Source organism: Gambusia affinis, linkage group LG19 (genome assembly GCF_019740435.1).
Source record: "Gambusia affinis linkage group LG19, SWU_Gaff_1.0, whole genome shotgun sequence".
Lineage (NCBI taxonomy): Eukaryota > Metazoa > Chordata > Actinopteri > Cyprinodontiformes > Poeciliidae > Gambusia > Gambusia affinis.
In genome coordinates, this window is record NC_057886.1 from 2871302 (window position 1) to 2941782 (window position 70481).

The 70481-nt window shown below is 38.3% G+C and overlaps 5 protein-coding genes, 1 long non-coding RNA gene and 1 pseudogene across 11 annotated transcripts; 2 read left to right on the forward strand and 5 right to left on the reverse strand.

The window, feature by feature from the left end:
• Window positions 1–644: 644 nt before the first annotated feature.
• LOC122821367 lies at window positions 645–2187 on the reverse strand (annotated as a pseudogene).
• Window positions 2188–4456: 2269 nt separating this feature from the next.
• Window positions 4457–6046, reverse strand: LOC122821374 (ferritin, middle subunit-like). Its single transcript, XM_044099231.1, has 4 exons — window positions 5681–6046; window positions 5104–5250; window positions 4863–4988; window positions 4457–4790 (listed from the first exon to the last, which is right to left on the reverse strand). Exons 1-4 carry the CDS (start codon window positions 5780–5782, stop codon window positions 4635–4637), a joined length of 531 nt encoding a protein of 176 aa, XP_043955166.1. The 5' UTR covers window positions 5783–6046; the 3' UTR covers window positions 4457–4634.
• Window positions 6047–8243: 2197 nt separating this feature from the next.
• On the reverse strand, window positions 8244–9898 carry LOC122821369 (ferritin, middle subunit-like). The gene is made up of 4 exons (XM_044099224.1): window positions 9528–9898; window positions 8881–9027; window positions 8640–8765; window positions 8244–8568 (listed from the first exon to the last, which is right to left on the reverse strand). The coding sequence occupies exons 1-4, from the start codon at window positions 9627–9629 to the stop codon at window positions 8413–8415; spliced, it is 531 nt and encodes a 176-aa protein (XP_043955159.1). The 5' UTR covers window positions 9630–9898; the 3' UTR covers window positions 8244–8412.
• A 2679-nt stretch (window positions 9899–12577) lies between these two features.
• On the reverse strand, window positions 12578–13919 carry LOC122821370 (ferritin, middle subunit-like). The gene is made up of 4 exons (XM_044099225.1): window positions 13590–13919; window positions 13234–13380; window positions 12983–13108; window positions 12578–12911 (listed from the first exon to the last, which is right to left on the reverse strand). Exons 1-4 carry the CDS (start codon window positions 13689–13691, stop codon window positions 12756–12758), a joined length of 531 nt encoding a protein of 176 aa, XP_043955160.1. The 5' UTR covers window positions 13692–13919; the 3' UTR covers window positions 12578–12755.
• Window positions 13920–18600: 4681 nt separating this feature from the next.
• On the reverse strand, window positions 18601–32093 carry aldh16a1 (aldehyde dehydrogenase 16 family, member A1). Of its 2 annotated transcripts, none has more exons than XM_044099235.1 (18): window positions 32010–32093; window positions 31162–31306; window positions 29107–29206; window positions 28906–29032; window positions 28661–28818; window positions 28493–28570; window positions 27217–27404; window positions 26977–27135; window positions 26729–26887; window positions 25706–25859; window positions 25476–25551; window positions 24315–24420; window positions 23589–23719; window positions 23335–23505; window positions 21742–21946; window positions 21482–21667; window positions 20314–20439; window positions 18601–20226 (listed from the first exon to the last, which is right to left on the reverse strand). In XM_044099235.1, exons 2-18 carry the CDS (start codon window positions 31249–31251, stop codon window positions 20047–20049), a joined length of 2394 nt encoding a protein of 797 aa, XP_043955170.1. In that variant the 5' UTR covers window positions 31252–31306; window positions 32010–32093; the 3' UTR covers window positions 18601–20046. The 2 variants fall into 2 exon arrangements, with proteins under 2 accessions (XP_043955170.1, XP_043955171.1); XM_044099236.1 differs by lacking the exon at window positions 32010–32093 and adding an exon at window positions 31388–31402.
• LOC122821382 (histone acetyltransferase KAT7-like) lies at window positions 32048–46114 on the forward strand. Of its 5 annotated transcripts, none has more exons than XM_044099239.1 (15): window positions 32048–32186; window positions 34039–34183; window positions 35418–35645; window positions 37913–38197; window positions 38340–38422; window positions 39703–39789; window positions 40542–40640; window positions 40728–40838; window positions 42391–42582; window positions 42663–42752; window positions 42844–42984; window positions 43707–43800; window positions 43974–44120; window positions 45571–45677; window positions 45766–46114. In XM_044099239.1, the coding sequence occupies exons 1-15, from the start codon at window positions 32172–32174 to the stop codon at window positions 45862–45864; spliced, it is 1923 nt and encodes a 640-aa protein (XP_043955174.1). In that variant the 5' UTR covers window positions 32048–32171; the 3' UTR covers window positions 45865–46114. The 5 variants fall into 5 exon arrangements, with proteins under 5 accessions (XP_043955174.1, XP_043955175.1, XP_043955172.1 ...); XM_044099240.1 differs by having other exon boundaries at window positions 37916–38197; XM_044099237.1 differs by lacking the exon at window positions 32048–32186 and adding an exon at window positions 33708–33835.
• Window positions 46115–55343: 9229 nt separating this feature from the next.
• LOC122821389 lies at window positions 55344–61756 on the forward strand. The gene is made up of 4 exons (XR_006369007.1): window positions 55344–59389; window positions 59630–59710; window positions 59830–59949; window positions 60034–61756. It is a non-coding gene; the product is annotated as an uncharacterized LOC122821389 (long non-coding RNA).
• Window positions 61757–70481: the final 8725 nt, after the last annotated feature.

The window sequence follows — 70481 nt, forward strand, 5'->3', positions numbered from 1 at the left end:
TTCCCATACTTGATAGGTGGTGAGGAAGACATGGGAAAACTGATGGCTTTTTAAAGAACAATATTAGGAATCAAGGTTACTGACAATTTGACATTCCAAGTTGAAATAGTTTATCACCTCAGTCCAAAGTGTATAAAAAAAAACTGGTTTTACAGACGTTAAAAATCACTCTAGACTGAATAAAAAGCTTTTTACACCTCAATGTATTCACTAGAATGTCTGAATGTTGCCCAGCCTAAATTAAAGTGTAAGACAGGAGGTTCAGACAAATCTTAACACAACCTTGAAAATGGATTATTGTAAATATTTAACCATTTACTCCAATAAATTCAGGTTTCATCCATTAGGGAGACCAGTTAATCCATCATGCATATATTGGGAGTGTAGTAGTAAACCAGTGCTCCCACATTGGCTGTGTGAAAACATCCAAACTCCAAGCAGAAAAACCCAAACTGGGATTTTTACAAGGGAAAAGCCTCATATAGTCAGTTCCTGGTCCACATTGGAAGACCTGCATCTTTGTGAGATGGTCTTCAAATTGACCTTCATAAGTTGACTTGGAAAAAGCTTTGCATATTAAATTTGAATTTACCCATTTTGGAGGCACAAAGCCCTCAAATTAGAAACAAGTCAGACCACAGAACTCCAGCTCAAGATGTTTATTCAGAGAATCAGAAGTTACACTTAGACCAACTTCTTAATACACTCAACAACTTCAGAAACTGATTAGGTCAATGAAATGCTTAATAAACTCTGGCGTAGACTAATTTAGCCTGAAGCCTTTGTTACAGACACTTCTACTCCATGTTCCCTGCTGGGCATTTAGCTTTTTCCTCCCAGGGTGTGCTTGTCAAACAGGTACTCCGCCATCTTGTTGTTGTGGGCATCCATGCGGGTCAGGTTGGTGATGTGGTCACCGAGCTTCTTGATGGACTCCACCTGCTTGTTCAGGTAGTGGGACTCCAGGAAGTCACACAGCTGAAACAGAATTGTTTATTAGATTCAAAAACATCAAATGTCATTGAAGCAAAAATATAACTTTTATCTTACATGGGGATCAACCCGATCAGAGGCCATCTTGTGCAGATCCAGCAGAGCCTGGTTGACATTTTTCTCCAGCTGCAGAGCACACTGCATGGCTTCCAGCCCACTGCCCCACTCATCCTTCTCTGGTTTCTGTAAAATGGAAAACATTTACAGCTCAATATTTTTGGAGTATATTTGATTTAGGTTACAATTCAAACATTAAAATGGCTGCCATGTGTCTTTTGTTAGCATTAGTTGTTCTTACCTTGATATCCTGGAGGAAGATTCGGCCTCCTCTCTTATTCTGAAAGGACAGCAGCTTCTCGGCCTGCTCCCTCAACTCCTCACTGATCTCATTGAAGAAGTGGGAGAAACCCGGCAGAGCCACGTCGTCGCGGCAGAAGTAATAAGCCTGTTGAACAAACAAGCAGTACAGTTATTGAAACAAATCGCGCCCCATTATTATCTGGCCAAGAAGCAGTTTTGGTCAAGTCACGTTGAGTAATGGAGTCTGTCAAGAACAACTGCAGCCTCAGCTGAGTTATCATCCGTAAAATACGGAATCGTCCCGCATTTGACTGTTAAATGTTGGTTCCGAATTTCTATAAATGTCCCGTAGATACACCAGTCTATCACACACATAAACACTAAGTCTAACAATAACGACCCAAATAAAAACACATGAAATATTATGTACAGCTAATTTGTCGTGGCCACTTCTTTAATCATCCTAACCTGATGGGTGTCCCTTATTGTCATTTCTGAAAGCTAGCATCAGCAGCATTTTATTTGACCAGGTGGCTAAATAGATTAACAGACTAATGAAGCAGAGGTAGTGCAAATAGTATTCTTACCATAGAGGTGTAGGTGTAGGAGGCGAACATCTCCAGGTTGACCATCCTGTTAATGGCGGCCTGCCTCATGATCGCGGTGGTAGTTCTGACGCACCTGGGATTCCATCTTGGTTCGGGTTTTCTTGTGCTTTTAACAAGAAACTGAGGGGAAAAAAAGCTTTACGTTGACTACTTTAGTAGTGTTAAAGTAGCAGCAAGGTTGAGAGAGATCTACAGTCAGTTTTGGTAGAGAGAAAAGAAGTTTCGTTCAAACACTGTTGAAGCAAGAACTCTTTGAAGCTTTGGTCCCCGTTCTGTGACGGAGTCGACGCTCCTCTGTATTTAAACTGATCTGGTGACGGAAGTCAAAGTCACTCTACAGGTGTCCACCAATCAGCAATCGAGGATGAGATAAGCAAAATAGTGGTGTCGCTTTTGAAAGACACAGCAGGATGTAACACAACACGGTGAACGATCAAATTTCGTTCACTCTTTTACTGGCTCATGGAAATGGTGAACCGTGGTGTTTCTCTGTTTAACATGATGCCTCCTGCGATGACATTGTGTTTTTTAAGATTTACATGAAAAAATAAGCTGACTAAACAATTCATTGAAATTGTTAATGTGAACTATGTGTACAGTAACTTTATAACCTTTTTGCTTTAACATAAAAAATACATTTGGCCTAATTCTAAGTAATTAATTATTATTATTAAAAATATGTTTCTGTGTTCTCTGAGTTGTCTCTTTAAAAAAAGTGACTTTCAACTACTAGCAGCGCTGGATTTCTGTCAAGGATATCAAAGAGAATGAATCTGTTAAAAATCCACACCATCATTTTTGAGTTTTGACAAACAAAAAGAAATGTGTGCCAGAAAACAATGTGCCATTTTCCTTCCACATCACAATTATGCATCACTTTATATTGGTTTATCATTTAAAATGTCAATTAAATAGATTAAAGTTTGTGGTAAAAAGTAACATATAATCTTAGGCTAAATTACACCCTTCTGTCTACCTATCATCCATCCATCCATCCATCCATCCATCCATCAACATATATTTGTTCAAACATCAGAGCTGTGTATCGTCTTCATAGTTATTGTAGATATTAAATAGGAACGGTTCCAGGATTTAACCTTTGGGTATCTCACATGTGATTTACAATGAGAAGTTACGTATTGAAAGAAAAAAAATCCCTGTTCCTTGGTTTTGATTGAAGGCAGCTGAGTATTGGACCAGAGAATCCACCCAGCTTAGTGGACTATGCCTTTTGCTTTCTAGGCTCAGTTCTCTCTTTACTACATCATTACACTTTCTGCACCAGCAACACATATCAGTGTTTCTATCAACTTCTAGGACAGATATTAGCCACAGGTGACTTGGTGCACCATGTCACTAAAGAGAGTTTGACCAACAAGGGATTGATGTGTCTCTCTAAACTAGATAGACCAGAACTTACAACAGTAGTCATGCAATATGTGTTAAGATATTTATAGGAGCAGTCAGTTTACCACACAACAATACAGCTATGTTAATACATTAAATTAGAGGTAGAGGCAGAACTATCCAACTTCATGCTAACAATAGGATCAACAACTATATGAACTCCATAGCTAATGTCTCATTTTCTGGGAGGATTACATGACATTTTTAGATTATATATTGTAGTTTTGGATATTCAAAGATTTCATTGCAAATAATTCAGATTAATCGAAGATCATTCTTTATTTTCTTTTTACCAAAAAAATTGCCATTTTTGAAAATATATCATTGCCATTTAGTTAAGTGAAGAAAATAACTTACGTGACTTGACGTCATCTGTTGAAAGATGTATTTGAGAGCTGACTTCTTATTAAACATCTAATTGAATTTACCTTTAAGTTACACAACTGTAATGAAATGAACTGTCTTCAAAATGTCGTGCAGATCATTTCCACCAGATGGCGCTGTGCAATAACAAAACTCCATAGCTACTGAGAAACAATGTTACAGAAAAAAATAAGTTTTATTTTACTGAAATTCATTCAAATACATGCAGGAAATTAGTATCGTTAATCAAATTGTTTTTATTTTAGGTACACAGTCTAAGATATATTTTACATACTTATCACTGGGTCCTTTCATATTTGTGTGTTACTGTAATTTGATGAAAGAAAATAAGTTAAATGTAGCATGATTGTGTTGTTTAGGAGGTTGAATTTTATTTCCATTTTATCCTTAACTAAATAGAGCACACATTCCAACACTCGCATTCAAAATGTATTTAGAGCTACAACAGTTTTTGTAACCAATTCTCTGATATTGAAAAATTTAAAAACTTTGTGTTTTATATTTTCTGCATTATAAATCTACCAATCTCCATAATTGATAGGTGGTGAGGAAGACATGGGAAAACTGATGGCTTTTTGAAGAACAATATTAAGAATCAAGGTTACTGACAATTTTTGACATTCCAAATTGAAATAGTTTATCACCTCAGTGCAAAGTGTATAAATAAAATAACTTGCTTTACATACAAAAATGCAAAAATCACTCTAGACTGAATAGCAATTTACACCTCAATGCAAGTTAAAAAACAAGTCAGACCACAGAACTCCAGCTCAAGATGTTTATTCAGAGAATCAAAAGTTGCACTTAGACAAACTTCTTAATACACTCAACAACTTCAGAAACTGATTAGGTCAATGAAATGCTTAATAAACTCTGGAGTAGACTAATTTAGCCTGAAGCCTTTGTTACAGACACTTCTACTCCATGTACCCTGCTGGGCATTTAGCTTTTTTCTCTCAGGGTGTGCTTGTCAAACAGGTACTCCGCCATCTTGTTGTTGTGGGCATCCATGCGGGTCAGGTTGGTGATGTGGTCACCGAGCTTCTTGATGGACTCCACCTGCTCGTTCAGGTAGTGGGACTCCAGGAAGTCGCACAGCTGAAACAGAATTGTTTGTTAGATTCAAAAACATCAAATGTCATTGAAGCAAAAATAAAAATTTTATCTTACATGGGGATCAACCCGATCAGAGGCCATCTTGTGCAGATCCAGCAGAGCCTGGTTGACATTTTTCTCCAGCTGCAGAGCACACTGCATGGCTTCCAGCCCACTGCCCCACTCATCCTTCTCTGGTTTCTGTAAAATGGAAAACATTTACAGTTCAATGTTTTTGGAGTATATTTGATTTAAGTTACAATTCAAACATTAAAATGGCTGCCATGTGTCTTTTGTTAGCATTAGTTGTTCTTACCTTGATATCCTGGAGGAAGATTCGGCCTCCTCTCTTATTCTGAAAGGACAGCAGCTTCTCGGCGTGCTCCCTCTCCTCCTCACTGTTCTCCTTGAAGAAGTGGGAGAAACCCGGCAGAGCCACGTCGTCGCGGCAGAAGTAATAAGCCTGTTGAGCAAACAAGTAGTACAGTTATTGAAACAAATCGCGCCCCATTATTATCTGGCCAAGAAGCAGCTTTGGTCAAGTCACGTTGAGTAATGGAGTCTGTTAAGAACAACTGCAGCCTCAGCTGAGTTATCATCCGTAAAATACGGAATCGTCCCGCATTTGACTGTTAAATGTTGCGTCCCGTATTTCTATAAATGTCCCGTAGACACACCAATACACACCAAGTGTAACAATAACGACCCAAATAAAAACACATGAAATATTATGTACAGCTAATTTGTCGTGGCCACTTCTTTAATCATCCTAACCTGATGGGTGTCCCTTATTTTCATTTCTGAAAGCTAGCATCAGCAGCATTTTATTTGACCAGGTGGCTAAATAGATAAACAGACTAATGAAGCAGAGGTAGTGCAAATAGTATTCTTACCATAGAGGTGTAGGTGTAGGAGGCGAACATCTCCAGGTTGACCATCCTGTTAATGGCGGCCTCGCAGTCGCGGTGGTAGTTCTGACGCACCTGGGATTCCATCTTGGTTCGGGTTTTCTTGTGCTTTTAACAAGAAACTGAGGGAAAAAAAGCTTTACGTTGACTACTTTAGTAGTGTTCAAGTAGCAGCAAGGTTGAGATAGATCTACTGTCAGCTTTGGTAGAGAAAAAAGAAGTTCCGTTCAAACACTGTTGAAGCAAGAACTCTTTGAATCTTTGGTCCCCGTTCTTTGACGGAGTCGACGCTCCTCTGTATTTAAACTGATCTGGTGACGGAAGTCAAAGTCACTCTACAGGTGTCCACCAATCAGCAATCGAGGATGAGATAAGCAAAATAGTGGTGTCGCTTTTGAAAGACACAGCAGGATGTAACACAACACGGTGAACGATCAAATTTAATTCATTTATTTATTGATTTATGTAAATGTTGAACCGTGGTGTTTCACTGTTTAATATGATGCCTCCTGCGATGACATTGGGTTTCCAGAGATTTATGTGAAGAAATAAGCTGAATAAACAATTTATGAAATTGTTTATGTGAACTCTGTGTGCAATGACTTTATAACCTTTTTGCTTTAACATAAAAATAAATTATGCCTAATTCTAAGTAATTAATTATTATTATTAAAATATGTTTCTGTGTTCTCTGAGTTGTCTCTTTAAAAAAAGTGGCTTTCAACTACTAGCAGCGCTGGATTTCTGTCAAGGATATCAAAGAGAATGAATCTGTTAAAAATCCACACCATCATTTTTGAGTTTTGACAAACAAAAAGAAATGTGTGCCAGAAAACAATGTGCCATTTTCCTTCCACATCACAATTATGCATCACTTTATATTGGTTTATCATTTAAAATGTCAATTAAATAGATTAACGTTTGTGGTAAAAAGTAACATATAATCTTAGGCTAAATTACACCTTTCTGTCTGCCTATCATCCATCCATCCATACTTCCATCCATCCATCCATCAACATATATTTGTTCAAACATCAGAGCTGTGTATCGTCTTCATAGTTATTGTAGATATTAAATAGGAAGGGTTCCAGGATTTAACCTTTGGGTATCTCACATGTGATTTACAATGAGAAGTTACGTATTGAAAGAAAAAAAATCCCTGTTCCTTGGTTTTGATTGAAGCCAGCTCAGTATTGGACCAGAGAATCCACCCAGCTTAGTGGACTATGCCTTTTGCTTTCTAGGCTCAGTTCTCTCTTTACTACATCATTACACTTTCTGCACCAGCAACACATATCAGTGTTTCTATCAACTTCCAGGACAGATATTAGCCACAGGTGACTTGGTGCACCATGTCACTAAAGAGAGTTTGACCAACAAGGGATTGATGTGTCTCTCTAAACTAGATAGACCAGAACTTACAACAGTAGTCATGCAATATGTGTTAAGATATTTATAGGAGCAGTCAGTTTACCACACAACAATACAGCTATGTTAATACATTAAATTAGAGGTAGAGGCAGAACTATCCAACTTCATGCTAACAATAGGATCAACAACTATATGAACTCCATAGCTAATGTCTCATTTTCTGGGAGGATTACATGACATTTTTAGATTATATATTGTTGTTTTGGATATTCAAAGATTTCATTGCAAATAATTCAGATTAATCGAAGATCATTCTTTATTTTCTTTTTACCAAAAAAATAGCCATTTTTAAAAATATATCATTGCCATTTAATGAAGAAAATAACTTACGTGACTTAACGTCATCTGTTGAAAGATGTATTTGAGAGCTGACTTCTTATTAAACATCTAATTGAATTTACCTTTAAGTTACACAACTGTAATGAAATGAACTGTCTTCAAAATGTCGTGCAGATCATTTCCACCAGATGGCGCTGCGCAATAACAAAACTCCATAGGAACTGAGAAACAATGTTACAGACAAAAAAGTTTTATTTTACTGAAATTTATTAAAATACATGCAGGAAATTAGTATCGTTAATCAAATTGTTTTTATTTTAGGTACACAGTAAAGATATATTTTACATACTTAACACTCCTGGGTCCTTTCACATTTGTGTGTTACTGTAATTTGATGAAAGAAAATAAGTTAAATGTAGCATGATTGTGTTGTTTAGGAGGTTGAACTTCATTTCCATTTTATCCTTAACTAAATAGAGCACACATTCCAACACTCGCATTCAAAATGTATTTAGAGCTACAACAGTTTTTGTAACCAATTCTCTGATATTGAAAAATTTTAAAACTTTGTGTTTTATATTTTCTGCATCATAAATCTACCAATCTCCATAATTGATAGGTGGTGAGGAAGACATGGGAAAACTGATGGCTTTTTGAAGAACAATATTAAGAATCAAGGTTACTGACAATTTTTGACATTCCAAGTTGAAATAGTTTATCACCTCAGTCCAAAGTGTATAAATAAAATAACTTTTTTTTTTTTACATACAAAAATCACTCTAGACTGAGTAGCAATTTACACCTCAATCCAAGTTAGAAACAAGTCAGACCACAGAACTCCAGCTCAAGATGTTTATTCAGAGAATCAGAAGTTACACTTAGACCAACTTCTTAATACACTCAACAACTGATTAGGTCAATGAAATGCTTAATAAACTCTGAAGTAGACTAATTTAGCCTGAAGCCTTTGTTACAGACACTTCTACTCCATGTTCCCTGCTGGGCATTTAGCTTTTTTCTCCCAGGGTGTGCTTGTCAAACAGGTACTCCGCCATCTTGTTCTTGTGGGCATCCATGCGGGTCATGTTGGTGATGTGGTCACCGAGCTTCTTGATGGACTCCACCTGCTCGTTCAGGTAGTGGGACTCCAGGAAGTCGCACAGCTGAAACAGAATTGTTTGTTAGATTCAAAAACATCAAATGTCATTGAAGAAAAATATAACTTTTATCTTACATGGGGATCAACCCGATCAGAGGCCATCTTGTGCAGATCCAGCAGAGCCTGGTTGACATTTTTCTCCAGCTGCAGAGCACACTGCATGGCTTCCAGCCCACTGCCCCACTCATCCTTCTCTGGTTTCTGTAAAATGGAAAACATTTACAGTTAAATGTTTTTGGAGTATATTTGATTTAGGTTGCAATTCAAACATCAAAATGGATGCTACGTGTCTTTTGTTAGCATTAGTTGTTCTTACCTTGATATCCTGGAGGAAGATTCGGCCTCCTCTCTTATTCTGAAAGGACAGCAGCTTCTCGGCGTGCTCCCTCTCCTCCTCACTGTTCTCCTTGAAGAAGTGGGAGAAACCCGGCAGAGCCACGTCGTCGCGGCAGAAGTAATAAGCCTGTTGAACAAACAAGTAGTACAGTTATTGAAACAAATCGCGCCCAATTATTGTCTGGCCAAGAAGCAGCTTTGGTCAAGTCACGTTGAGTAATGGAGTCTGTCAATAACAACTGCAGCCTCAGCTGAGTTATCATCCGTAAAATACGGAATCGTCCCGCATTTGGCTGTGAAATGTTGCGTCCCGTATTTCTATAAATGTCCCGTATTTCTATAAATGTCCCGTATTTCTATAAATGTCCCGTATTTCTATAAATGTCCCGTAGACACACCAGTCTATCACACACATAAACACCAAGTGTAACAATAACGAGCCAAATAAATACACATGAAATATTATGTACAGCTAATTTGTCGTGGCCACTTCTTTAATCATCCTAACCTGATGGGTGTCCCTTATTTTCATTTCTGAAAGCTAGCATCAGCAGCATTTTATTTGACCAGGTGGCTAAATAGATAAACAGACTAATGAAGCAGAGGTAGTGCAAATAGTATTCTTACCATAGAGGTGTAGGTGTAGGAGGCGAACATCTCCAGGTTGACCATCCTGTTAATGGCGGCCTCGCAGTCGCGGTGGTAGTTCTGACGCACCTGGGATTCCATCTTGGTTCGGGTTATTTTATTTTTTTTGGCTTCTAACAAAAACACTGAGGGAAAAAAAAAGCTTTACGTTGACTACTTTAGTAGTGTTAAAGTGGCAGCAAGGTTGAGATAGATCTACAGTCAGCTTTGGTAGGGAGAAAAGAAGTTCCGTTCAAACACTGTTGAAGCAAGAACTCTTTGAATCTTTGGTCCCCGTTCTGTGACGGAGTCGACGCTCCTCTGTATTTAAACTGATCTGGTGACGGAAGTCAAAGTCACTCTACAGGTGTCCACCAATCAGCAATCGAGGATGAGATAAGCAAAATAGTGGTGTCGCTTTTGTAAGACAAAGCAGGATGTAACACAACACGGTGAACGATCAAATTTCGTTTACTCTTTTACTGGTTCATGGAAATGGTGAACCGTGGTGTTTCTCTGTTTAACATGATGCCTCCTGCGATGACATAGTGTTTTCTGAGAATTACATGAAAAAATAAGCTGACTAAACAATTCATTGAAATTGTTAATGTGAACTATGTGTACAGTAACTTTATAACCTTTTTGCTTTAACATAAAATATACATTTGGCCTAATTCTAAGTAATTTATTATTATTATTATTAAAATATGTTTCTGTGTTCTCTGAGTTGTCTCTTTAAAAAAAGTGGCTTTCAACTACTAGCAGCGCTGGATTTCTGTCAAGGTCATCAAAGAGAATGAATCTGTGAAAAATCCACACCATAATTTTTGAGTTTTGACAAACAAAAAGAAATGTGTGCCAGAAAACAATGTGCCATTTTCCTTCCACATCACAATTATGCATCACTTTATATTGGTTTATCATTTAGAATGTCAATTAAATAGATTAACGTTTGTGGTAAAAAAGTAACATATAATCTTAGGCTAAATTACACCCTTCTGTCTGCCTATCATCCATCCATCCATCCATCCATCCATCCATCCATCCATCCATCCATCCATCCATTCATACTTCCATCCATCCATCAACATATATTTGTTCAAACATCAGAGCTGTGTATCGTCTTCATAGTTATTGTAGATATTAAATAGGAAGGGTTCCAGGATTTAACCTTTGGGTATCTCACATGTGATTTACAATGAGAAGTTACGTATTGAAAGAAAAAAATCTCTGTTCCTTGGTTTTGATTGAAGCCAGCTGAGTATTGGACCAGAGAATCCACCCAGCTTAGTGGACTATGCCTTTTGCTTTCTAGGCTCAGTTCTCTCTTTACTACATCATTACACTTTCTGCACCAGCAACACATATCAGTGTTTCTATCAACTTCTAGGACAGATATTAGCCACAGGTGACTTGGTGCACCATGTCACTAAAGAGAGTTTGACCAACAAGGGATTGATGTGTCTCTCTAAACTAGATAGACCAGAACTTACAACAGTAGTCATGCAATATGTGTTAAGATATTTATAGGAGCAGTCAGTTTACCACACAACAATACAGCTATGTTAATACATTAAATTAGAGGTAGAGGCAGAACTATCCAACTTCATGCTAACAATAGGATCAACAATTATATGAACTCCATAGCTAATGTCTCATTTTCTGGGAGGATTACATGACATTTTTAGATTATATATTGTAGTTTTGGATATTCAAAGATTTCATTGCAAATAATTCAGATTAATCAAAGATCATTCTTTATTTTCTTTTTACCAAAAAAATAGCTATTTTTAAAAATATATCATTGCCATTTAGTGAAGAAAATAACTTACGTGGCTTGACGTTATCTGTTGAAAGATGTATTTGAGAGCTGACTTCTTATTAAACATCTAATTGAATTTACCTTTAAGTTACACAACTGTAATGAAATGAACTGTCTTCATAATGTCGTGCAGATCGTTTCCACCAGATGGCGCTGTGCAATAACAAAATTCCATAGGAACTGAGAAACAATGTTACAGAAAAAAATAAGTTTTATTTTACTGAAATTTATTAAAATACATGCAGGAAATTAGTATCGTTAATCAAATTGTTTTTATTTTAGGTACACAGTTTAAGATATATTTTACATACTTATCACTCCTGGGTCCTTTCACATTTGTGTGTTACTGTAATTTTTGGCTTTGAAGAAAGAAAATAAGTTAAATGTGGCATGATTGTGTTGTTTAGCAGTTTGTATTTTATTTCCATTTTATTTCCTTTTATCCTAAACTAAATAGAGCACACAGTCTTACTCTCGCATTCAAAATGTATTTATTTATAGCTGCAACAGTTTTTGTAACTAATTCTCTGATATTGAAAAATATAACTGTTTTAGATTTCCTGTATTATAAATCTACCTATCTACATACTTGATAGGTGGTGAGGAAGACATGGGAAAACTGATGGCTTTTTAAAGAACAATATTAAGAATTAAGGTTACTGACAATTTGACATTCCAAGTTGAAATAGTTTATCACCTCAGTCCAAAGTGTATAAAAAAAATAACTGGTTTTACATCAGACGTTAAAAATCACTCTAGACTGAATAAAAAGCTTTTTACACCTCAATGTATTCACTAGAATGTCTGAATGTTCCCAGCCTAAATTAAAGTGTAAGACAGGAGGTTCAGACAAATCTTAACACAACCTTGAAAATGGATTATTGTAAATATTTAACCATTTACTCCAATAAATTCAGGTTTCATCCATTAGGGAGACCAGTTAATCCATCATGCATATATTGGGAGTGTAGTAGTAAACCAGTGCTCCCACATTGGCTGTGTGAAAACATCCAAACTCCAAGCAGAAAAACCCAAACTGGGATTTTTACAAGGGAAAAGCCTCATATAGTCAGTTCCTGGTCCACATTGGAAGACCTGCATCTTTGTGAGATGGTCTTCAAATTGACCTTCATAAGTTGACTTGGAAAAAGCTTTGCATATTAAATTTGAATTTACCCATTTTGGAGGCACAAAGCCCTCAAATTAGAAACAAGTCAGACCACAGAACTCCAGCTCAAGATGTTTATTCAGAGAATCAGAAGTTACACTTAAACCAACTTCTTAATACACTCAACAACTTCAGAAACTGATTAGATCAATGAAATGCTTAATAAACTCTGGAGTAGACTAATTTAGCCTGAAGCCTTTGTTACAGACACTTCTACTCCATGTTCCCTGCTGGGCATTTAGCTTTTTTCTCCCAGGGTGTGCTTGTCAAACAGGTACTCCGCCATCTTGTTGTTGTGGGCATCCATGCGGGTCAGGTTGGTGATGTGGTCACCGAGCTTCTTGATGGACTCCACCTGCTCGTTCAGGTAGTGGGACTCCAGGAAGTCGCACAGCTGAAACAGAATTGTTTATTAGATTCAAAATCATCAATTGTCATTGAAGAAAAATATAACTTTTATCTTACATGGGGATCAACACGATCAGAGGCCAACTTGTGCAGATCCAGCAGAGCCTGGTTGACATTTTTCTCCAGCTGCAGAGCACACTGCATGGCTTCCAGCCCACTGCCCCACTCATCCTTCTCTGGTTTCTGTAAAATGGAAAACATTTACAGTTCAATGTTTTTCCAGTATGCAGCAATGAATTGCAATTTAGATCAAATTTAAACATCAAAATGGATGCTATGTGTCTTTTGTTAGCATTAGTTGTTCTTACCTTGATATCCTGGAGGAAGATTCGGCCTCCTCTCTTATTCTGAAAGGACAGCAGCTTCTCGGCGTGCTCCCTCTCCTCCTCACTGTTCTCCTTGAAGAAGTGGGAGAAACCTGGCAGAGCCACGTCGTCGCGGCAGAAGTAATAAGCCTGTTGAACAAGCACGACGTAAACCATCATTAAAACGACTCGCGCCTCATCATTATTTGACGAAACCCAGCCGCGTGAGTAATGGCGGAGTATAGCAAAAACAACTGCAGCCCCACAGTGACGCAGCACTTATTTACCGAGGTGGGGCCGACTAGTGAGGGGTAGACCAACTAAACAAAGGCAGAGCATATAGTACTCATTTTTCTTACCATAGAGGTGTAGGTGTAGGAGGCAAACATCTCCATGTTGATCATCCTGTTAATGGCGGCCTCACAGTCGCGGTGGTAGTTCTGACGCACCTGGGATTCCATCTTGGTTGGTTTTTGTTTGTGCTTTTTTAAACAAAAAAAACGTAGAAAAATAAAGCTTTACGTCGACTTCTTCAGTAGTGTTCAAGTAGAAACAGGATTGAAATGTCGCTGGAATGTAGTCTGCTAGGTTCAAGCGAAGCTTGGGAAGGCGGAAAAAAAGAAGTTCCGTTCAAACACTGTTGAAGCAAGAACTCCTAAAGGCTTCTTTCCCCGTTCTGTGATGGGAGTCGGCGCTCCTCTGTATTTATACAGTTTGGCAGACCTCGTGACGTGACAGACGTCAACGTCACTCTGCAGGTTTCCGCCAATCGGCAATCGAGGGTGAGATAAGAAGGATCGGAGTGTCTCTTTTATGAAACACAGCAGGACGTTTCATAACACAGGGAAACGATCAAATTTTTGATGAGCAATATGTGAATGACAGCGACATGTGAAGCATGCACACTATTCCACGTTGTAACATGTTTTGTAGTTACGGTGCACGTTTAGAAATAAATGCATTTGAGAAAATCATTCCCTCCTTTATTAAATGTTTATTTTCAAAAGAATTTTTACAAGTTCAAAACAATCAAATACCTATATAATATTAATTACAAATAACTCTTATGCAGTTAAAAAAAAACTCTGTGAGAGTTCATATTAACAGCTAACACTGAACGAGGTAACAGATGGAAAGAATAGCAATAACAAGTGGAAGATGACTGGCCTGCTGTGATGTGTCAGTCTCTTTTACTTTGTTAGTGTTTCATGTGCTAACATGTATTTACAACAAATTACTAAAACAAATAGAGGAAATGATGCCACATGTTTCAAACTATGTCTACCGTGAGTTTGAAAGGTTGGGATGTCAGATTGAAAGTTAAAGTACGCCGAGGTCCTGACAAAACCCAACCCTGGGAGTTCCTCCGCTGGAAAATTCTTACTAGGAGAAAGACAGCAACTTTGTTCGTAAAAATTTCACCAGATTATTCCTTGGTTTAATGTTTTCTGCAATGACATGATATCTGAGGCCTTTTTATGCTTTGTAACGTCTCGCAACATTGCTCTGCTACTGAGTAAAGCCCTGAAAGTCACTCTGGTCGTATCCTAATGCCACGTCAGCGGTTTTAAAAGTCATGTGGTGTTTTAGGAAGTAAAAGTGCAGTTTACTGGCTTTGTGCAGTCATAAAAGGCAAACTTTTACTAATACTGTGTTTTAGTAAAGGTCAAATTGAAGAGGCTCTCCAAAGAGTGTTGTCGCAAATTGCTAGTGTTTGCGATCCAAAGACATTGAAACGATGACAAATTATTTCACAAAAAAAGTTAAAAACAATGACATGGCGATACACGGCTCTACGTTATGATGCCATCAGATCCAGCAGTTCCCAAATGAACTCTGTCAGATTTGATTTCAACACTTTCAAAGTGTTTATATGGGTCCACACCAGAAAGTGTTCATTTAACTTTTGTTGGAAAGTTGGTACCTTAACTCTGATTTATGTGTTAAATATCAAATCTGCTGGAGTTAATCTTTTAACACTTCTAATTCAATGTTAGGGCTTGTCTTCGTGGTCAGCTGCTTTGTTCATGCAGTAGAATCACGGCCCAACTTCACAAAGCAGCTTCGTTAACTTTTCAGCGCTTTTCAACAGACATACTTCTACTCGTAAGCAAATAGATAAGAAATGAATGCCAACAAAATCAGCGTCTGTAAACCTGCAGAGGTTGGTGGGAACACGGAGTTTCTCTGTGATTCATCGACAGCCGATGCGTAACAAACGTTTCCTGTTTTTGTAAGAGGCTCACGTGGCAGAGCAGGTTCACCCATAATAACCACGTAACTCAAACTTCAGTCGTGGAAGAGTCTGCTTGGGTATTTGGGTTGGAAATACTTGAATAATAATAATAATAATAATACTTTTTATTTTGTAGGTGCCTTTCTTCACCCTGAATGTTACATTACATAGTTTAACGTTAAAACAGACGCAATATTAAAATATACAGTATTTTAAAAAAAACTCCTTTCCTGTCAGTCACTATCCTAATAATTTGTGTGAACATTGAAAGTGTTTGGTTTGGTTTATTTAAAAAAAAAAAGACTTTTGATAAAAAGAAAGGAATAAAAACAATGCGCTATTTTCCTCCCACCTTTTAATTGTGCATCACTTTGTGTTGGTTTATCATTTAAAATCTTAATGGAATAGATTGAAGTTTGTGGTAAGAAAAAGCAGCAACAGGCTTGTTAGTGTATAGAACTAATTCCTGTACAAGGTAACATACATAGATATATTTAAATTGAATGTCATTTATTTATCTTTGATTAAAGCACAAATGAATGAGATTGAAGAGATCACAAGTTGCCTATAAAAACACGTGTGTACAGTAAACAACTCAAGCTCAAGTTAAAGGGGAATTACACAAAGACAGTGTTCCATCCTTAGAAAAATACTGTAGCCATTTCAGCTGGATTATTTACGCATGACGACCTTAGCTGTACTATCTCATCAAACTTTTATCAACCCTTACATTTCAGGTGGCATTAGGTGGTAAATATCTGGTCTCCAAGTTGCCTTTTCACCTTTAACTCTTTAGTTTCTGTCCTTTGTGGAGAACTGTGAGTCAGCAAAAGTAGACTGGAAGTATTCGGTTACAACTCCTGTAGAACAGGCTACCTTTGTAAGATAAAGAGTCATGAAAAACTGCTTTAGAAATTAGATCTTCTCTTGACGTTAAGTGCTGATAACATGTTTTTAATTAGATACACTAAATTTGTCTAGGCATGGTAACAAAATGTAACGTTATTTTTCAATTTGGTTTATGTTTCCTGACACATTTTGTAATCTTTGCTTTGATAGCATTCCCAATTATCGCTTATCTCATTGGAAATATGTGAGACAAACAAAGTGGAAAAAATCCCCATGAGATTAAAGGAAGTAACCAACTACATTCCTGGTACTGAACAATGCTAAATATGTTTTTTTTAAAAAGCCTGTTCCTTAACATGTTCACGTCTTCATTTAGAAACAAAAAGAAACTGTGCTCTAAATGTTCTGGAAGGTAAACCTTAACACAGGAATCAGTCAGTCTTTACAGAATGTGTTTTATACCATTCATCTACCAGAGACTGCTAATTGAAACTAGCATGTGGGACTGGATCCGCTTTATTTACACAACGGACAAAAGAGTTTAAAGTGTTTACGTGCATTAATGGGAATTGTCCCTTTGAATAAACAGGAAAATAGAGAAATGAAGCAGAAATAGATATGAGATTAATGAAGAACAATAAAACCTCAAAGAAAGAAAGTTGATTTGCGTCACAGCTGAAGTCCAGGAACTTATCCACAGTTTAAAATCTACAATTTATTGTATGCAAAACTTTTAGCTGAACTCAGACAATGACTCTGCATTTCTGCCAGCGCCTTTCCTTCTCTTTCTCTGTCCCATGACACTATTAGTCAGCTTTTTCTCAGAAGCAAGATATGAGTCAGCGCTAAAAAATAATAAAAAAAAGTGCTGTGTCACTGTTGTGACTCTGCATTTCTCGGTTTCTCGGTTGCGCTTCCTGGTACTTTGTTCCTCTACGGGTTAGACAGCGGCGAGAGGAGACAGGTCTTGTGACCACAGAGGCGTTTACGTCTTTAGATTGCTGGCTGGAACCAGTTTGGGAGAAAACTAAAAGGGAAGCAAAACTGGTTTCTGAAAATGAGATGCTAGGAACAAATCCCCTTTGGTTCATGTCGTCTAATTATGTGCCGCCTGCATCTCCGTCCACAGTGCACCGAGTTTTACTACGTGCTGCCACAGACTGAGTGGTTTTCTGACACATAAATGGCAGCATAAATAGTCCATAGAGGATTTTTTTTTGTAAAACAAGTTTAAGATGACAACAGTTTGTTTGAAGGTAGGCCATGTAAAAAGAACACATTAAGTACATGGTGGAAACAAGATATTTTTAATATCACAAGTGATGATACAACAGGACAATGATTCTAAACGCATCAAAACAAGTTAATGGATTAAGCAGGCTAACATTAAGCTAGCTTTAAGCTAATATTGCCCTCCAAATGTCTACACAGCAACCATTATAAATATTTATGTCTTGTGCTTAAAAAGTCAGATCTGACAGGAAACTGACCAATTCAAATGAACTCCACCAGTTTAAATCAGAATCAGAGAAGTTATATGTCCCGTCCAAAAAGCTCTTTATTCAGGAAATGTTTTCAAGCTAGAAAGCCAATTTAGTAACAGATTTTATGTGGATGTTAAAACACATAAGCATCTCTATGACATTTTTTGGCCAAAATGTAAGATATAAACACCAAGTCCATCTACATGATGCTAAAATCCAACTGTTGTATGCTTGGCTATTTAGAAATAATTTCTTGCTGAAGGCCTGGACTCCCTTGAAGTTTTTTTATTTAACCCAACTGCTAACGTTTGGCCGTGATGTAAGTATTGCGCCAGCTTATGACTATGAAGCTTACCGAAAATTGCCTCCGCTGTGAACAACCATCTTCCACTAGGAAGAGAGAACTACTAATCCGAACGAGGCGACCAGATAACGTTAATACAAAATTTGGAAGTGTGGCCAACATGGATTGTTCGTTTCCTCTGCTGCCATTGCCAAAGCTTTTTACACAGCACAGAAAAGTCGATGTCATCATTCACAACTTCTCCTTCTGTTTGCCGATGGGTCTGGTTAGAAAATGTACCGGAGAAATTCACTTCAGTGGGAAGAGAGATGAGAGTGGAAAGAAATGGTTAGGCTAGTGTATTAGCAGTAATACAAAGATTTCTGGGTAAAATATAAACTAGCAATAAAATTAATTCTATATTTGTCAACTCAAGCAACAAATCTACAAGTGAAATCTGGTACGCATACACAAATGCATTTAAGATCATTCATAAAAGCACCAAGTTACACAGCAAATTGAACACTTTGTGTAATTCTCCTTTAATTTATGGCTTAGGACAGAAACGTACCTGGTGGGTCTGTGGTAACAAACATTTTAAAATACATTTAAATTCACAATTTCAACATAGATTTTCACATCTTGAAGAGAATGCTTACATTGCATAGTCAATCTATGGCCTCTGTTACAGTTTTATGGTACAGTAATAAAGACATACAAGCAAAAAGTACAGTCATTTTTAACTGAGTTAGCTCTTTTTTTTTGCTAACTCACTGACAGTCCTGTTTATACTTGGCCACAGATGCAGGCACTGAGCCTTCTGGGAAGACTAAGGTCAGTCACTTTAAGCAGTCAACACTGCAAGTCATCCTGAACCGCATGATGATGACGCTTCACTCTGGTGGACCTGAAAAGACTCCTGGTGTGTAACAGTAAGGCAGTTAGGTGAGACGTTAGAGACTGATCAAAACTGCATATAGGTACCTTGATACTTCTTGAATCTTTTATATGTTTCATCACGTTATAAACCACAAACTTCAATTTCTTTCATTGGGATTTTACATGACAGCAGTGTGTCATTTTGAAGTGAAAAGAGAAGGACACGATGTCATAAAAATCAAACAAATCTTAGACAAAGTTGGTATCTAGGTCCTTCACTCCGACACCCTTGAATAAAATCAAGTACAATAAAATCCCTTCAGAAGTCGTCATACATCACTATTAGAAATGTCTCCAAATAGAGTGACAACGATCTTTGCAGACGTAGAAAATATTGATTTCACATGCAAGAAGTTGGCCGACCGCCAATCATCCAACATTAAGAATCTATTAAAAATTACCTTTTTAACTCCTGGGTTAAAAAGGTAATCAAAATATTCAAAGGGCCAGAAGACTTCTGGAAGTCTCATTAAAACTGTGATATTTCAACAAAGGCTGGACACAATAACCACACTGTGTTTAAGTCCAGACGCTTCAACTCACAAAATGAGAGCAAATGAGCTGAAACCATGGAGATAGAAGCCCCGCCCACTAACCCTGCTGCGGTTTGGCCAAATCGAGCACAATGTCTCAGACTTTAAGGCCGACACTTTACTGACAACTGTCAGATATTTTTAATAGCATTATCCAATATGTGTGTAACACTGATAAATCCAGAGGAAATGAAATGATTTCAACACAAAATAAAACATCATGTCTGCACTGTTCGGTTTGAATTGCACTTTTTACTTTGAGAGTATAAAGAATAACCGCCTCTGTTCATTTCAATCACAATGAAAACAGAAATGTGTGAATACAAATAATAAAAAAATGGTCCTCATATATTTGATACACGAGGACAGAATGTAAAAAGTGAGTAAATCATCTTGAGTACTGCTGTTAATAATTAACCTGATTCCTCCTCCCGCCAGAACTAATAACCAAACATCCTTCTGTTATCTCTGCTGCTGGATGGGGTCGGCGTCTCACGCGGTCGGAATCCACACGCTTTTCCACTGGACCGCGTTTCTCCACAGGTCTTCCAGCAGGGACGGGTTAGGCTGAGCCCAATCCGGCGCCGCGCCGCGCCCCTCCCCGGCCTGTTGCCAGGACAGCCTGAGGGTTTTCAGTGGGCTGGTGCAGGTGTGCTGCAGGTACTGACAGCCCTGAAACAACACACAGGAGAGACATGATCAGATTACATATGCATACATTATTTATTATATTTAACAATGGTAGCGTGTCGTCCTCACCTGGGCGCTGCCCCAGTACCAGATGGCCTTGATGACGCTGTGATTAGCCAGCGCCACCGTGAGCTGGTCTCGATTTCCCGTGATGATGTTCACCAGACCTGCAGGCAGGTCAGAGGACTGGAGCACCTGATGAGGACCAAAACAGGAAACTGTCTTAAAATGAGATTTTAGAGATTATAAACCAGGGATGCACTGATGGAAAAACTTTGGCTGATAATGAAAATGGATATTATTGTCGGCTGATAACCGATATATTTAAGCCCTTTCGACAAATGACCAACTAGGGGTGAACCGATTCCGATTTAGGCCAATACCAACTTTTTTTTTGTTTTTGTGAAAAGTTGCTAAATATAATGATAAAGTTGCTAAGGTGATCGTTAGTCTATGGCAGAGAAAGAGAGAACAGTAACAGAGTTTCCATTGATCATGTAACTCAGCAATTTGACATTTTGAAAATAAATTCTCTTGATGGAAACACGGCAATTTTGATTTTCGATAAAACATTTTGCAGCTATGATGAGGTGGTTACACGGCCGTACCGAAATTGGCTTATTTCGCAAAACTGCAATGGAAACACTTGTTTTTTGGATCAAACGAGTCATGTTGGTCAACAAGCAGATGTTGCCAATGGCGAAAACCACAAAGAAAAAGATTACAGGAATCTCTTAGAGGATGATTCTGTAGCATGTTTCTTAAAGATCTATTATGTAAACAAATTCATTCACTTGTGATTTAATGGAAACACTTCTATTGTGAAATTGTGCTTTTTTTTTTTTACCAAGTTTTGTGCAAATTTGTAATCAGCTAGTAGCTAATTGTCAGACTTTTGTCAGGATAAATAAGGTCAGTGAATAAGTTTGGTTTCATATGTAAATATCAATTTAATCAATTTTCCAAATTCAAGAAAATTGGAGCTGATTGATTGGCTGGCCAACATATCGGAGCACCCAACGGCCAATCACGTCCCAAGAAACACAAACGGCAATAAGATGTTAACTAGTTGTTATTGGCCCAGTTTCCTTTATTGGATTCATACTGATATGTTTAAAAAATTACTAGTAGAGGTCAATACCGATGTTAATGCCGATATATTGTGCATCCCTAATATAAACTTCATAAATACTTTTTTCGAGTTATCTGTCGCCTCATCGGTGGATTGCTCTTTTACCTGAACAAAAGCCAATGCGGGGAGTGGAAACCTCTGACTGGGCACCATGACGACCGCGTTGCCTGTTGCGATGGCTGCCCCGAGAACGGTTACCAGGGAGAGAAGGGGCGCGTCGTCGGGTAAGACGATCCCGACGACCCCCAGCGGTTCGGGGAAGGAGAGCGCGGCGCCGGACTGGGTCATGGGCTGAGGAAGAGGAGGAAGACAGTCAACGTTGATCACAGTGACGCGCGGCGCTGCAAAGATGCTAAGGGCCTCACCGGGGAGCCACCTTGTACTTTGTCACAGTACGCCGCCCAGACGTTGAGCCGGCCAACGCTGAGCTCCACCTCTCTGTCAGCTTCCTCGGCTGGAACCCCCAGCTGGGCGCCGAGCGACGCACAAACCTCCTTCCTCCTGGATTCCAAACCTTTAGCCAGAGAGTAGAGCGACTGAGCGCGTGCAGACGGACTCTTCTTCATCCAGCTGAAGGAGGGAAGGAGTGTTAGAATAATAATTCTTACCGGGTCTGTGGAAATAAATATGTTCTACACAGTAGTTTTAGCTTCACCTGGTTCAAATTATGAAAAATAAATCTGCAATTAAGCATCTTTTTCGGTCCAGTTAATAATTGTTCATACAAAAACAAATCAACAGGTCATTCCTACACTGCAATCATGTTAAGTCAACCAGAAGGGGCTGAGCTTTTCACATTTAGAAGTATTTTACTTCACATGCAGATGCATCTTTTGCTGCAAATGATCAACCGTTCACTAAATGGATGCTCTGTTGTTGTTTTTAAGGAAATAGAATGTTTATTTTCTTATTTAAACAAGGAATTGAAGCCGTTATTTCTATTTTTCATGTATTTTTGATTTTTTACAAAACAAACTTAGGCAGATAAATAAATCTGCAGAAAGTGCCAATTTCCTTTATCAAATAAATCATTGAAACAATCGATTAATCGTTGGAATAATCGACAGAATACTCGATTGCTAAACTAATCGCTAGCTGCAGCTCTACTCCTCCATACACACCACTTTGTGTTGCTCGGTCATATTTTAGGGTGTGATCACCAACTCTAAAGGTTGACAGAGTTTTTTGCCAGCAGCTGTTTGGGATCAGAGACGATGTGTTTATTATTACAAATCGTTTCTTCACTCTCTGTTGATGATTAATCTGTGGACTTTGTTCAGACACTGTCTGACTCAGCAGGAACAGTCTTATCTCGATCACATTGAACTATGGAGGAATGACAAGAGGAGCACGGGAAAATAATAAACTGTGTTTTCTTCTGTGTCTGAACTTGAAAAGCTCCACTTAACGATTGCTAGTTACTGTATGTTTGGACACGTTTCCAACATACAGCCCATGTGATACAAATAATAGGAAATGTTTAGTGTTTATTTTTAACTTTCTTCCTGTTGGCTGCATTGTTACTCAAATGTAAAGGGACAATATCTAGTTTCTGAGTGTTTTTTTCTATCCATCTTTAATATCTACATAAACAGATGTGGCCTGGTTATTGACTGTGCAACAGATGGAGGTGTATGAAAATATTTGTAAGTTAATGGGAGGGATCAGTTTTGTTGAAGGTTTCCAGTTTGTCCTCTTTTATTTAAATATTTTTTGTGTATTTTTTTTGTTTATTTGTGTTTGGGTTTTTTTCATCTGTGTTTTTTCCATTCTTGCTTTTTTCTTTTTCCTCTTTCTTCCTGTGTTTTTTTCTTACATTCATGCCTTTTTCTTGTATTTTTTTCCTTTCCATTCTTGTAACCAGCTGAATAAAAAAACTCTCTTCCTTAGTTAAAGAACGTGTTTCTTTTCATTGTGCTGTTTGTTTTTATTTGTGAATATGTGCTCACAGCTCTCACCCAGGTTGAACTTTGATCGCAGCCTCCACGGCATTCCGGACGTCTTTGCGGCCTCCATCAGGACAAAAGACCAGCACGCTGTCGCCCCCTGGTGCTTGAACAGCCACACTGCAGCCAGACACCGATTTACATGCTTTCCCACCGACAAACTGAGGGTACGACTGAGGGATGCTATCAAAGAGAGAGAGAAACAGTTACCTCTGTGCTAGCTAGTCTATAGTGTATTGTTTAATCTGGGGAGAATTAAAACTTGCCTGGCACCGTCTGGGCTATCAGGAATAACAACCTGGGCAGCTTCTGTTCCAAACTTTGAGTATTCCAAAGAAACAGGAGACGGACAAGGAAGAGGGGATGAAAAGGAAGGACGCAGGAACTGGTACAGACCCTGGAGGAGAGATAAGAATCGTTACTGGTAGAACTGCACCAGTCAAAGATCTTTAAATTGCTTGGCCTGCCGATTCCAGTTCGGATCAATACTGATTTGTTTGTCTGAAAAGTTTCTAAAGCCAATGAAAAATCTGGGGCAAAAATGTAAAATTGATCTTCACAGATGCTCTCTGTGAAGTTTGAGGGTGAGCTTAGAGATGATTCTTATTCTATAAAGCAATGAATGACACCGTCTTTCACTTTGCAGTTACAGAATTTTTTGTGTTGTATTGTCCAAACCAAATGATCTTTATGGTTGTAATGTGACAACATGTAAAAAGGGTTAAGGGGAAAATATCCTGTAGCTCTGAAACACTGGAAAGCTGAATGGATAGATTACCATTTTGCACCTGATGGTTAAATAACCTGAATAACAGATTAAAAGCTATAAATATCTGTTTTTGAGCTCGTATGTCTATTTATTCCATCGGTTAGCAGCAAAAGGGGGTTCAAAATGAAAATATTGCTTATTGTGTTTTACTGCAGTCAGCTGTGAGGCTTCACAGGTATCAACAGTCAAACTGTTGCCGTGGTGAAAAAAGATCCATACTCGCCTCCTGTCCTCCGTCGGTGCCGGTTCCGCTGTCTTTGTGACCGGAAACGGGAAAACAGGGATCTGAGACGGAGCTCGAGTTCACCCACACCGAGCCCACAGACAGACTGGGGGGAAACAGTCACAGGAAGTGGGTAAAAAAAAAATCTACAAGAGTTTCATGATTTTTGGGCTTTGACGTTACAAATATAAGAAAGGAATTTTGGAACATTTAACTTATACATGACAATATACGTGACTATGTGTTACTCATATCAATCACGGATATGAAGTAAGGCTGAGGCAGCAGCTTAGTAGAAGTAAGAAGTACTGCCACCTGCAGGTGGGAGTTGGCATCACTTAAATCCAAAGTTTGCTTTTTTTTTTTACAATTTTTCTAGAAAATTTGCAATAAGGTAACAATTATGCACTAGCGTGAAAAACATTCTGGAGTCTGGTGATTTTGCATTAATTTCCACGATTGAGAAATTGCTACAAATTGGAGGAACTAAGTTAACAGTTCTAAAAATATTTACAGATATTAAAGGGGCAATGTTATGCATTTTCCGGGCACATAGTGCCATTTTATAGCACAATACAGTAACTACATTACCTTCAGCTCCTATAAAAATGTGATATATATCAAATATAACTTTAAATAACTTTTACTTGATAAATTATCAACTTGAAATTGGCACCGTCTCTTTAAAAACTCCAGCTCTTTCTGAAACTTCGCCTTCAGCAAGTCATCACAACATGGCTTCTCTATTAAACCTTTAAAGTTTTATTTATTTAACATTGCACTGAGAAGTAGCTCATATAGTGAGCGTAGCTGATGTGCAGTTCCACCAGGTGTTTGCTAATTGCTGCTGGCTAGTCTGAAGGAGTAGAGTACAGCTGCTCTGCCAGGCTGATGATTGGAAACGGCAGCTCTGAGGAGGAGCATCGTCTTCCAAGGCAGTGCTAGGTCTGCCCAGGTGTTTTGCGCACCTGAACGGTTGCCATGGAGATCAAAGGATTTCTCAATCATGCATAAAAGAATCATAGCAAGCGATTGATGAACGAATAACATTACAACATGATGTAAAGCTAAAAAAAGTCGTTTTTACATAATACTGCCCCTTTAGAGTGATGCGATGATGCGTTTCGGTGACATAACAAAAACATGTATAGTAATGTGGACCTCTTAGCGGTCTCCAGAGCCAGGGTGAGGTCTTCAGTCCAGATGGATGCTGCGTGGCCATGAGGGCTGTGGTTCCCTGTGTGGACAAAGCGCCAAACACACGGGGTCAAATTCTATTTAAATATGTGATTGATTCAATGAGTAACAATAAAATCCATGCAGAAAGCTGTTATGTTTCAGCAACAGATGCTATCCCCCAAATTTCAAAAGTGCTTTTGCCGTTTGTTTACCCAGCAGCACAGCTTCTGTGTTGCTCCTGAACGTCAGCAGAGGCAGCAGCGGTCCAGGAGGGGGGGTGACCACATACGGAGAGGAGGGGGCCGCCCCACAGAGCACCGTGGGCGGGTACCGGGCCCCGGTACTGGCACCGCAGGGCTGGACCAGCTGAGGACGGGGACACAAAACGGGAAAACCTTTTAGCCTCGTCCTGATTCCATCAGCAGGGATATAAAACGCATGTTGAGAAAGTTTAAGTGTCTGTCAGCTTTTTGTATAGCATTGAAATTTCAAGACAAAAGTTTCAAAAATCTTAAAGTGCAACTAAAGAACAACTAAAACTAAAAAACAACCTGTGACAAGTCTAGAAAGTATTTTTCCATGAGATCTTAAAGTGTAACTAATCTTCAAATGAACTATTTTTGCAGATGGTGTCTAAGTAGGCTCTTAATGATCTTTGTTTCAGCAACTTGTCAACCTAACAATTGGCCAAGCCCCGTAGTGTCTCCTGGCTCCGCCCACTTTTGTGAACTGTTCTGGAGGCGGGGTTTTGCTTTCACGCGGGGCTCCATTTTGCTGCGTTCCAGTCATCTGGGAAAATGGGAACTCAGAGCTGGGTTTGACTCCAGGAAAAGGCGCTCTGGTTGAGAAGTCAGAATTTCAACATGGCGACGTCCATAAACACTGTTTGCAAACATCGTTTTAAGCTTTACTTTCCATTAGCAAACATCCATTTTCATTTATTCAGATTATATGTGCAGTTGCTTGAATGTAATATTAATTTAAGAAACACCTTTACATGCGTGTCTTGTAAAATAAATTTGCTTCTACCACATCTTACTACCACTGATGTGAGGAGTGGCCATTTTGAAACATGAAGTCAGTCTTATAAGTTGTAACTGGTGGTAGTTGGAGTTGATCCCATTTTCCCAGTGGGGGATGTGCTTCTCAGCTGACTTGACCATAGTTTCCACTACAACTGGAATGCAGCATTACACTTTTAAGCATCCCTAGCTTCCTGAGCGATTGTAACTAACCGTCGCCCCCTGCTGCAGAGCCTCTTGTACTGCAGCATCCACCAGGACCCTGTCCGCGTCGCTGCTCAGAGGTACACTCTTCATGTCCGCCATGCGCAGCTTTAGCCGGGCCACAACGCTGTCCGACACGCTCTCCTGAACACACAGCACCCAGTGGACCTGAAGGCACAGAGAATAGTTTAGAACTCAACGCTTTGATGGACTTGCAGACAACAAGAGACAAGCTGCAGCTGCTTCTCTTCTCCCACCTCTTTCTTCTTCTTGAAAGCTATCTGTATGACTTCATCCACGGCGCTGTCAATGTCAGCGGACTCGAAGATGATAAAGGGGCAGGTAGCACCAACGCATGAGGAGATGGACACGGGGACGCCCATCCCCGCTGAGGCCTCACACAGAGCCAGCCCATCCTGAGAGAGCAGGGTGAAAGGTCAGACATAAAAATGATTCAACAAACAGATGCTAATTCTACCGACAGACATGTGACCCACCTGCTTGTTGCCACAGTAAGAGATCAATCTCACGTCGGGATTCCGGGACACTTTGGCGCCCAATGTGACATCACTTCCTGTTAGGATGTTAAGAGTCCCGGCAGGAAGCCCTGCTGCGGTAAAGAGCTGCGCTAAGAGAAGCGTTGGAGGGGCGACGCTCCGACCGGGAACGACAATCACCGAGTTGCCTGGAACAAACAGGGAGAACTGGTACAACAACCTGCTAAAAGTGTTCACTCCCCTTTAACTTTCTTACATTGTGTAAAAACGTTCTGAACACAAATTTCAATGTTTTACAAGAAATGTATGGGAAAGACCAACACAAAGTAAAACTCTGCAGATTTTTTTAATGCTTCAAAATAAAAACTAGAAGTAAGGCCGACTTACTTCTTAAAATGAATTTGAGACATTTCAAGGCCTTAAACTTTTAGATACAAAAATGTAAAACTTTTTAAAACATTATGAATGGATATAAAGATCTACATCTCCACGCAAACTTTGTCCAGTCAACTGGCGATAAATTTGAAATTACAAATGGCAAATGCAAAAAAAGATAGCTAGCAATAATATTTTAACAGCTAGCTACTGGTAGCCCCCTCCAACTCCAGTCACAGAACATTAATTTAAGACTTTAAAAACATTTTAAAGCTTGTGGTTGAGTTAAAGGGGTATTAAAGCTTTTCAAGGCACAATGAAAACATCTTAGGCCTCGTCCACACGTAGCCGGACATCTGGGAAAACAAATACATTTTATGCTATTTTTTTCTCCTTTCATCCACACGAAAACGATTTAATATCACTAAAACTGCTAAGAAAAACTATTTCCAAAGTCAAGATTTGCGAGTGCACGTGGAAAAACGGAGATTTGGTGTCATTTGCATTACAGTCTAGGATAAATAACTCACCACTACATTCAAACGTTGATGATTCAAAAATCTACATTTTCTTGTTATTTTATTTAACGTTATATTCTGATATACTATTTAAAATGAGCTCAACCTATATACATATATCTGTCCACACAAATGAAGCTTTTAGTGCCATGTTTAATTGCTAACAGGAAGTTGTGGATGTTTTTGAAACAATCTGACTGGCTGACATAGGTCTTAGCTTTGTGCTACACTGCCCCCTATGGGTTTGGTTTTTAATGTGGCGGAGATATTTGCTTTCATTCAAAAACACAGCTGTGTGTGGACAAAGTTTGAATGTTTGTGACTATTTTAAAGGTTTAGATGTAAAACAAAAACTGTATTTGAGGCCCAGATGTGTGTTTTACCCATGGCCAGCGCCGGGAGGACTTTGAGGATGAGGGGATAGAGAGAGCAGTCATCAGAAGAGACGACTACAACCACGCCTGGAAGACAAAACAATAAAATTAATTCAAATACCTTGAAAAAAAAAAAAAATTAAAGGTAAAAACAACACAGCATCGCTAATTTCTCACCGACAGGCGTCCAGCCGGGTATGAGCATGTCTCTGAGCTGAGCCCAGCTGCTGTAGTACTGCAGCAGCCTGACCAGGGCGGCGGGCGAGCAGGACGCCTCACACAGCGCACACAACTCCGACACACACTGACCGTGCAGCCCGAGGACGCCCACCAACCTGTTCGGGGCAGACGTGACGCATCCACGTTAGCGGCTCAAACAAAGCCCGCCAGAGAGGTCTGGATTCGGCGTGGGCGAGTCGAACCTCAGCAGGGCCTTGGCTCTCTGGGAGCAGCTCAGGCTGCTCCAGGACGTCCAGCCGGCGGCGGCAGAAGAAGCACACTGGGAAATGTCAGCGTCCTCGGCGCACGCCGTGCTGCACACGACACCGCCTGGGGGAACGGGACGAAACAGGGAATCATATTTCTGATCAAATGTCATGAGCAGACACGGACGCAGCCGTCACCTTTAGAATCGGTCAGGGAGACGCTCCGTCTGTCTGCTGGCAGGATGAACTTCCCATCCATGAAGAAACCCAGAGAACGGGAGTGATGGTCCAGCCAGGCCTGATGGAGAACAGGGACAGAAATTAATCCTTAAACAATATGAATAACATGCTATTTTTACATATTAGAAACTGTCACTATGCCATTAGCGTATAACATGAGACAAATATACCGTTCAGTCAGAAACAACCAATCAGAGCGGAAGGGTTGGGGGGGATCGTACTGCTGTCAATCACTCATTGATGCTAAGGCTAGTCAGCATGGCTGCCAATGAGCAGTTTCAATGTAACTAAGTTGTTTCTGCACTCTCAGCACATTGAGCGAGCATGATTGACAGCGCTAAGCCCCTCCTCTTGGCTCTGATTGGTCATTTCTGACTGAGAGGTGCGTTTCTGCAGACGGCAGTAGGACCACAGTGAGGAGGCAGAAGAGCTCGATGTTTTTATTTTCACTGATTATTTGTCTCATGTTATACTGTCATAATAGTTTGAGTAAATATGTAAAGAAAAACCATCTTTATTAAAGTTAGATACTGCAGTTTTAATTTTATTCAAGATGCTGATTTACAGAACAGGTGGGGATTAGATGGGTGTGAACTTCTTCCCACTTCCTGTCCAGATATGGGATTTAAAATCAATAAAATAATTCTAAATGTGGGTAAACATTTAGTTTGATTTTATTTTTGTTTTATTTCGTAATTTTTTCCTTGTTCTTTCCCCCCCCCTAACAAATATGTTACTTGTATAATAATATATATATTTTTTTAATAAAACAAACTGTTTAATTTCTGCCTGGATGGATGGATGCTTCAGGTACATTTATTTTAAAAAGAATTATAGTGGCAAAAACAAACATGTTTTAATATTGTGGGAATTTTTCTCTCCAAAAAGTTGAATTTCTTAAAAAAAAAATAATAATAATAAATAAATAAAAAAAGTCAGTTGGAGATTATTCTGATAATTTTATGGCTTTTTACACTAATGATACCAACAAATCACACTACATTCTTTTAGCATTTAAAAGCTCTGATGGGGCAGAAGGGCTAATAATGACTCGAACAGAGGCTCTCAGTTTATAGGTGACCAGGATGCCTCCTGTGTTTGATGGGGACTGGTCAGGCTGGATGGAACGTGACAATTATTGACAGACATCAAAGTCCAGAGCTCAACCTTGAACGGTACTCTTTTTTTTTTTTTATATATAGTTTTGTGTTCAGGCATATAGAAGGTCTTCGGTTTTCTCCAGCTATAAATTCGTTCTGTAGGACAGAATGGAACGAAACCAGGGCCGGATCTGCAAGAACCTGGGGCCCTGGGCTGGAGCCAGACTTGGTGCCCTATCCATTAAAGAAAAATATATATTTTACATATGAATTAATAGATAGTCCTGTGTATCACTGAGAGTGATGATAATAATCAATATGTTCCCTGGCCAGCAGCTCCACGTTGAGTCCACAATATTTACGATAACTTCATAATATGTAAATACTGGAGTTCAGTTTAAATTCATCAAAATCCCAAAATATTTATGCAACTCAGCTCATATGGGCCAAGTAGATTTAATAAATGCAATGTTTGCAAAACATGTTCATGTTTCTACAAGCTAAATGTTTTTACAAAACAGAAATATTTCATAGTAGCATTTCAATGAACGCAACACATAATTGGAAGAAATGTTCTCTTTAAACCTGATTAGAAGATGTTACTATAGTTTGTTTCTGTTTTCCAGACTATTTTTAAGGCTCCAACTACACAAAATAAATAAAATTGCATATGTTATAGATATCTAGTAGCTCCTTCATTTAACGTTGTTCCTGTCCACCGACAGAAGTCACATGTTTGCCTTGTGAATTACAGTCAGCTAACAGTTAATGAGCTTCACATGGATCAAACAGGGCTCCACTGGCCCTACACCACTGCTATATATACATGTCTATGCAGCCACATGTAGGCCTTTTAGTGCAACTACAGCGAATTCATTAGATTAGCCGCAGTAAATTAGACTGGAAAACTCACCTGAGCAGTGGCAGTGCTAGTAGCTGCAGCTGGTCCCTGCTCCATGCTTTGAAAAATCTCGTACACCGTTGGGTTGGTGCTATCAGCCATAATAGTTAGGACTCAGTTTACAAGGGAAATCACGCCGTCTCCGTCTGGGGTTTAACTATAGAGCAAGATTTGGAGATTATTATACAACACCACCGACCTATTACTCTATATCCACCGCGAGAGGGTTCACTCCTACTTATTTCCGGTGTTCAATGTTCCACCACCAAAATGTGTTCGGTAGCATGAAGTAATCACATCATTGCGCTTATTTGTAGAGTTTTATGGTCAAGTCATGGTACATTTAAGAACATTTAGGAAATTGACTCAAAAAAATAACGTCATGCCGGAAAAATCCACATATAATGATAATAATTTTATTTTAATTATTTGTTTGCTTTAAAAAAAGAGAGAATGACAATTTCATAAAACCAATGTAAAGCAGTTTGCTTTATTTAAAATTGCATAGGATATTATCTGTAAAGTGCTGAAAAGGCCTTGGTGGTAATTTCTTGTGTTATTTCAAGAGACTGGTATTATTCTCATATAGGAGTTCATCAAGTGCACCCTCGCGATACAAACGAAGCCGTAAAATATCGTGTAAAGGCGCAACTTGCGGGGGAGACCCATCTCAACGTGACACCTGTGTTGTGGTCGAGATGCAAAACAAACGTATTAGCACTTTATGACATACATAATTATTATTTCCAAAAAAATTATTTTAATCTATTTATATTTTGTTATAAAACATTAAAGCATCTAAACGACTTTTTAAGCTCATTGATGTGGCATCAACTGGCGGAGCTATTTTGTCAACGTACCGAATTTGCTCCGCACTCCAGGAAGTGCGGGGAAAATTGTGCGCTTCTTCCAGCCGAGTTGGTCCATGTTATGCTTTGGTGGCGTTTCTCGTTTGCAGCCTATATGGAAGCTTGAATACTTTCCCCCAAAGTAAAGGATAAGATACTTCCACAGCTGAAGATATGCCACGGAAAAAGGTAAGAGAAGACGTTAGAGGCTGTGGCAGTGCAGTATAACGTCATAGCTAATGTTAGCCGTGGAAATGAAACTGAGGCTGGAAAACGAACGCCGCCGAGGCGCTTGAATGTTTTTCTTCAAGGTGTTAATAACAAACTGCAAATGTTTTTAATAACTCCCTCCAATAAAAGTTATGTTTGTGCTAGAGCTATTAAGCTAAGCTAGCTCACATTTACAGCGTAGTTGCAAGAAATTATTGCTGTTTCTTAAACCTCTTATTACTCTTTGATTGCTAGTTGAGGTTGGCTCTTCGTCCAACTTGCCGTGTTTATGAACTGCCCGACGTTTAACGGCTTGTAACGGTCTCTAGCAAACCGATGAGGACGGGTTGTTTTTTGGTTTCCACAGGACAGAACGCTGTACACCAAAACAACGCTCCGATTGGACGGAGTTTAAACTACGCCTGCGTTAATTGGTTGGACTTGTGCAAGTCCCGCCTCGCCTCTAATTTAATTGGTGAAATGCAAATAGAATGCACGGCCCTCTTGTTGTGAAGTTGTCAGATATGTGGCCATGCTGCCAAAGCAGTTACTCATATTTACGTTTGGATCAAACGGTTCAACCAGGATGTTCGTGTCTTGAAAAAAAATTTGGGAGGATAAAGCAAACGCACGCTTTATTTTTCTTCTACAAATGCGAATGTTTACTGTTGCTTGTACGTCCCCTAATGTCAGTGTATCCTTACAGTTTACGGTTCTAGTGCATAATTTATTGACTTTTGGCATATAATCGATGACAGTTAAATATTTAATAGCCTCCATAGTTCCGTGAGGCGTCTTTTTAACTGCTGTAGTTGTATTTCTCTGTGGTACATTATTCGCTACATGCATTAATGTTTAAAGAAGGCAGGGGCGAACCAATCTTGGATGAGGCCCCAGGCAGTTTTAATGGAGGGGGGCAATTCTTGCTAAGCCTATCGCAGTTACTGTAAGCTTATCTTGGTTCACAAGTATCCACGGGGGACAAAATAACTTTTACTTATATATCTATCCATAGAGAATTATAAATAAGTTCTATGCTTGTGTTTCTAAGGATTTGTTTAGTATATATGTATATATATATATATATGTATAACGGTATACATACACAGGGTCTATTTTTAAAAAGTTTTTGTAGTGTTTGAGTTTTCGTTTATTGTGGCTATTTATTCATTTTCAAATCTGAAGTAGATAATTATGTATAAAAAAGCAAGCCAAAAAACATAATTACACGTAATTGGAGCTAATCTTGGTGAAAAGTAGGAGTGCTCACTCCAAACTTTTCTTTTCTACAAAGAATTGGTAATCTATCTATTCGACATATTTTCATTATAAAAATCAATTTTTTGTCATTAAAACAATCTGTTGATTGTTTTAAAACTAATTTTATCTGTCATGATGTACTGTTAGTTAATTAATTAATTGGAAAGCAAAAGGTGGTTAACCACGATAATTCAGGCGGCACGTGATTATCCTGTGGCACATGAATGAGACCTCGATTTTACTCAATCCAAAGGCTTATTTCTAGGATTTCTTGACAAAAGTCCAACAGGAGATGATGAGCTGAAGGTGATAAATAGAAGGGGTGATGTTTCCCGTCCAACATGGGATCTCTGCTGATTAAATCACTGGTAAAAAGAAACAGGCAGGGGGAAATTTTTTCATTATATATATTATATTAATATATATATATGTCTCAATGCATATATGTGTGTATATACAGTACAGACCAAAAGTTTGGACACACTTTCTCATTGGATTCAATATGCACTGTTTTTTTTATTTAGAAAACAAAACGAAGACATACATTTGCTGACTGTTTCTGGTTTCTCAGAGAACGGCAGGAAGCAGCTCGGATGGAACAGAGGACTCAGATTTTTCCGGCGACCTCGAACACGTCAGAGCTGCAGTAAGGGCGCGTCGACGCAGCAGCACGCGTCTGACTCGCGCATCTCTGCGCCTCAGCCAGAGCTCACAAGGTAAACCGTTCCTACCACTGTTAAATAAATTAAAATGAGTCTTTTTAAGAAATTTGTGGTTCAAAGGGAAACGTTTTTCTTTCTTAAAACGTTGACCATTTTTCAGGGTTGTTAGCAATAGTTTAGGGCCTTATTTTTATCTCCTTATGTTTAAGTAGATAAAACACTTCAGGTTGGAAAAAGGCTATAAATGTCTTTTAAAAAAGAAAAAACATTATTATGTTATGAAACTTCAGATTTTTACTTTGTTAGTGTTTTCTTAAAGATATGTCAAATGTTATAACAACTTGCAACTTGGCTGTAGAGGCAGTATATCTTTGAGTACCGGCCACAGGCACCTTTTCCTGTCCAGATACGGTTCAATAAAGGTCACAAAAACCTTCAAAATTTTGCCAATAAACTATCTATAATTATTTTTTGGTTAGAATTTTACCCTTTTTAGTTGTTAGTAAAGCTTGACAGTAAAATAATTTAAATAACTTATTGAGAAACAGACAACAGTACATCAGTACTTAGCCTAACTGCTAATGGGATCTGTACATCAGTATATAGTTGAGAAAGTTTTATTATGAATTAAAAAAATCTTCCACTTCTCAAAGGAATTGAGTGATTAGTTTTTGACTGTTTCTTTTTTTTCTAAAAAGAAATGTCAGTATTTACTGTTTATGCTTTATGAACGTATTCTTTAAAATTGTTCTTTAAGTTGATATTATAACTGAACTTATATTAGAATCCAGACCTTTTATTTGAAACTGAATCTGGATGATTACAGCTCTTTAATTTAGAAAACAATATTGTAACAATTTAATGTAATAAAGAAACTATGAAAATATTCCAAAGTTTAAAAGTGAGGACATTTGAAACTCAGACATTTCCAGTGTTTTTCTAGAAAAATTATGAGAGTAGTCAGAAAATCAGAGTTATTTTCTATCAAGTTTTTTACTTTGAAACTCAGAGATTTAGATTATTATTATTTTTTAGAAAATTTCTGAGATTAATCTAAAAATGATATTATTAAATTGTTAAAAAATGTTTGAAATGTATTCCTTTTCTTCCCATCTACAATGGCCCTAACATGAGTTGTAAGGCTTTGACTGAACCGTTCTCAAACAGCTTTTCTTCCAGGGTCAGCCTGTGTACAGCTGCATCCACCTCTGAGATTTGAATTGATAAAACATCATGTCTGTGATTTAAAGTTTGTCTCAGAAAAGTGGCATTTCCTTCTTCCTTCTAGATAACTCCAGTTCGTTACGCAGCAGCTCCCCTGCTGCTGCTGCTGCTCACAGTGAGGGCCCCAATTCCACAGCAGAGTCGGCCCCAGCAGCAGCAACAGCAGCGCCTGCCTCCGTCTTCTCCTCTGCACGCAGGATCACACGTAGCCAGCAGGGGGCGGCAAACCCCAAAGCCAAAAGATACCATTTGCGTCAGAGCAGGTCGTCTGGCTCAGACACAGAAGCCAATGGTAAGCCGCAGTTCTTCCTTTCTGTCTTATAAAAAGATAAGATGAGATCTGAATTGAAGGCATGAAAAAGAGATGAAGGTGTGAAGCAAAGCAGCAGCATTAGGGGATACTTTAGGAAGTGGCTTATAGAGGCAAGAAGGGAGAACAAGAGGCGGAGGATCTGTATGTTGTTGTTTTTTCTTTCTAGAAAAAGATCTGATTCATATCAAGTTGAAACATTAGACAAATGTAACCTCTAATGGAAAAAAAGACGTAATATATTAAGTCATTTATTCGCATCTCTTAATATTTTTTCCACAGTATTTCAGTTAAGTTGAGGTCTGGACTTTACTGAGATGTTTTCCTTTTTCACTGTAGAATAATAAACTCAACATATTTGAACGTAGAAATAGCATTATAACAGACAGATCAGCAGCAGTCATTGTTTTCCCAAGATTGTTGCTTCTTTGTCAAAACTCCCGCTTTTCTAAAAGTGGCCACACTAATGATAAAAAAAAAAATCTGAATATTTTTTTTTTGTGCCATGATACTCGCAGCCTTTTTTTGTTATGTATTCACCATTTGTCACGAACCTGCAGCTAGAGCCAGCAAACCTCGTTTGACTTATTAAGTTGACATCCAGCTTCCTGCTTTGACTTAGTGTGAAATCTATTGTTAGAAACTGTTACGTCAGATTCCCCGAGTCCGCTCTTTAATTACAGTCACTGAGTGGTGTCTCTTGTAGATGCAGAGCAGGTGGGGTTCTACGTTGTGAAAATGTTTTGCATAAATAAAATATCTATTTTTGAAATTTGATGGATCTGTTTACCAATTGCGTGCTAAGACTGGAGATGGAGCTGAATCTCATCCCTGATTTTATTTTAAAGAAATCTTTCCCCTGATGATAAAGGTTGAAGCCGACTCCAAATGTTCAAGAAGAACAATAATTCATGGCATTCAGAATATTTTTTCTGTCCTACTGCTAAAGCATTTGATTTTATTGTTAGAGATACCAGCTGTGCTCCCATCAATAGTTTTTTTTAATGCGCATATTAAAGTGTTGCATTAAACACTTTGATGGAAAGTATGCTAAGATATTTCTGTGTGTGTTCTCTGAAGACTCTGAAACTCCAATGAGGTTACCACTTATCTCCAAATCCAGAATATTCCACAGATGAAACCTGAAAGCTTGACAGGATTTAACAAAGCCACTTTGCTGTTATACTTTTAGTTCTGTTGTTCTTTGTTTAAATGACAGCCTGAACAGACCAGTAGTGATATCTCAACATGTATGAAGTAACATCTTACTGGAGTTTAAATTTGACAACTTTGAGTCTTCTTCCCTCAGTAACAACTTCTACACTTCGGATGTTGTGCCTGAGGTAAATGTGGTTGTGTTTGACGCAATGTTGTAGCGATTACCTATGGTGCATTCACTGTTTTTCTAATGCACATTTTGAAGTATCACATTAAAAAAGGTTGATGGAAATGTCAAAATTGGAAATAACTTCCTCAAAAAACGTTTTTATACTTGCTTGAGTTGGCTATTAGCTTTTTCAAAAAATTTGCTAAAGGGAAGACGGGAACACATTTAACAGCAAGTGCGGAAACCTTTTCTTTGCATGACTGATCAGATGTTTCTGCTGTTGGCGTGCGTTAGAATTGCATTTCTGTCTCTACGTCTCCAAACAGCATGTAAATTCTCCTATACTAGTTGACATTGCAGAACAATTACGATTAGCTATGGGGTTTTTTAACCGCCTAATTGTTATATTAACAAGCCAATTTTCTTAACACATCATCCCCTAAAACATAAAACTGTATGTAAACTTAAAGAAAGAGGAGTTTGGTCGCAATAGAAAGATAAACAAAAGAGAACAGAAAAAATCTGTTTTTGTGCTATTTTTCTTCACAACCGTATTCAGAGTTGCTGCTGCTACTTCTCTAACATACTGGTCACACACAACCACACCTTCTGTGTTAACTGAAGGCTAATAAATAAAAATAGCAGAAAAGAAAACAGGCTGAAATATGTGCTTTCATTTGGCAGCCAGGGTCTCCCAGCTGCCCGTTCTTCAGCAGCAGTAACATCATTCTTCACTATTGGATTTATCTGAGTGCTGCTACTGCTGAAGGCTGTTCATTGCATCTGTATGTGTGGACATATGTGGCCTGCAGAGATTCCCCCCTTAAAATAAATCAGAGGGAGTAAAAGCTGTAAAGATGCTTTCATTTCAAATATATTAACATTAGAGTTTGGGATTTTTAATCTTCCTCAACTCGCCCAGCAGACGCAAAACAAGGAGCGGACCGGGACGAGACGCCCCCGCGGACCCCGACAGGCAACGCCCCATCCTCGGAGTCAGATATTGACGTTTCCAGTCCGAGCAATGACCATGTGTCTTCTAACAACAATATTATCGTTTCACAAGAGGAGGACGAGAGACTGGCGAAAGAGCTGTCGCTCAAAGAGGCCGCCGCCCACAACCTCTCCCATCGACCCAAACGACGACGATTCCACGAAAGCTACAATTTTAACATGAAGTGTCCGACCCCAGGATGCAACTCCCTCGGTGAGAGGACCTAAACGCTACACAGTCATGATTCCTCGCTGCCCCCCCGATCAAATGTCATACCGCTTTAAATTTACTGCCTTTCATCTGCAAACATCCTCTCATCTTCCTCTTGTTCTCACCCTTCCTGTTTTTCTCCCAGGTCATCTAACAGGAAGACATGAGAGACATTTCTCCATATCAGGCTGCCCGCTGTACCATAACCTCTCTGCTGATGAATGCAAGGTACACACACGCATACACATGTTTGTATTTGCATACATATTAGGGTTTTGTATTGACGTGCATTCATTTTTGTTACTGCATTTATGCCTAACCCAGGCATTTTCCCTAACCCTGACAATAATAGTCTTTTCCTAACTCTAACCTTAACCAAAACCTAATATACACCTCAACTCTAAAGCTAACTGCTAAATGTAAACAAAGGGGTCTACCCTCTCAGGACTGGGCTTTGGTCCCCCTGAGGCCCATCAGTCTTCAGAAGGTTAGTAGAAATACCATAAATAGTCCTAAAGAGGACTGTTATTTTTTATTCATTTCTATAGTCTAGCCCTGACCCTTACCCTAAGCATAACCATTACCAGTGCATGCATAACCCTATACCTAACTATAAACTCACTTCACACATTAGTCCAAAACCTAACCTCTAACCCAAAAACAGCACTTCTTCTGGGACTCAGGTTTGGGCCCCAAGAGCAGCAGTCAGTCCCCACAACTGATGTGTTAGGACGATGGTCCTCACAATGTATCAAATACAAGAACACACACACACATCTGTGCACTTCAATAAAACTGAGGACTGTATTGTCTTCCATTCATTGTAGTAACTGTATTTATGCCAAACCCAGACATTTTTCATAACTAGTCCTAGTATATTTCTAACCTTAACTAAAACTTATTTCACATCATACTGCTAAACCTAGCTAGTAGACCAAAGTAGAAGTCGAAAAATATGAGATTCAGAAAAAAGTCCTCATTTATTACAGAAGACCTTCCTCTGTGGGTAAAAATGGTGAATGTGGTCCCCTAAATAAAGATATACAAGTAGATTGCACACACACACACTCAATAGAAAATTTCAGATAAATTGTGTGGAACTATGAAAAAATAGTGACACAAAGCTGGAATGGCTGGAAAGTACCCAAAGCGATACATTTACACATTTACATGGCTGCATACGTTGCCTTGCAAAAGTTTTCACACCCTGGAACTTTTCAACATTTTATGATACAACCACAAACTTCTACATTACATTGTTTGTGGATTAATGTTTGCGATCTACAAACATAAATCTAACATAAATATGACAACCATTCTCCTCGTTACTGAGGAAACATGTTGATGGTTGAACTGGTCCTCTGGTCTGCCATCACACCAAGTGTCCGGTGAATGAATGTGAAAAAAGCAAGAGAAGCAAATAGAAATTGGCATGCTGTAGAAACATGGAGGAGGCTGCTGTTGTGTTTTTGCTACGGGGCTCCAGACAGTGTTGATTTGCTTGACAGGGCAAGGCAACGACACGCGACAAGCAGTCCGAAGAAAGGGCGCTGTCGCATCGGCAGGATGAGAACAGACACTCCACAAGGCACCAGGTAATGTGCTGGAAAGCAAACATACACACAGGTTTGTGTCCCTTCTGACTCGTGCGTTGCTTTTGAGGCAGGAACAGCTGAGATCGCACCACTGGTCGTCAGGGTCAGAGTGATGACGGGTTACTGTCACTTGGTTCACAGTAAAATCCACGTCTGATGCACCTGTTTACTTGATTTGATAAGACAGGTCGTTCTGAATGTCTGAAAGGAGATTATGAGATTGGAATAAACAAAGAGAAAACAAAAACAATCTGAAACGAGTTCTTTTTACTTAATTTGAAATCTTTTTCTATTTTTTGGCATAACCTTGTGTAAAATTACCATTGCAATTAGATAAATATTTAAAACTTAAACATTTAATTAGTTTTATTTTTTTAATTGATTGGTTTAAAACAGCTTGCCAAGTGTGGTGTTAAAACCCAGAGTGATGGATGTCGCTCCTTTATCTTTAACGCCGCGGCTGTCTATGTTTAATCATAAAAAATGATTTAAAATTTTTACTGTTTTAAAACCACAACTTCTTAAAACCTTGTCATACTTTGGTACCAGTAATTGTCTGTTAGTGATGTACTAATCAATTGGCCAAAAATCTAAATTGTACCACATCTCTCCAACTAGCTAACATTTTGACAGGTGTAAAGGCGTGAATGTAAGCAACCTTTCTTTTTACATGATACCTCTAATCAGCCCATAATCTTCATCTGCGACGGCCCAAATCAGCTTTTGGTTCATACCAACTGTGTTTGTTCCAGGCCCCCACAGAGGGACAGCAGCGCTACAAAGATAAGGTGACAGAGCTGAGGAGGAAGAGGAACTCTGGCCTCAATAAGGAGCAGAAGGAGAAATATACAGTAAGCAGAGAGGAGACGTCAAACTGAATCTTCTCCACGTTGTAAAAAATCCCACTTTTCTCGCTATTTTTCCCCTCTTGCTCTCAGGAACACCGACAGAGCCACGGGACGAGCCGGGAGCCGCTGCTGGAGAACATCACCAGCGACTACGATCTCGAGCTGTTCAGGAAAGCGCAGGCACGTGCCTCGGAGGACCTTGTAAGAGAGAAAACTCATCATCACCTCCCACCCTTCCACTTTTCCTTCCTTCTGTTTTTTGTTTTTTTTTGTTGGTTTTCTTGGACGATCACTTCATGTCATTCCATGTTCATTTCTGATACTTCAGATGAAAGGGTTTTACAAGATGTTAACTGATAATGAAATATAGTAATAACCCAGTAAGTTCACTTCAAAAACCCAAAATCTTACCAGAGTATTTTTTGCCTGGTTTCTAGTGCAAATATCTTCGTACACTTGAAATAAGACAAAACTAACTGACAAGGAGTTTTTCTGCAGGATATGTTTTTAAAGCCAATAAATCCTGAGTATTAATTTTAAAAAGTCTAGTTCTACTAAAAGATTTTGTTTTTAAATTTAAAACATGAGAAAGATGTTTTGTAAAACTGTGCCTGTCACAGTAAGTAATTAACCAATTGATAACATAAATTAAAATGAACTTGATCATTTCCATTCTGATGATTAGTATTTCTCGACAGGCAATTTTGTTTACAGAAACATCATAACCTATTTTATTTACCGTTTCAGTTGTGTGGGTTTTTTATTTTCATTTCATTTATTGCTTTTTGGTTGTCGTGTTTTAATTTGGATATTTAAAAAATCTTCTAGTTCCAGTTCAAAGTGTTCTATGCTAAATTTAAAGTTACTGTTTTTTGAGAGAGCAAACTTGAATTATTATGTCGTCATCATTATATGACTTGGAAATGGTCTCAAAACAAGAATAATATCGATTATTGCAATAATAACAGGGACAGTTTGTGGTCCAGCAACTTTTATTGTGACAGGCCTAAAGGGAGCTTATAATTTTTAATATATATCTTTTTAAACATGTCCTGTCTGGCAGTGTGTCAAGGTGAGGCCCAGTGGATTTACTTTCACAAGCGCAGGATTACTGCTTTTGCCATGTTGCTCCTCTTGATATAGAGAAGAAACTATTAGAAATTTCTTTGGATTTATTCCTAATTTAATGGACACAGAGAAGAAAAAAAGAGAGGGAGAAAAAGGTTTGAATGGAAAAGAGGAAAGAGTAGATAAAAGAAAGAAGCATAAAGGGAACACAAGTCAAGACTCTTTAAGTCTGCATCTAAACCTGCAGAAAGGGAAAAAAGAAAACCGAGAAACCACAGCAACAATCAACGTATGCATATGTAATAATAAAAGTTAAAACCATTGGAACGTACATAGTAATACAAGATGTATTTAGTGACAGTGATATTCAAGAATGTTCACTAGAAACTAGACAAAACACTTGGTAAGATTTATTGCTTTTGCAGCGTTCAGATTTACTTTTTTATTTATTTATTTTTTCAGTCCAGATGACTTTCATCTATCCAAGTGAAGCTTAAAGCATTACTTCCTCATCTGACTTTTTCTTCCTGCACCTTTAATGTTCTTGGCCGGTTCCCTCCACTAAGGCGGTTCCTTTGTCTTCCCTTCAATAATTGAATCTTTGTTGCCTCCTCTCCTCCCCGTCTCCTCTCCGCCGCCTTCTGTCCCGTTCGCCCCGCCCGTCTGTCCCGACCCGGCTGCGCAGGAGAAGCTCCGTCTGGCCGGCCAGGTGTCGGAGGGCAGCAACATGATCAAGACCATCGTGTTCGGCCGCTTCGAGCTGGACACCTGGTACCACTCGCCGTACCCCGAGGAGTACGCCCGCCTGGGGAGGCTCTTCATGTGTGAGTTCTGCCTCAAGTATATGAAGAGCCAGACCATTCTGCGCAGGCACATGGTAGGGCACCCCTACTGCTCCATGTTTGAGTTAAAACTTTTGAAAAAATTTTTAAGCTGAAGTTATTTTCGCCGCTCAAGGCCAAGTGCGTGTGGAAGCATCCACCAGGTGACGAGATCTACAGGAAGGGGAACATCTCTGTCTTTGAGGTGGACGGAAAGAAGAACAAGGTAAAGCTTCACATCTGTAATCCCTTTTGCTAACCATTGTCAGTCAAAACGAATCGGTTTCATCAACCTGTTGCGTTCTCTCCACTCCCAGATTTACTGTCAGAACTTGTGTCTGCTAGCGAAACTCTTCCTGGACCACAAGACGCTGTATTACGACGTGGAGCCGTTCCTCTTCTACGTCATGACGGAAGCCGACAACACGGGATGTCACCTAGTCGGCTATTTCTCCAAGGTAACGCCTTCAGAATCCTCCTACTTTCTCACTTTGTGGAAACTGGGTCGCAATATGTTAACCTGTGACTTCAACGGCAAGGTAATTATCTAGATTTAAGTTTTTACAACACAAGGATGTTGGAGGAGTTCATACTAGGGCTGGTCGATAAATCGAGTTTATCGATTTGTCAAATTTAGATTTTTGGAAAATCTAGTTTTTGTTTCTTTCCACCAATGGACTGCTTTGGTTTCCATAGTTCAGAGTGATCTTAACCCGTCTAAGAACTACCATCTTGTTTGATAAGCCTATTCTACAACTTCTATTTATTTCAACTTTGAATTCAGGTCAACTCAAAGAAAGAATGATTGAAATAAAAACCAGTCAATTGTATTTTTTCTTCTGTTTTTAAAGAACTAAAAGGGGGAAATGGATTAAAGTTGTAAATTTTAATTCACACCTCAAAGATTTTATTTTTAAGCCATATTTCCCATCCGGCCCTAGTTCATACTGTCAGATACTGAGCCAGGGCACCCACAAATTGTTTTGTAATTTTTTTAATGAATGCATATTTTGCAGACATTGTACTTTTTATTTTGGGATTTTTATGAATATAAGCAACATGGATCTACTGCCTAGCGGACGTATCAAGCCTGTCATCGTCAGTTCATACCCAGTGAAGACGGTTTCCAGCCCAGGGGCCACATCCGGTTCTGTCACAGCAGTTTCCTCTCCTTCCACAGGAGAAGAACTCTTTCTTAAACTACAACGTGTCCTGCATCCTCACCATGCCGCAGTACATGAGGCAAGGCTACGGAAAGATGCTCATTGACTTCAGTGAGTACAAACACTGCTCTCATTCGCTGATCAATGTTACCTGGTTTTGGAGGGTGCCTCTCAGAGAATGTTCATCAGAACTGTTGTACGTCTTTTCTGGTCTGCACCAAGATATGTGCAGAGAATTCAGTTAAAAACAGCAACTTTCTCTCCTGTCCAAAAACAACAAACAGGCTACCTGTTGTCCAAGGTGGAGGAAAAGGTGGGCTCGCCTGAGCGCCCTCTGTCCGACCTGGGTCTGATCAGCTACAGAAGTTACTGGAAAGATGTTCTGCTGCGGTACCTCAACAGTTTTCAGGGAAAGGAGATCTCCATCAAAGGTTGGAATGTTTTTTCTTTTATTATTATTTTACCTTTATTTAACCAGGAAAGTCCCATTGAGATTAACAAACTATTTTTCAAGAGAGTACTAGCCAAGAGGCAGCAAAGATCATGCAACAGTTGGAGGTGGTTGTGATGTGCTTGAATGTGCTTGTAGAGAAAGACTGAGTACAGACGTATGAGTGAAAACTAGGGGTTCACTGATTGCAGTTTTCTGGTCAATCACCAATGTTCACAATAACCAATGTGAACATTGGCAATACCAATGTGAAAATTGGTATTGCCCAGATTTTTGGCAATACCAATCTTTTATTTTATTGTATTTTTTGTTTTGTTTTGTTTGAAAAGTTGCTATGAAGAAGCAGCATTCACTTTCTATGCACCACTAATCTGGAACAAACTTCCAGAAAACTGCAAAACTGTCAAAACAGTTCTTTTAAATTAAGGCTAAAAACCCTTTAATTTAAATCTGTGTTTGATTCATAATAACTGTAACATTGATAAATATAGTCAAAGTATATGAGCTTGATGATTTTGATGTTCTCATTTAACAAAATCTTGTTTCATAAATTAGTTGCTGTATTATTTTTTTGTACTGTAAACACTTTGAACTGCCTGCTGGCTGAAATATGCTACAGAAATAAACTTAAGTTCACTTTGAGAAGATGAAATGAAAATGTTTCTCATTTCCAATTTGCTCCGTCATGAATGAGGTATGTATTTAACTAATTTAATTTGTCCTTAATAGTACTAACAATATAATTGCTGTATTTGAAAGCCTTTAAAGTCGATATCCTTCAAGGGAAAAAGCACTGAGGTCACATTCTAGAGCTAAAATATTAAGCAAGATCTCTACGGTAGCATCTCTCATTAGCTGCGTTTCCATTTCAAATTTGCGCAAAACTTTGTTCAATATTCTGCTAATGTCAAAAAAACACCATTTTGCAATTGTGGTGTTTCTATTTTTAAAAAAATGAAATTAAAATTGCATATGGATAGGGATGTTCTTTAAAAAAAATATGCTACGCATCATCCTACTACCACTTCCTGTTGTCTTCTTTGTTGTTTCTGCCAGTAGTAACATCAAACTGTTGGTCACATGACTTGTGTGATGTGAAAAAAGTGTTTCCCTTGCAGTTTTGCAAAATACGCTAAAAAAATTTTTTTCTCAAAATTGGCGTATTTCCATTAAGGAAATGTATTTATTTTTGTAATTCTAACTTGCACAATTATAGGGTCAAATTAGAATTGACCATTCTAATTTGGTCATTTAAATACTAGCTATATTGGTACAAACCAATATGACTGGTACCAATATTGGTACCGATATGGCTCATTGGTACCAATCATTCGGACCTACAGTATTTGAACCACTGAGGATCATGGATTCGGCTGGCGCTGCTGACCCCACCACCCCAAACCCCTTTAATTTCTCCCTTTCTGTTGCAGAGATCAGCCAGGAGACGGCAGTGAATCCAGTGGACATTGTCAGCACACTGCAGTCCCTTCAAATGCTCAAATACTGGAAAGGAAAACACCTGGTTCTAAAGAGACAGGTGAAGAACTCGGACTCCTGTCTTTGCTGTAGTTTATTTTCCCCATCTAGACATTAACTAAATGTCTTTTTTTCTTCTTTTTCCAAAGGACCTCATTGACGACTGGAAGGCGAAGGAGACCAAACGCGGTAATGGGAAGACCATTGACCCCACGGCCTTAAAATGGACGCCGCCTAAAGGGACGTAAAGGAGCTTCCTCCTTCTTCCTCCTTCGTTCACTGGCGTCCTCACAGCTGCAGCACAGTCACATCTGACCACCGTTCATCATTTCTTTGGGTTCAAACAGTTTGTGTGTTGACTTAAGTGAAACAAATATATTACTATGTAAATTTTAAAGGTTTTTATTATTACTATTATTCCTGGGGTTCACATGGTAAAATACTTTACATGAAAAGGAACAGTAGGGAAAATGTGGACAAAGTTGGACCTGGATTTTAATAGGGCTTGAACTGATGGCATGAAGAAAAATAGAAGTTATACTTGGACTAGGCCATTAGTCCAAGTAGTGGACTAATGGCCATTACTTGGCCATTAGTCCAAGTAATGGCTTGGCTAATGGCTAGTTAATGAGAAATTTTTCAACTAAAATGGTTGTATCAAGATATAAATTGTGATATTTGGTGTAAATGTGAAGAACTCTTAGGGTGTTCCTATATATGAACTAATTTATGCAAAGAAAGACTTGACCTCCAAATGTCTGTACAGGGTAGATAAAGTTTTACACTTTTTATGAATTTTAGGTTGAGAGCAGAGTTAAACACGTAAGGATTTTCTTTATCGTTTCTTTTTAGATTTGGACCGACGGTGTCTTGCAAAAGTATTCATACCCACTGATGTTGACGTACTTTACATAAAACCTCCTCAGTCTTGAAGGTTTTGTAGCTTGTAACTGGTTTCCCTCCCAAGATTTCCATGTATTTAGCTCCACCCATCTTCCATACCAGCTTTCCCGTCTGCTGAGGGAAAACATTCCCAAATAACCCAAAAATAGATAAATAAATCAAGGAAAATGAATACGTTTTGCAAGGAACTATGAAGTCTTTGCATGCAGGATGTCTGAATCACTGTGTAGTTTGGTCTTGGGTCTCAGTGAGCACATGTGTTTCTGAAAAGTGAAACTAATAGAGCGCCGCTCGCCTACCTCCTCACTCCATTAGTAACGGCTACCAGGCACGCCTGCTAATCCAATCTGTGGTGAGCGCCATCGAGCTGGAGCCGCACCTCGATCCGCTGTGGAGATGCAACGCAGGTCGGCGACACGTTGACCTATGCGAACAGGTCCTGGCTGAAGGAAACCAGCTGGCCTGGCTGGGAATTAAAAGGACACGCCCTGAAAATACACAGCTTGAGAACATAGGATCTCTGAACAAGTGGACTTTTTAAAAATAATTGTGTCTTAAAAGCCTGTTTAGAGCTAAGAGTATTGCTATTTGTCTTTCAAATATCTAGAGAAACTCATTTACGCACTGTTTCCGATTTGAATGGGATGATTTCCTTAGACGTTGGTTGTAAAATCTACTGCTTTTGTTCCAATTACTGTGTACTAGTGAGGGGAGTGAACCAGCACTTCTTACCAATCTGCATCTAAAGTCAACATTTTAAATCCCACTGAATATCAAAACAGAAAATATCGATTTGGGAATATTTCAGTACCTGTACCTGCGGTGATTGTGTAACCCTTCATCTGGTAATGTCGAAGAAATGGAATCAAAAAATGTCTGTTTGAACCCAAAGCAAATAACCTCTACTCGTCTGGTGTCTTACGTTCAGTCTGTCTCAGCGGTCAGTTTGCCAGGAAGCTATAGCTGCCACTGGCCACATTCAGACGGCCCTCTGCTGTCGGACAGATTTTCACCTGGATGTGGGTGTGGCATCACCTCTTGCCTGTTTTTACTCGTTTCCGTATCACTCGTGATGTTTGCGGTGTCCGAGGCTGCACACGCTTGTTTTGTATCCTTTCGTTTTTAAAAGTTCTCATTTCAGTTTTATACTTTTTCTATCTCTGGGGTTTCACTACTGTTTAACAGTTCAAGCAACTGTTGTACTGTGTTTTCCTTTTTACCATGTGTTGACAATTTTATTTAATATTTTTTTCTAGTGGTTATTCCACTTGGCGTTTCCCTTCTTTTAATTGGACTAATGATATTATTGACATTCTTCTCTTGGGGGTATTTATATTCTTAACTGTAGAGCGTAAAGGGATGTTTTATTTAGTTGTATTAGCTTTCTTGTAAATATATTTATGTGAGACCAATGTGTAGATCTGAATGCTGAAAGGTTCTTTAGAAAAGGAGAATTTCAAGGTCATCCAAACCACCAAACAGTGACAGAAATTTATTTATTTATTTTTTACATTTCAGAGGCTTATTGCCTGCTATAAGAAGTGACAAGACTGAGTCAAAATGTGTCACTTTTGCATATTGTCACCACTTGTTACAGCTAAAAAACGACGAGGACGAATAGCATGATTGGCAGCCCACACTGACAGACCGAAAGGGGCTTTGTTTTATTATTTGTATCTGTAATTAATCTAATTCTATTTATCTGATTAGTCAAAATCTGTTAAATGCACAGTTTATTATTTTTGAGAATATGCTGTAAGATAAATAAGCTAAACCCTACTACCATTTTCGTTAGATTAGCACAAAGACTTTAAGCCATTAGCTAGCCAGGTTGTTGCTTCTTCTGCTCCTGTAATTGAACAGTTTAAAATATAAAATGTAGAACATATTTATGGGACTCACATGGGTCCTTGTTTAGAACAAAGTCAATCTTCTAGTTCCTTTTTGTTTTAGTCTTTGAAATAAGCTGAGCAAACTGAGTAGTTCAGTCAGTTGTTAGTTTAGTACTTAGCTACCCAGCTGCTAGCTTTGGTTTGCACTTTTTTTGCTTTATAGTTATCCTTACTTAGCTTCCTACTGGGCTAAGCAAAACCATTATAGCATAGATTTGTACTTAGCAACCACCAATCTGAGTGGTTGTTGAGCATAGCATGGTAGCTTAGCATATCTTTGTACTTTGCCAAGCTAAGTCACTGTCCTCTTGGCTTTGTTTTGTATTCAGCTAAGCAGCCTGAATGTTTGTTTAGCATAGGTCTGTACTTAGCTAAGCTTCCTGATTGATGTCCTAGCTTAAATTTGTGTGGTAGCCTAGCATATTTTTTTAACCTATCTAAGCTATCTCACTGCTGTCTTAGCTTTGTGCCTGAATCTGAGTGGTTGCTAAGCAATCTGAATGGTAGCTTAGCGTAGCTTTGTACTTAACTAAGCTGTCGTCTTTGTTTTGTTTTGTATTTATCTAAGCAGCCTGAGTGGTTGCTTACCATAGCTTTGTACACAGCTAAGCTAACTGACTGCTGTCTTAGCTTTGTCTTTAGTTAAGCAACCTGAGTGCTTACTTAGCACAGGGTTAGCCCTTTGCTAAGCTGAATGACTGCTGCATTCATTTAGCTTTTATTTTATTTACCTCAGTAATCTGGGCAGATATTGACTTAAATTTGTATTTAGCCTGCTTTACACTGCTAGCTTAGCTTAGTTGCGTACAAGGCTTATAAGTGCATGCTATCTTAGCTTTTAGTTTTGTAAGCAACAAGAAACAACATAAGTGGCTTGTGATGACATTCAATTCTCAACATCATTTGATCACAAAACATATTTTTTTCCAGTTGTTTTGTTTTGGAACTTTATTCTTTTAGTTGCTGACTTTTTTTGTCTGACTGTAGTTTAGTTGTACATTTTGTCGAGTGTGGTGTGATATATTCTTTCTGTAAAATATGTGAAGTTGAAGATGTTCTCACTGTTTCTTTGTTTCCTCTGTTCAGCCATATTAAGATGGCTGGCAGGCCGATCTTAATATGATTTTACTTCAATTGTAAGTAAGGATTATTTTTTGTGCCAACCGTAAAAGTCAAAGTACACTCCATTGGTTTAAAGTTGTCAAAGATCAAAAGTCTATCCAAGGAAACTCTCCACATGACTGTTTCATACTTGACTGTGAATCTTCTGGTGATGAGCGCTCGTCTTTTACAACAAAGCATAGCTTGAAGCTATTTTCTATTTCTTAAACCTGGGAGAATTGTTACCTTGTTTGTAACTCAAAAGGAGTACATCCTATTTAGTAGTGCTTTATTTGAATGGTGTCTATTAGACTGACATAACACCTGTCATGAACATGAAGGAATCTACATGGATGTTTATGATGTTATCATGAAGTGTCATTCGGCAAATAATGACGCCTTCTTTCAATGCAAAACTGACACATTTAATGGACTTTTAATGCATGAAAGTAAACATCCATGAAGATTCCTTCATGTTCATGACAGGTGTTATGTCATGTTTCTGACTTCAAATAAAGTGTTACCTCTTATTTTATTTTAGAACATGAAATTCTCTTTTGATGAAAAAAATAAGGGGTTATTTTTGTCAAAAATAGCCTCTGTGTTGAGCGTATCAGTCCATTATAACTATGGTGAGATATTCTCACATCATGTTTTTTGTCTGCCTTGAGGTCACCGTATCCCTTTTGTTTCTTTTGTATTGTGTTTTTTTTAATCCAATTATTATTTTTGTGCTATTTTTACCTTTTTTTGTGTTTGTTTTGGTTTTCGTGCCAATGGCAGCTATAGATAGACAGCTTCCAAACTTGTTGCAGGTCTTCACCTTCCTAAATATATATATATATATATATATGTCACCAAGTAAACTTTCCATCAGCTTCCATCAGTCAGCGGCAAGCTGTTGTATACTGCTACTATCTACTCACAAAGCAGCAACACAGAAAAGTAGCGAAAAGTGGCATTGGTATGTAGCTCAGTTGTATTTTTTGCACTTGCTTCGCCCCCTTCCACCTAATAAATGCAATCGTTGAAATAGATGGCCTGGTGTGTTTGTGCGTCAGTCTATTTTCACTTTGCGACAGGATCACGCTAAAGAAGGTCGACACTAAGAAGTCACTGGGAAATTGACAAAAACTTTCAGTCAGGTTGAGTTTACAGGAAACGAGTAGAGAGCCATGCAACAAAACTGAGGCCTTTTATTTTCACCATTTATATTTCAATGGACTTTGGTGCAATTTTTTTTGTCGTTTCAGAAATGCTTTGAAACCAAGAAATATCCTTGAATTTGTGATGGAGTTTATTGTTTGGAAGACAAGACAAATTCAAATGAGCAGAACAGTGCCTATGCCTGCTCAGTGTTCGTCCGTTCACACGTTCAAGGATTTTTCTGTGGAAGGTAACTAAATTATTCTTGGAAAATCTGCCTGCATGTGGATATTTTTCTCTTCAAGCCCTCCTGCTGTCTTAGTGTGATGCTCAGGTAGAATGTGGCAGATATCACCTCTGGACAGCAGGGAGGTGGGAAAGGGGGGAGTTGTCCCATCAGACCGTCGGTTTCCGAAACCACAAAAGAAAGCAAAAATATTGGGGAGAGAAAATGCCTAGGTACAATGGAACTGGACATAATGGCTGGTGTTTACAAAGCAGCCGATCCAAGAGTGGATGCAGTGTGAAGACAGTTTCCACTGTGTACTAATAATTCACATTAAGGGATATTTGGTATTTGAACAGTTATGTGAACAAAGGTTCACGTTCCTAATATAAACTCTAGAGCCAGAACGGGAATGGAAATGGTTTAGATCGCACACATCACAACTTAGTGGATGGTGCGGCAAATTAGAATCAGTGGCAAAACTTGAACATTTATGTTCGATAGTGTTTTACAGCAAATTTATACAACCTGCAGCTACTTCACAAAAAGGAACCTGTAAAAACGTTGACTGCCTAGAAATGCTAGCCTGTTCGAGACACATATCCTCAAAAACCTTCCAATGAAAGGTGGGCTGACATTATTGACTCATTGGCGATCAATAAATATGCTCACCATACTGACCAATTTTTTATTGGTACAACATTTTGCCAAGATGGTAATCTGTTATGGGTGTACACCACCTGCTGCCCAACAGACGTTAGCATCCAACCCAAAGATGATTCATTACTTTATTGGTGTATCGTTTTCTTCCCATTGCAGAGATATCTGTTGGTCTACCACATTAAATTAAACAAACTCTTATTTGACAAAATGTGAAAAAGTTCTTGTGATATTAATATGCTTACTAACAACTGCTGGGTTGGATATTTTCGCAGCCTGAGCTTCAACGTTTCCCACCGTATGAAATCAGAGAGGAATGAACAAGAAACCATGTGGCCAAAACCAAGTTTTATTAATTAATATGCAACAATATGATGTATTTTGCTGTTATGAAACAATTGGAACTTTGTTTTTCAATACCAAACAATGGCAAATTTGCTTTAACTAATCAAAATGTAAAAAAAAATAATAATTAATTAATTAAACACAAAAATAAAATACCACTGTGTTGCAAATGTTCACTTCTATAACATTGCTCATAATGTGGGAAATCACAAACAGATGGCAGATATGTCAGGTGTTTCGAAGTATTACCGAATAAATCCATTGACGGGATTTAAATGTGTATAAATAAAACGTCAACAACATACAGCAGATTTATGGCAGAGATCTGAATGACATGAATTTGCAGAATCTTGCATTTATTCACGTTCACTGCTGCAGGTGAGCATCACCGTGTCTTGTGGATCTGGAGAGGTACTGAATAGAAAACGTCATTAAAGAGAAGCTTTCTTTTTTAGTTGATCTTTTTTTTTAAAGTTATCTTCAGAAAGAGTCGGGTTTCCACTCTTCGTCACTGTCTGGAGGGGTGGGGAGAAAAGCAGAGTGATTTTATTTTTTTACTCAACCCTCGAGATCGTCCACATGAGGAAGAAGATTTTTACTCCGGACAGAGTGAGGCGGCGTTACCTTCTCCTAAACTTCTCCTGCCCATGAGTCCAACAAACATCTCACCTTTGTTGTTATTATTTCCTGATTAAAAAGAAACACGACAAAAGGAGAAAGCGTGAAGAAGAAAACATTCATTTCGAAGACATCAATACGACTAAGATGTGATTAAACTCACGTTTTCTGCCCAGTCTTGCTAGCGCACCTGAAATAAAATAGGACAGATATATTAAAAATAAAAAAAAATAAAAATAAGAGCTCAGGCGTTGATTTTTTTTATGTATTACATTTATCATTTTGATTGATAGTTTTACCTGGACTTCTTCCCATCAGGCCGTGGAACTGCTGGCCTTTGGACCTCTTGATCAGATCTGCCAGCCGGATGGTTAATCCTCCCTCCACTGGGAAACCCTTTGACACAAGACAGTCAGAAATCCTCTGAACAGGGGAAATGTCTTTCTGACTGTCTCAAGCAAAAATGATTGGTTGGTTTTATTATTATCTGCTCCCGCACTGTAAAAAGAGCATCTGAAAATGTTCAACTCTAGATGTAAATATATATATTTTATTTTCGACCTAATGTCAACCGATGATTGTTTTTCCTCTTTCTCTGTGTTACGTGACGAATGGAGACCAGTAAAATTTAAAAAGTGTCGTCGGACTCATGGCTCAGAACAATTCAGGACAATTCAAAATAGATCAAACGTCAACGACTGAAGTTTGATCTATTTCAACAATTTCAGCTTAACCTAAAGTCGATTTAGTCCTGAGGCGACAAAACGTTGTTGCCAAGGAACGCCACACCTTCACTGTTGAGTGTTTCAAATGCCACTTTGGTAGAAACGAAAACTATTATTATTATTATTACTATTTTTACATTTTACTTACGTTTCATACTTTTTTGTTTACTGGTCTTCCACATAAGACCAGCAAAATGGTTGCTGGAATTTAACTGATTTGTGAATCTTTTTTTTTTTTTTCAGTTAAATTTACATCATTTCTTCGTGGATATACTGAATAAATTCCACCCGAATCAAAAGTAGGTTAGAGCTGATTTTCAAGTTCAAATCTAACAATTTATTTTATTACTCAAAAACAATCTCCCAGCTTTATGAATTTTAAAAACAGTTTTTTGAAATATAGAAACAGACCAGAATTTACCATTATTAAAGTTAAAACAACTTGTGGCATCAGCTGTTGTTCAGCTGGACTGTAGTCTGCATTTTGAAGAAAGACTTTTGGATAATTCTCTGTTTGTCTTCTTAGATTTGTTACGTGCTGAATAATAAGCAGTTTGATGTGTATTGACTTTAAAATGTATAACAATACTTTCACCTTGACAGTCTTTGTATTCAAATTCTTGTTCAAAATGAGTTTTTACAGAAAAATAGCACAAGTCAAAGCCACATCATATATAGGATTTTTTTTCACAAATATTGTGCTAAAATTTAAGCACAGTGCTTGAACTGTAGCCTATTGGTTTTAAAATATATGTCAATACTTCTTTACACCTTATCATCTTTCTTGTATTAAAATTCTTGTTCAAAATCAATGTTTATATCAAAATAGTACAAAACCAAATCATAGTTGTTGGATTTTAATTCTTAAATATTGAGCTAAAATTTAAGATGCGTACAGATTTTTTATTTTATTTTTTTAAGATACAGGTAAAACCTAAATCGATATAGAATTATTTAATTTTTTCCCCTATAGCCGCTCGCGGGTCCATGCAGCGCCCGTTATGTTCTGAACATGAGCTGAAACTCGGATCAAAGTCCATAAACTCGCCATGTTTGCTTGGTTTCTGTCTTACCTGCCAGTTGTCCACCGTCCACATTTGTCCCTCCTCGTCCTCCGCGGACAGCGGAGCCCCAAACGCGCTGACGGTCTGCACCAACACGACCAGCAGTAGCACCGCCGCCAACTTCACACCCTCCATGGTTAGCGGTCAAAGCAGCAGCAGCAGCAGCAGCGGGTGGTGGTGACTGAAGCGTCGCTGCTTCGGACGCATACAGGGGCAAACTGATGTCAGCTGCGCAAAAACAGCAGAAGGTTGTTATTTATTTATTTATTTATTTATTTATTTATTTATTTTATTAGATTCTCCGTCTCTCTCTGAAGTTCCATCTGGAGTGAGGGTCTCTGCTTGTTCTTATAAACTCCTTCTGATCGCTCCACCCCACAAACCGGCGTGTTTCTCTCCCCATGTCTGAGTCATGAACCCTTACTTGACACAAGGCAGGATGTCTTTCTGTACCAGGTGAGTGACACACACTTTGACTCAATGCATGAATGAAGTATACCGAGGTGCAAATTTAATGTCAGAAAACATCATTATTGGAAGTGACAAGAGTGTATTTCTTACTTTCAGGTCTGCCTTCAGCTACAATAACCATAAACTGTGTCCTGTTTTGTTTTTATGTCCCATAAATCTACAATCTGATCTTCGGGTTGAGGTGTACGTTTCCTATTTGTCACGCGACTGACACGGTAACCTGATTTATCCATTCTTGAAATAATTTCTGCCACAACCAATGTTTAGAGTTTACCGTTCCCCAAGCTAACATGTTACACAGAGGTAAACAGTTTCGGCATTAATAGTACAGGGGTGAAATTTAAGACTTTTTAAGAATGGCAATTAAGATCTATTTTTCATCAGAAATGACGATAAATTTGAATTCACCCATTGTAGACGCAGAAAACCTAGTCAGATAGCTAGCAAGGTTATGTTAGCAGTGTTAGCGTTAGCCTTAAGTCACAAAATACAAGATGTGTGACTCAAACTTTTGACTGAAAAAAAAAGCTGTGGAAAAAATGGGGTGGGGGGAGCAATAAAAATAGAGCTGCTCATCTACTTTTAACGAATTTTGAAGCAGATGAAGTATGAGTGTCAGCACTGAGTTAAGGAGCGTGGCCAGTAACAGCTTATTTGCATTAAAGTGACTGAGCCGTAAAACTGTTAATTCTGGAAGAAACTCCAATTAGGCAAAATGGATGACCTGAAATCTCATTATATGAGGATGATTTTGGGCAAAAAAAAATTAATGAACATGTTTTGGGTAATCCATGGACCTACCTTAACATATCTAAAAGAAAATATAAAAGGTACTTTTTAAGAATTGTTTTTTGAGGATGTTAGGACACCCTGTCTCAAGATTTTTTAGTTTTTGGTTAACGCCAAAAATTTCAATGTATTTTGGCGTAATTTTGCAGCACTGGTAAAAACGTTAAAGGGTTAATAGAAGCATTGTGATGACTTCATGAAGGCTGAGTTTCAGAAAGAGCAGAAGCTTCTTAAAGAGACCGAGGCCTGATTTCAAGTTGTCAAATTTCTTTTAAGTCACATTTGATATAGATTTAAAAAAACTGAAGTTATTCGAGTTACTTGCCTATGTTGTAAAATGTCACTACGTGCCTGGAAAATGCGTAATACTGCCCCTTTAATAAAAGCCACTGAAGTTTTTTAGAACTTTATGAAATGTGAAAACATTATGCTGTTGTACACTGAGCTTCCCTTCACTTCCACAGTCCAACACCAGAGAGAAGAGCAAAGCTCCTGAATAAATTTGAAAACTGACATTGAGTTTGAAATGCCTCACAAAATTTGAAGGACAAAACTTGTAACGCACAACAGTAGGGCTTTTTATTTTCAATGACCTTACATGATTGGACAGCTCTCATGGTTGTTTGCACATCACGATTTTTCTGACTGTAACTGAAAAGGAACGCCATGCTGACGTGAAACTTCTGTAAAGGACGAGGCTTTTCATAGAAATAATTACCAAGGAAACTGCATCTCTACGAATATTCCCTAAGTTACTCCTTGTCTAGGTGATATTACCATCTCCTGATATATTACTGTCCTTTGTGTTGTGCCTCTTCCACATGTGTTTGCTCATTTTGATTTACAGTGCCTTGCACGATATTCATACAGCCTGGGCATTTTCACATTTTTAACGTCAGAACCATCCACTTCTCTGGCCACTTCACCCACACTGTCCCAATATGGATCTCTGGAAAACAAATATATTTTTATCTTTCATCCATATGAACGTGGATATTTGAAAAAAAGTCAACATTTGTGTTTGTGTTTGTGTTTGTGTAGACGCCAAAACAGAGTTTTAGGGTCCCATGCCTTACAGTCTGTGACAAATAATGCACCAATATATCCACATACTAGGATATGATTCCTAGTTGACATTGTCTTGTGTTTTAATCATTTTTTTACGTTCTAATATGCTATTTAAAAGTAGCTCAACCTATGTATGAACCTCTTGGTGCCATGTTTAATCCCTAACAGGAAGTTCTAGCTGTTTTGAAGCTATCTAAAAAGCTGATGTAGGTTTTAGCTTTGCTCTACACTGCCCCCTACAGGTATGGCATGCTTAAAACAATGCTCAAGGGCATATTTGTGTCCATTTGTGTTTAAGAAAACCTTTCTGTATTTTTTCAAGCCATGTGATGGAGATTTTTATACATGTGGAAGGTGTCTCACCACAAGTTTTAACCTGCCAGCATCACGGCCTTTATCATATTCGCAAGGCTGGTTGGAAATGAAGCGAAACAAAGCAAAAATAAAATCATAAAGTAACTTGTTGATTTAAAAAAAGAGACAGGAACAAAAATGAGGATATGGATGACTTTTTTGTTTTGTTTTTACATTTCTATTCCACACTTTTTTCCTACTTTTTCTTAAAATTTGGAAATACTTCAAAAATTTTCCCACCAGCTGTTGAAGTGTAAATTTTTGCTAGTCAACAATCTGCCAATCTTGCGTGCCAAATAAACTTTGTCACGTTAGAATTCAGCGTCAGCCTCAGTGACTCTTGACCTTTACGATGGTAGAGCTGTTCTGCGTTCCTCCCACTGCACTGCTTCACTGAGTGGGATGAATAAAATCCCGTCTAAGCTTTGGAAGAAAACAGAAACATATCCCGAAGAGGATAATTCACACGCCCCAATCAAACAGACATCTTTGCTAATACCTCACAAGTAAAAGTCCCTGCATGCAAATGTCAGGCAGATAATGACGGGCTCAGAGGATTCCTCTAAGCATCTGACTAAAATAACCTTTAAGATTACACGTCTGGTTAATGATTCTTTGCATCTACAAAATTTAATCTTTGAAGAAAAGAGACTTTCTTTTGAGCCGAAGCATATTTATTTTTACACAAAGCAACTGAAAATGCTAATCGCTGCGCTCTGTGACGCAGCAGGTTAAAAATGTATTAAAAATTGGGCATTTCATCAAGAAGAAGTAAAATACACATTTTACAGTAATAGTTAGAAGCCACTCATAAGGAGATTTTAAAAAAGTCTGTTTTATTAAAGGACACATCCTTTAAAAATGATGTTTTCAGTCCCTGATTTAGCCAACGGTTCCTGCTGAAGTTGTCTCTGTCTGTATTTTTATCTCTGATTAATTATAATCAGTCCAATGAACAGAGTTGTAAAATTATAAACACTGAGCTAATTTACCACTGGGATTTCAAACTTCAGAGCCAAGCTATGTATGACTCCACCTTTACTGCTACGGTCTCCGGTTAACTCATGGCTTGCTAATGCTAACAACGCTTTCACCTGAAATAGTTTTATGAAGTTGGATATTGGATAATTGGATATTTCAGTCTTTTTATTGCCTTTACAAATCAGTTATCAGAAAAATTTGACTTTTTTTGACTAAACAAAAATTAAAATAATAATGGAAAGAACACTTAAAACTGATTTCTACAAAATAACGACAGACTTTTTAATGCCAGAATCACTTTTGCAAACGGTAAATTGTCCAAGGAGGTGAATACTTTTTATACGCATTGTTTTTAAATCTGTACAACACTTTAAGGTGCTTTTAGTGTGAAGGGTGCTTTATGCTTGATTGATTGATATCTATTAAATCCTTCTATTGATTTGCTGTTAAGCTTTGTATCCCACTTTTGGAGAAGGAAAAATGTTTTTCTGTACTTGTTTCAGCTCATTTTTTTCACTGTGCCACAAACTGTTTTTCCTCGACAACTGCAAGTTTTGACATACTATTCTGGAAACTCATCTCTATTTTTCGGATGAGATATTTGAAATTTTTTAATTAAGCCGGCTATTCTGGAGAGCTCACCTCTGCTGTTCTGCTGTAAAAACTCTGACCCTCAGAAAGGCTACAAGGACATTGAATCCTTCAGCTGCCCAAAAAAAAAATAAAAATAAAAAATTCTTTCCTGACACACGCTGTTGTAGTTTAGTCCCAGGCAAACATTCGGTCTAAATAAAAGCTGTGAAGCCGTGACATACCTCTTTTAATTTCAGATGCAGATGGACTGAGGCAACTTCTGATGTCCTCTTTTGTGCTGCAAATTCTTTCTAATTTCATTTTTGATGGAAAAACAACACCTCTCATCGGAAAAGCATGAAAAGAAATTCTCAAACTCTGTGGTTTGCTCATCCTCACTTCCATCTGGGGTCAGAAGCTGACCCTTAATCATACTGCTTCATGGCTGACCAGTCCAACGACCACTTATGCATAATGTGATTTATTCTGATGACAGTGGTTTATCACTGTTTTGATTGAGGCTCCAGCATTATCGCGTGCAATTAGTCTCTTTTCAATCAGGTCCTATTGAGAATAAAAGGGAACGTTTTTTTTTGTTGTATGTTGTTTTTGTTTTTTTGTCTTTTCTACCCGCGGCCTTGCAGAGAAACGGAATGAGAACGACGGTGGACTTCCGGAGAACATCCCCCACTTCCCTCCCCTCACCATCGTCAGCGACACTTTCTTACTCCAGAGCCCTCCCGGTTCGTGAAACCCCGTCTCTCCTCCATCTCCTACGCCAAACGGACGATCTGTAATTGAGCGACTGGCAGCTAACATCTTTCCATCCAGACCACAAAGCAATGGCTCTGCTACAAGTAGGTAACATCTGAGTTTGTCTCTTATTGCCTGAATTCATTCGCAGTTAGGCAAAGAACAAAATTATGTTAGTTTGGGCTGCCAAGAAGATGATTAATTATGGAGAGATTGTTTAGTGTGCAGGGTATGTCAATTAGTTAAAGTAGTCCACATGAGCGAGCTTATTACAAGATGGCAGTAAAGTCCTGCAATACGCATCATCGTGTGTGTGTGTGTGTGTGTGTGCATTAAACCTCCAGGTTCCGATGTAATCAGAACCTGCTCAATGGTTCTCGACGCTGCAGTTGGGACTAAGTGTTTTCCATGCACCAGGTGCTCAGGTAAAAACCGTCCTCTGCTCCTCAACGTTGCTTCGTCACGTTGAACTCTGGTCACTGACTTCTGTTTCGTTGCCTTTTTAGCCTCTTTAAAGTTAAAGCCGTGTTGTCGCGTCCTGCAGATATTTCTCTGGAGGTTCTGAGTCTTTGCTCTCAATACTCCGACACCGTTTGCTGGAACCGAACCGTCCAGGCGCCAGTGGATCCTGATCCTGATCCTGATCCTGATCCTGACCCGACAGGTAAACTCACCTACAGCGGTTCTGACTGCCCACTTCTTCTCATCCACTTTCTTTCCCTGAACCTCGTCTCCCTCTTGTCCTCAGGCGTTCCTCCCGCCGTGTGGATCCTCAGTGGAATGTAAGTATCAGGGTAGGAGTAGCTTTGGGATTTTTCATTGTAGTTTAGCTTTATTTTGTTGTGATTAGTGACTCATTTAATACTTTTTTTTTCCCTCTACCTGATTAAAACCTAAAAAATAATCAGGAGTTGGTAACATTTTAAAAACAAAAATCCTGGAGTAAATATTATCAGACGTCTTTGAAAGAGATGACCTCATCCCTTCAGTTGCTGCGTTGCTTCTGCGGTTTAGCTTGACCTCTGAACCCGTCAAGCGTCTGATTGGTTGGGGAAGTAAAGGCAGGGTCGTACCGATACCCTGATCTTGCTTTGTGGAGTTTGAAGCTCTCGTAGTTCTAGGTGGTTTGGAGCTGTTTACCGTGTCGGTTCTGGAATTAGTTCATTTCTTTGGAAAGCAATAAAATAAAAAAACAATTCATTGTTTATTGAAACAGTACTTGAGTCAATTAAGTTTAATTGATTTCAATGTTAATTAAACTTAGATACAACTTGAAAGTGCATTTAACTTGGATCTGTAACATTAATGTGATTTTTAAATTAAAATTCATTTGAATTATTCCTAACAAAGCCAGGCCTTGCTGCATTTTACAATGAAGTTAAGTTTTATATCCCAACTATCAAAGACAAAATATTATTAAAATAATTGAAATCTGTGTTGCTTTGAATGTACAGTTGGGAACCAAAGCTTTTATTAATCTTGAATATATTTATCAGTATTTGCTTTTTCTTGAGGCAGAACAAATGAGGCATAACTCTGTCGTTACATAGTGTGTCTGTGAATAACGTTTTTTAACTGCCCCCCCTTCCTTCCACACCCAACAGACTTCTTGTCACACAGTGATGTCACTCATCCTGTCTGTGACATCACAGGCGACTGTCTTTGTATATTCTCAGATTTCACAGAAAAATTCATTTGCAGTTACAGATTTTGACCAGAGAGCGAAGATGGAAGCACAGAATTTATTGTTGGCAAAAGTGAAGACTTTGAAAAAGAGCTGCGTAAAACTTCAAGAAGAGAAGGAGCAGCTGCAGAAAACTGTAGATGAACAGAGGATTAAAATTGAACATTTGAATAGTTGCACCGACAACAACGCCAGAAACCTCCAAACTGAGAACGAGCTTCTTGGGAACGCCAATGAGTTTTACAAAACTCAAATCAAGACCATAACTTCAGAGCTGGATGATGCAAAACTGACGATTTATGACCTTAAATGTGACTTTCATACAATTTTGAGAAAAAATATACAATTAAAAGAATCAGTACGTGTAACGAGAGAAAAATTTGAGAACAAATTGAAAGAAAAATGCAAACAGCTAAACTGGATTCAAACATCCAATGATGATTTAAACCAGGAGATCGTGGCTTTGAAGTTGAAGGCTGACCGATGGAAATCCAGGGTGGCACAAAACCCTGAGGAGGTTCCCAAAACTACAGAGACAGCAGATAAAAAACAAAATGACACAGAAGAAAAAAACACAGGAGAGAATCAAACACCATCCATTTTACAAAGAGTTGGCCGAACATTTAAGCAAATGTACAAGTGGGGAACTTTGCGATATTGGGTGCCACCCTGGATCTTTTAGTTTCTGAGGGTTGAGATATATATATATATAGATATATAGATATATAGATATATAGATAGATAGATAGATAGATAGATAGATAGATAGATAGATAGATAGATAGATAGATAGATAGATAGATAGAGAGAGAGAGAGAGAGAGAGAGAGAGAGAGAGAGAGAGAGAGAGAGAGAGAAATCTTTGACATCTGCTGGTGTCAGCCAGCAGTGACCCGTCAGAACCAGGTACTGTAAAAAGCTCAGGCGACCACTGGAGCTCAGAAGAAAACAACCAACCATAAATTATTGGGCAAATATTAAAGGACTTAAGGAAAGTTACCCTCCAAACGCCATGTTACAACCTTGTCAAAGATGCATTAATAATAATAATAATCAAGGCAGCAGTCCAGATGTGTTTATGATGGAGGGATAACATCATAACATAATGTAATTATGTAATTATAACATAATGTAATTATAACATAATGTAATTATGTAATTATAACATAATGTAATTATAATGTAACGCTCCTGAAAGTCAATTCTCTCTCATTGTAAAAGGCCTGAATGTTTCATCATCCACCTGTTATTGTTCTGATCAAACAACAATGAACGTTTTCTGTTGTTTGAGGAATTTGTCATGTCTTGCTGGATTTTTGATTTAATTTTTTTTCTGTAAGTAATACCACATCACATCTGTTGCCAAACGGTTGTCATGGTTTCAGACAGCATGGACCTGCAGGGTGGGTTCTTGTGCAGGTGATCCCATTGCAACGTGTTTAAATAAGGGGAGAAAGTCGACTCCCACTTGTGCTTTTCAGAGAGTCTCCTCACCATGGACAAACTTCAGGTGAGGAACTGCTGCTGTTTCACAGCTGATCTGAGGCAGACATTGAATTTTATTTTTATTTTTTTTTTAGTGTAGGATTAGTGTTGCTGTATAATTTCTGTCATGTGGCTTGTCGTGTTTAGACTGGTCATCCAGAGCAGGTTTTAGTCTAAACCATTCGTGGCTCCATGTTGTGCCGTGAATGAATGTTTGGGTTTGACGGCTGAAGCTGTGGACACTTCTGGTTTGTTCTTAGGGGTTTCTAGACCTCACATGATGTCTTTGTGCGTTTAAGACATCTAGGATGTGGACAATCGAAGCTCGTTTCCAACGTTCAGCTTTTTCTGTCCAACATTTCTGTACTGGCGCCGCTGACTGAGAGATAAAACTTAGAAGAACTGTGAAGCTGATTTACAGACGATCCTAATCATCAAAAACCACACTGAGTTTTTTTTTATTTTTAGTTGATTCTTGCATCAAACTGAATGACAAACTGGATTTAAATGTTTTAATTTTCTGTAATTTTCTCCCACCGTGAGTGTGTTTGACTGACTGGTTGTGTGTGTGTGTGTGTGTGTGTGTGTGTTTGTATAAAAATGATCAACCAGCACTGATGGAACACATACATTATTATAGCGACTAAAAAAAAAACAGTTTGAGGCAAATTTGCGACAATAGTCCACAAGGTTTAATGCTGAATGAGTTATGAAAGTAGGGGAAGCTGCCACCACCCGTCGCCCGGAGCAACAGTCGGTAGCCAATGAGACTGAATGCAGACTGGAGGAGAGTCATTATTGCTGACCAAGGAGTTACACTGTCCTTTTCAGCCACTTCCACTTTTACCTTGGCATGAAGGGATGCAACATTTAGTTTACCTATTAGGGTTTTTTTTTTGTTGTTGTTGTTGTTTTACCTCCTTTGAATTCTGCAGAGCAGAAAAATACAGTAGTGAAGTAAAACCGTTCAATTCTCTGTTGCTACTTTTATGTCAAGAATACATCAGAGTTTGAAGAGGCCTTGTCTCGCCAACCTGGAAAAAGCCCCAGCTGAAATGCATCATCAAAAGCCTGAAGCTGCTTCGACATTTGTGTGTTTTTGATAAGAGGCTCGGTTCTGCAACATTCGCCGTTATACAGCAGGAGCACGGAATAGTTTCAGCAACTCGAGCGGGTCTCATTTGCTCAACTTTTAGGTTTGTACAGGAGAATAAACAAGTTTCTCTGATTGTTTTGGTTCTGGCTTTATGTATAAAACTCTTTCCTACAGTTAAAGTTCAGAACTGCTCAGACGGCTGCAGCTGTACAGAGTTACATAGTGTGTCTGCGAATAAAGTAAAAAAAAAAAAAAAAACATTCCTTCAACTCCTCCCCTCACCATCGTCAGCAACACTTTCTTACTGCAGAGCACTTCCGGTTCGTGAAACCCCGTCTCTCCTCATCCCGTACTACGCCAAACGGACGATCTGTAATTGAGCCGTTAGCTGACCTGGCTAACGGCTAACGACTAGCAGCTAACATCTTTCCATCCAGACCACAAAGCAATGGCTCTGCTACAAGTAGGTAACATCTGAGTTTGTCTCTTATTGCCTGAATTCATTCGCAGTTAGGCAAAGAACAAAATTATGTTAGTTTGGGCTGCCAAGAAGACGATCAATTATGGAGAGATTGTTTAGTGTGCAGGGTATGTCAATTAGTTGAAGTAGTCCACATGAGCGAGCTTATTACAAGATGGCAGTAAAGTCCTGCAATACGCACCATCGTGTGTGTGTGTGTTCCTTCTGCGGTTTAGCTTGACCTCTTAACTGTCTGAACCCGTCAAGCGTCTGATTGGTTGGGGACCCGGTATAATGTGTTAAACATTTAATCTCCATTTACAAAGCTTAGTTTGTTTCAAATTAAAGAAGCATTTCTGTGTTTTAGCTCCACTGTGACCGAATTTCTAACGGAGGACGAAATGAGGACAGAAACGTTTCACGGGGAGATTAGAAGCAGACTCCTAGTTTTATCTCTTCATTTAATTAATCCAATAATAAAGCCATAACTGATACATATCAATAAGTAAAACATGAAACGTCAACTATTTGAAACAAGGCTAGGTTTGGTTTGTAAATGAATGTCTTAAACTATTTTTAGACAGGAAAAACAACAACTTAATGACAGATTATTCCAGATTTAACAGACATTTATGAACTATTCATATATTTAGACAATTACAGCAAAAAATAAAACAAAATTAAGGTCAAAGGATTCAAATTTGTCCTCAGTCTCCAACACCAACGCAGAAACATGATGTTTTTTTAGAGTTGTGTAACCCTTTCGTTTGTCACCTAATGTGTTACGAACAGAAATAATGTGACTCCACACAACTGGTCCACAATCATTTAATTAATCCAATAATAAAGCCATAACTGATACATATCAATAAGTAAAACATGAAAATAAACAACTTTTAGTAAACTACAGTTGTCAGTTACATTCACAAAAATGATTTATTTATTTATTTATTATATATATATATATTATTTTTGAACTCACCTAATTTATGAACAGAAATAATGTGACTCCACACAACTGGTCCACAGCTGAAAACAATTTAAACTTCATTTTTACAGTCCAATCCAAACAAAACTTTATAAATTATATTTCTAAATATTAAATAATCTCTCAGTATTTTATTAATTGTTGAATATGACCCTAAGTAAAAAAATTAGCAAAGAGCTGCCTCTCGCACCTATCTCCACCAGCGCTCCTCAGAACTCTGGTGGGGGAAGCCGAGAGAGCGCCTGAAGGACCCGTTGCGTGCAGTCACTCATCACACCACTAGGTGGCTCAAACACATAAATCGAAAATCCCAAACACATACACACTATTATTATTATTATTTTGAGCAAAATTCAAATACACACTCATAGACAATTTTCTCTCTGTTACAGTTGACTGATGTCTTGTTTGATTCTAAATGAATCGATACATTTTTTATTCAACAATGTAATGAAAGATCATAATGCTGAATGCAACACTGCATTGGTTGGTGGGACTAATTATTTATTTACTTTTTATGTTTTATGGAGCAAAGTTGCTGTCACTTTGTGCTGCTGAGCAGAGCTGACAGCAGAAGAAGAGTTAACAGGAAGTACTCTGGAAAACACACGTGACACATTTAAGCGTTTGATATCACGAAGGAAAGCCGGAGTAAGTTTGGGACAAACATTATTATCAACAGACGATCAATTCATTACGCTTTCAGTTTGGTTTATCTACACAGCACCAGTTCACAGCTGATGCTGCCTCAAGGCACTTTCATAATAAAAAAGTGCTTTAAAGAAAAATATAATGTCTGTCCCACACTATGGATCAGCTCTGATTGAATCGGTTTGTGTTTTAATTCCAGCTCTGAATAAAACTCATGAACGTGACATTAAATTATACAAAAGTCCAGTTACAATGAACAACTTTGCACATAATTTATATATGTAAAAGTTACAGATAATGAACTTATTTATTTGTCTCAACTAGTTGCAGTTACTCACATGCATCCTACTATAGATACTTCATAAATAAAACATTCAGTTTTAGGATTAATATTTCAGAGCTCAGCTCTTTTTTCCTCCCTCTTCTTGAAGACTTCTCCGTTTGGCTGCTCTCTCCAGGGTCAGGAGTTCTTCACTCTGTTCTGCTTTACCTTCTCCTGGAGCTGGGAGAGAAAAATATACACATCTATGTATATCTATCTATGTATATATTTATATCTATGTATACGTGTAAATTCCATTCATACAGACAGAGCTCACTGCTTCAGGTGGGGAGATGCTCAGAAGTTCTGTATAAAACTCTTTCCTACAGTTAAAGTTCAGAACTGCTCAGAATCCTGCAGCTGTACAGACTCTGTGAACCTTGAGATGTTTTAGTAAAAAAAGAAAAGAATCATTTCTGAAATTTTTGTATTTAACTCTTTTTACTATTAACAAAATTGTGGAGAAAAAAAAAGATCTTTTGTGCCAGAACATCTTGTACATAGCGCACATCTGTGTGAGTCTCTGGGGGTCAAAGGGCAGTAATAAATCTTATTGGTCAGTTTACATTTGTTTATATACCAGCTTGGCACTTTGTTTTGGCTCTGCTCTCTAGGGTCAGGAGTTCTTCAGTTCTCTGGAATTAGTTCATTTCTTTGGAAAGCAATAAAATAAAAAACCAATTCATTGTTTATTGAAACAGTACTCGAGTCAATTAAGTTTAATTGATTTCAATGTTAATTAAACTTAGATACAACTTGAAAGTGCATTTAACTTGGATCTGTAACATTAATGTGATTTTTAAATTAAAATTCATTTGAATTATTCCTAACAAAGCCAGGCCTTGCTGCATTTTACAATGAAGTTAAGTTTTATATCCCAACTATCAAAGACAAAAAATTGTTATTAAAACAATTGAAATCTGTGTTGCTTTGAATGTACAGTTGGGAACCAAAGGTTTTATTCATCTTGAATATATTTATCAGTATTTGCTTTTTCTTGAGGCAGAACAAATGAGGCATAACTCTGTCGTTACATAGTGTTTTTTAATTTCCTTCCACACCCAACAGACTTCTTGTGGCTTTGATGTCACACAGTGATGTCCTTCATCCTATATTCTCAGATTTCACAGAAAAATTCATTTGCAGTTACAGATTTTGACCAGAGAGCGAAGATGGAAGCACAGAATTTATTGTTGGCAAAAGTGAAGTCTTTGAAAAAGAGCTGCATAAAACTTCGAGAAGAGAAGGAGAAGCTGCAGAAAACTGTAGATGAACAGAGGATTAAAATTGAACATTTCCCAACTATCAAAGACAAATCAAGACCATAACAATTGAAATCTGTGATGCTTTGAATGTACAGTTTATGATCTCAAATGCTTTATTACAATTTTGAATATACAATTAAAAGTATTTGCTTTTTCTTGAGAGAAAAATTTGAGAACAAATTGAAAGAAAAATGTAAACAGCTAAAGTGGATTCAAACATCCAATGATGATTTAAACCAGGAGATCGTGGCTTTGAAGTTGAAGGCTGACCGATGGAAATCCAGGGTGGCACAAAACCCTGAGGAGGTTCCCAAAACACAGCACAGGAGAGAATCAAACACCATCCATTTTACAAAGAGTTGGCCGAACATTTAAGCAAATGTACAAGTGGGGAACTTTGCGATATTGGGTGCCATCCTGGATCTTTTAGTTTCTGAGGGTTGAGAGAAAGAGACAGAAATCTTTGACATCTGCTGGTGTCAGCCAGCAGTGACCCGTCAGAACCAGGTATTGTAAAAAGCTCAGGCGACCACTGGAGCTCAGAAGAAAACAACCAACCATAAATTATTGGGCAAATATTAAAGGACTTAAGGAAAGTTACCCTCCAAACGCCATGTTACAACCTTGTCAAGAAAAAGTAAAAAAAAAATCAAATGAATAGTTCTGGATGGATCATTAACACTGAAATAAATGAGGTAGGAATAACTAATTATTTAGTCAGTCCTGTAGTGAGTATTTCTGATGCTCCACCTTGGTTAAGTGGAAAATCTGAAGTTGATTTAAATTTATTGGAAAGAGGAAGACAAATAGAAAAGAAAGAGGCGGAAATGTATATAAGAAAAGAATATGCAGAGTATATACAAGTATATTCAGATGCTTCTAAAATGTCAAATGATAAAATAGGAAAAGCATTTATAATTCTGGACTTAAATATTCTGAAAAATCAAAGAGTAACAGACAGGTTGACAGTATACACAGGTGAATTAATGGCTGTATTAGTGGCTCTAGAATGGAGTGAAGAAACCAGAAAAAAGAAGATATTGATTTGTTCAGATTCAAGTAGTGCATTAATAAGAATTTTAGAGCAAAATTCAGAAACAAGACAAGATATCATATTGGATATTAATCAATCCATTTTTAGAATTAAAAACTATGGATCCCGGGTTAAATTAGTTTAGATTCCTGCCCATATTGGAAGAGTAGGAAATGAGTTGGCAAATAAATTTGCTAAAAATGCAGCAAAAAAGGAAAATTCTGAACTTAATATCAAAATAAGCAAAAATGAGTTCAAAAGTAAAAGTAAAACTTATATTAAAAAGAAATGGCAGGAGCAATGGGATAGAGAAATCAATGCAAGATTTTATTGTAGCATTAAAAAAAAAGTTGGTGAATGAAGGAAAAGGTAAAAGGAATAAAAGAGAAGAGGACATTTAATCCAGGTGAAGGTTTGGACATCCGGGGTTAAATAGTACTTTGAAAATAATGAACAAACATAGAACAGGTTTGTGTAGATATTGTAGAGAGTCAGAAACAATACAGCATATTTTTCCAGAATGTAATAAATAGAATCAGGAAAGAGAGGTGATCATCAGAGAGTTAAGTAGAAACAAAAATAAATTAGATATTAGAAATTTGCTGCAAAAATGGTCTGAAGATGTTGAGTTCCGCAGCATTTTTAGCTTTCTTAGGAGGATTATGGGAAGATTCCAGTGGTTTTACATCTGGTTCAGACTCCAGTATTTTTTTTTTTTTTGCATTTTCAACAAAACATTTATTGTACAATAATTTAACAAAGAACGTTTTTGAAACCTCGACTCGGTTGATTGTAGAAATACATTTTACCAAAGAGCCTGAAATCTCTGGAGTATGTCTCTACCTACGTCTAGAGAACATCTGTGAGCATTGATTTGGCCAATTGAATAGGAGTCCAGGCTTTGACAAGACCATTGAAAGCATGTACATAAGCTGATTGAAACCCTCCTATTGCAGTTTGAGTTGCAAACTGAGCTGCACTCATCGTCCCATCAGTTCTGACCAAGTTTCCTGTCCACTGCATGACAGCCAATTCTTAAGGTGTTTTTTTAATACCCTAACCATGACTTACATTTCTCCACAGTTTTATTCCTAACCTGTTAGCTGTTACGACTAGTCGCTAAAGGCGTGGACCGAAATTTGTAATGACTGGATCTGATTCTACTCAGTCGCTAGTGTTTGTAATGTGTCAGCACGAAGAAGCTTACTTGGAATGTGCAGTAGGGCCGCATCTTTTTCAGCGATAAAAATGTCTGAAACGTTCCTATTGCTCCAACTTTAATTGCTCGATATTTGGCCAGCAAAGAGTGAATGGCTTCAATTACTTCTTCCGCTGCTGTGGCCAAACTACAGCCCTCTGTGGGGAGATTGTGATTTTAAAAGTGGAGAAATCGATCTCCATGGGAGAAATCCCAGACGGCGCACTGAAGAGAGATGAGAAATGAGCAGAATTGCATAGGAAGGCGATTGCCAGGTTGGTTCATTAGAAATGTGTTTCACACTTTTCTGATTTAGAGTTATAAAAACACCTTCAGCCCTGTATGACCTGGACACAGAAATAAAAAAATAAAAAAGTGGAACACTTCAGATGGTTTTGTTCAAACACTTTGGAGATGAAAATAGGATTTGATTTTTTGATTTTTGTAATGATGTTGTAAAATTAAATATAATATGACAAATGACCTGCGACAGACTGGCGACCTGTCCAGGGTGACCCCGCCTCTCGCCCGGGACGCAGCTGGAGATTGGCACCAGCAAACCCTCCCGACCCCATTAGGGAAGAAGGGTGTTCAGATAATGGATGGATGGATGGATGACAAATGACTCATTTCCCTTCAACTTGTGCCCTACGTGGTTTTGGTCTGACACATGAAATACAAATAAAACACATTAAAATGTAACTTTGGAGCATGATAAACGTGGGAGAGGGGTTTTAGGAGGTTTTGAAAAATATGAATTTTTCGCATGCTGCCCATATGTTTTCACATGCTCTGCCATGTTGTAGCTCACACAGCGTAATCCTGGTTTGACAGAAGACACACAACACCTTGCATGGCACCGTGCCATAATGAAATGAGTGCAGAGGTCCAGAACAGGAGGTGACAGGAAGCCGCCTTTCATCACGATGCCTGCTGCAGATTTAATCAGCTTTTATGTGTTGGAAAGACTCACCTCTGTTTTCTTCTCACTTGACCTCATCCAAGTTTCTCCTTT

Bases quoted from the DNA above. Each gene is read 5' to 3' on its own strand.
- LOC122821374 (XM_044099231.1), bottom strand. From the start codon at position 5,782: ATGGAATCCCAGGTGCGTCAGAACTACCACCGCGACTGCGAGGCCGCC. The intron at 5,251-5,680 runs GTAAGAATACTA...TTTGCTCAACAG, and splicing joins CCTACACCTACACCTCTATG to GCTTATTACTTCTGCCGCGA. The intron at 4,791-4,862 runs GTAAGATAAAAT...ATTCTGTTTCAG, and splicing joins CTGATCGGGTTGATCCCCAT to CTGTGCGACTTCCTGGAGTC.
- LOC122821369 (XM_044099224.1), bottom strand. From the start codon at position 9,629: ATGGAATCCCAGGTGCGTCAGAACTACCACCGCGACTGCGAGGCCGCC. The intron at 9,028-9,527 runs GTAAGAATACTA...TTTGTTCAACAG, and splicing joins CCTACACCTACACCTCTATG to GCTTATTACTTCTGCCGCGA. The intron at 8,766-8,880 runs GTAAGAACAACT...TCCATTTTACAG, and splicing joins TCTTCCTCCAGGATATCAAG to AAACCAGAGAAGGATGAGTG.
- LOC122821370 (XM_044099225.1), bottom strand. From the start codon at position 13,691: ATGGAATCCCAGGTGCGTCAGAACTACCACCGCGACTGTGAGGCCGCC. The intron at 13,381-13,589 runs GTAAGAAAAATG...CTTGTTCAACAG, and splicing joins CCTACACCTACACCTCTATG to GCTTATTACTTCTGCCGCGA. The intron at 12,912-12,982 runs GTAAGATAAAAG...ATTCTGTTTCAG, and splicing joins CTGATCGTGTTGATCCCCAT to CTGTGCGACTTCCTGGAGTC.
- aldh16a1 (XM_044099235.1), bottom strand. From the start codon at position 31,251: ATGGCTGATAGCACCAACCCAACGGTGTACGAGATTTTTCAAAGCATG. The intron at 26,888-26,976 runs GTGGGAGAAGAG...CTGTGCCTTCAG, and splicing joins CTTTCAAGAAGAAGAAAGAG to GTCCACTGGGTGCTGTGTGT. The intron at 20,227-20,313 runs GTGAGGACGACA...GTGTTGTTTCAG, and splicing joins GGTACTGGGGCAGCGCCCAG to GGCTGTCAGTACCTGCAGCA.
- LOC122821382 (XM_044099237.1), top strand. From the start codon at position 33,809: ATGGGATCTCTGCTGATTAAATCACTG. The intron at 34,184-35,417 runs GTAAACCGTTCC...TCTTCCTTCTAG, and splicing joins CCTCAGCCAGAGCTCACAAG to ATAACTCCAGTTCGTTACGC. The intron at 42,985-43,706 runs GTAACGCCTTCA...CTCCTTCCACAG, and splicing joins TAGTCGGCTATTTCTCCAAG to GAGAAGAACTCTTTCTTAAA.